General features: G+C 46.5%; 1 protein-coding gene and 1 long non-coding RNA gene across 10 annotated transcripts; one reads left to right on the forward strand and one right to left on the reverse strand.

Moving 5' to 3' along the window:
* The first annotated feature begins 1,916 nt into the window (after positions 1-1,916).
* Rgs8 (regulator of G protein signaling 8) lies at positions 1,917-42,769 on the forward strand. 9 transcript variants are annotated; one of them, XM_076941350.1, is made up of 7 exons: positions 2,108-2,343; positions 9,710-9,840; positions 14,251-14,324; positions 18,724-18,825; positions 19,715-19,779; positions 36,120-36,286; positions 37,992-42,769. In XM_076941350.1, the coding sequence occupies exons 3-7, from the start codon at positions 14,305-14,307 to the stop codon at positions 38,172-38,174; spliced, it is 537 nt and encodes a 178-aa protein (XP_076797465.1). In that variant the 5' UTR covers positions 2,108-2,343; positions 9,710-9,840; positions 14,251-14,304; the 3' UTR covers positions 38,175-42,769. The 9 variants fall into 9 exon arrangements, with proteins under 9 accessions (XP_034369092.1, XP_076797465.1, XP_076797468.1 ...); XM_076941353.1 differs by lacking the exon at positions 9,710-9,840 and adding an exon at positions 12,098-12,129; XM_034513198.2 differs by lacking the exon at positions 9,710-9,840 and adding an exon at positions 16,217-16,345 and having other exon boundaries at positions 2,111-2,343.
* LOC143443693 (uncharacterized) lies at positions 35,518-37,984 on the reverse strand. The gene is made up of 2 exons (XR_013112875.1): positions 37,793-37,984; positions 35,518-36,397 (listed from the first exon to the last, which is right to left on the reverse strand). It is a non-coding gene; the product is annotated as an uncharacterized LOC143443693 (long non-coding RNA).
* Positions 42,770-71,034: the final 28,265 nt, after the last annotated feature.

Here is a 71,034-nt window from a genome sequence, read left to right on the forward strand (position 1 = left end):
GTTTGCTCCTGTCAGGGTTCATCTTTTCTGACTCTGGACCGCTTCTCCCACTTTCTCTCTACCTGACTGTTTTTCTCAGTCTTTATGGGGCTCTTCCTTCCTTTAAATGCGGTAACTTCTCCAGGATCTTCCCTGAGCCCCTGTCTTCTCGCCATTGTCGAGGGATTCCATCTGTCGCCACCAACTCTTGTTTTTAAGTAGAGAGAGCCTGCCTTTCCATCTCCTCTTTATGCGCGGATGGAACTCAACCAATGCGTCCCCAGCCTAGCACAGTCTAGGTTTTACCGGCCCTAAGCTGCTCTTCTGTCTGGGTCTCTGAGCATTTACAAATGCTCAAAGACAGTCACTCGACTCCTCCTCCTGTGCTCTGCTACTCTGAACTCAGCCCCTCCCAAATCAAGTCCTGTTGGTCCAGCCCCCACAAGTCTCTGTACTGGTCCCTACAACTCAAGTCCATTGTCTTACTTGACTTCTCGTCCTCTCTTACCTTTGAATTTCTGGTGACTTATAACTGCCTTCACCTTCCTCTAACTCCTCCCAACTTAGTATCTTCTCAAAACAAAGATCTGAGGATCAAAGTGACTCCCAGGTTCTTAGAGACATCACTCACTGCTTACCGGACAACTAAGGCATCTCCAGGCTCTGTCTGTCACTCAGGCCATTCCTTAGCCTTGACTTCTCCCTCTCAGTCATGCTTTGCCGGTCAAAATCTGCCTGCAGCCATCAGTATACAGGAAGAAGGCACCTCCTCCCTCCTAGACCTCCCAGTTGGAATTCCTCTTCCTCTCCTCCCTCCTTAGTGTTTTAAACACCTTGCTCATTTATGTGTGCATCGGCTGTCTGAATCTGTCCCTTCTTCCAGTCATCTGGCACGACAAGGATATCTATTTCCTCAGCATCACTTGTAGCTCATAGTAGGCTCTCAACCGTGGCTTGTTATATTGACCTGACTGTGGTGAAACAGAGCAACATTTTAAGCAGGAACAAAATGTGAGCATCTACTGGAGACAAGTCTGACTGGCCATCGGGGCTTGGTCTCGACAGTCAGTGCTAGTCACATCCTTTGGAGAGACAGTTGACTGAGGAGTATTAGCTTGAGGGGAGGGAAGGATGGTTCCCTGGACATCCGAGTCAGTCATACTTTTACCCCCATGCAGCCTACCATCTCCCTCCCAAGAAAGCTGTTGTTTGAGGTCTCTCTACCCCTCATCAGCTGAGCTTGATGGTGCATTCCCCAGTCAAGTTTCCTTTGGTCTCTTTCTCTCTTCCACTGTTTGTGATCTTCTTGTCACTCTCTCTGTCTGGCTGTGGTTGTAAACAGAGCCAGTGACTGTCAGCCTGGGGCTGGTGGGGTGAACCCATCAAATGTACACTCTAGAATCCTGCAAAGGGGCCTCCCTGCTGCTTAAAAGCACCTCTGGGCATTGGCCCGAGCTAGCCAGAAGGTTGTGCTCCTGACTGCCTCATTGGAACTTTACAGCCAGAAGCATCACACCATACATTCTCTCTTCTCTTCTGAATGTCTTTTTTTGATCCTGTTCTTGACAACACAAGACTACTAACCCACTGTGCGTGTGACAGAGGGAGCAGTCTGGCTTGCCTGTGCATAGGTGAAAAGGACACTGAACATTTCCGGCCTAATACCCATTCATGTCTAATATTTTCCTCATCTTCAAGAAAGTTGGGGCTGTGCTTGACACAAATTGCCTGGCCATTCTCAGTCCTAAGTCTAAATGGCTTTTCTGATGGCAGAAGGGGAGAGAAACAACCTTGAAGCTAGGCCAGGAATGTGGGGCTGTGTTCCTCCCTTCCCTATGTCATCAAGCCAATGCTCCTGCCTTGGTGTGGTCAGTGGAAAGCAGACCACCCTCTCTCTCTCCCAGGTTGATGACTTCTGTCACACCCTCATGCTCTCTGTTCTTGGCTCAACTTCCCAGAGCCACCAGCCCCTACGGAGGTAGCTCTTGTATTCAAGTCAGCAGACAGCCGCACAAGCATTGCCATCCTGCAGGAGCCTGCGGTCCTCCCCCAACTGCGTGGCTGCGCATCGTCTGTCAGAGTGCCCCTCTCCCCTCCCTCTGCCTCCCCGCCCCCTCCCCTGCGCTCGCTTGCTTGCTTGCTCTTTCCCTTTTCATGAGATGCAAAGCCTGGCGCGGAGCAGAGCCCTCGGCAGCATGTTGCAGGAGCTCTTCTAGGGGCCTGAGGTGAGGCGGACACGCTCCACCACCCTCACCCATGTACCAGGAGAGGGCTGACTCTGTCACTCAGGGCTTCACCGAGCCATGCACAGCTGTTGCCGACACCGGCCGCATCTTTCCAGCTGTGTTGCCCACCACCAGACAGGTAAGATGAGAGCGGCTGTTTCTCGCAGGGTCTGATAGATTCCTGGACCGGCCAGCTGGGTCTTACTGAGAGAAGCAGGATAGACAACAGAGAGCAGAAAGGCATGTCCTGTCATAATCTCCACTTATTTTTTTCTCAGAGCTGCTCGGAGCAGGGAGGGCAAGCCCTGCCACCCTGGTCCAGAGTAAGGATGCAGGAATAGCCTGTTCTTTCTAGTTAGTAGAGGATTGTCTTTCTTTCCTTTTCCCTTTTTCAATCTATCTCAACCTCAACTCCTCAGGACCCCCCAAAGTCTGCTTTCTGTCAGACAAGGATCCTGTTTCTGGCCTCAGATTTTTTTTGGCCGGGGCTGGGGAGGAGTCCCTGAAAATATTGTCAGTTGATGTCTGCACGATGCCACAGGCTCCTTATTTTTAGTTCCATTCAGCTCAGCTGTTGTTTGGAACGGGGGTCGCTTGCACAGCAGCCTGGCTGCACATAGCATCTGTCTTGTTTCTAGTCAGCCAAGCAGGTCGGCTCTGCTGGTGACTAACACTTAGTGACACATTCCGATGCAAAGGGACTCACAATGACGGTGAGCTTGGAGGGAGGTTGAAATGCATCAGAGGGTACCAGTTCCTAAGTGGCAAGTTAAGGGCACCTATACCAGCAGCAAGAGGTGATGGGTCCCTGGAATGGTAGCTGCTAATTTTTTTTTCTTGGGGTGTGTGTGGGGGAAACAGTGTCATGTTGGGAGAAGGAGGTTGTTAGTTTTTCTTTCTGTGTTAGAACTATTTGACATCCATCTACTGTCTGGCCATGCACTGAAGAGTGGGCTTTCAGGTCCTGGTGCGCTCTCTCTCTCTGACTTTGTAAGGCTTCTAGCTGCAGAAATGCAGGAAAGCTTAACCTAGCCCGCAACTTGGCTAAAGTTGGGGCTACTTGTTCTTACAGATTTGGAAACCTTTAGGGTTTTCTCAGAGGATACGGCGGGGTAAGTGGAAACATGACCACTATTTCCAAGGTCAGATCAGTGATTCAGAAAGGCTAAACCTCTGAAAAAGGAGCTACGTGGGATTGTGCCCAAGGCAGCTGTTATTATCCTTTTGAAAATCACCACAGCCCGTGACTATCTGTGTAGTCTAGTAGTCTAGTCTTCGTTAGCTGTTGTCTCTCTGCTTACTCTCGGAGTAGGCTTCCTGGAAGAAGTTTGTGCCAGGTTTGGGGCCTGGTCTATGGCCTATATCTCAGCACTGCTAGGCCCATGTGAATGCTCCTGGCTATCAGACCCTCTCAGATTTATTTTATTCCTATTATTATTATTTAATGAGGTGCTTGGATTAAGTACTTTCCTGTTGCTGTGATAAAATAAATGCCTGAGAAAAGCAACTTGAAGGAAGGCTTATGCTGGCTCACAGTTTGAGGGTGCAGCCCATCTTGGTGAGGAAGTCACGGCAGCAGGAATATGAAGCCGCTGGTCACATTGTGTCTGTAGTAGATGTCATAGAGAGATGAATGCAGGGGGTCAGCTTGCTCATTCTTTTTTATTCTGTCTGGGACACTAGCCCGTAGAATGTTGCCACCCACAAAATGGGCCTTTCTACCTCATATACCCGATCCAGCCACGCCCAGAGGTTTATCTCCTAGGTGATTTAAGATCTTGTCAAGTTGACAATATTATTTCATCACAGTGACTAGTAAATACAAAAGCAATCTGAAAATATCTGTAGATTCTGTTCAGTAAATCTCCTGTAATGGTGGCAAGGTCTTTCTCTCGTGGCTCAGTGAACCCTGGGGATGGGCCCTTAGCCACAACAGCCATGTTGTGAATGCCAGGTACTCATTGCAGATGTTCAAGAGTGTGGCCGGCTGGTTAAGCAGAACATGCTTTATGAAGTCCCTTCTTCCAAAAACTGTGATCTCGATGGGGGGACAGCAGGTGGAGGTGCAGAGAAGGTGCTGGTAGGGTAGGAAAAGCTCTGGCGATCCTGGATTGCAGACTTCCTAGGGCCGTTAGCTAATTTCCTGGGGCCCTTTACCCAGAGACACCGAGCAGCTTCACTTTGCTGATCTGGAAAATGGGAACAATTGCAAATGTCCAGTTATTTCTCAAGGTTTTTGTGAGAGTCGGCTAAAAGGAATGAGATAAAATAGCCCCTTGTGATGAAGATGCCCTGAGATACTTTGCTTGGAACTTTCCCTTTGTCCTGAGGCTTAATGTCCAAGTTCTTGGGAGATAAAATGAAACTCAGTGAGGTTAAAAAACACCATCAAGTTGGGCTGAGAAGTAAACAACGCACTTTCTAAATCTTGGGTGTATTGCACAAGTGAAACATCTGTGATGTATCATGACCTTCCAGCTGCTAATATTTGTCCTGATTTAATGGGATTGAAGCCAGGACATCATCTGCGCTGGACCAACACTCTCTCTACCTGAGTGAGCTACATCCCTGGAGGTGAAACATTTTCCCCATGAATCCCAGGCTCCCTGTGCTGTAGTTTTTCTTACTTTCTTCATCCAAACGAATACACCTCTGGAGATGCTGACAGACTCCCATTGCTCTGCTCTATGACTTGTAGGTAAGAGTCTCCAGAAATACCAGCTCTCTCCTCAGGTTCTTTGTCCGTATTCTCTGCTGCAGTTTCCAGGAAGCATCTTCTGAGGCTTTCAATAAGAGGTTCTAAGTGGAAGGGTGTCTTGGAAAAGCTGAGAGGCATTAGGTAGATGCCTAGCCAAGGCCTTGCCTGTCAAGGCAAAGTATCAGTGAGAATTTAACATCTCTCTGTACATCAAGGTGCATCCACACAGCCCTCTTCCCACCCCCAGGGCCATCACTAATATGAGCTGGGCATCTATTTTGCAGTGAGGCATCTGAGGGAGAACACTCATTTCCCAGAGGACTCTGGATTCAAGCGCATACAAAGAGGGTGAACCGTCAGCAGGGTCCCAGTCTGCACAGCAGTATTTCCTGTGGCTACAGCTGTGGCATACCTCTGTCTCACGCAGTCCAGGCTTTGGTGGCTGTAGATTCTCTCCTCTGCTCATCCAAGTGGTTGCCTAGGACGGTACTTGAAGGGAAGACCGAAAGCCATTACCTGAAGCAGATAAAATAGAGGGTTTTAAAGAGCCTCTTTCATTCTCATCCTTCATCCTCTCTCTCTCTCTCTCTCTCTCTCTCTCTCTCTCTCTCTCTCTCTCTCTGTGTGTGTGTGTGTGTGTGTGTTAAAGCTGCTTCTGCCCACAGCTATGAACCCTGATAAAAAATGGTGAGGCTTTTGCTTTTGTTACTGTCTATACAGGAAAGAAATTGATAACCCAGCATTGATAGAAGGAAGACAGAGTCACGGGTCAACTGTGGCAGTGCCTTTTGCCCATAGGCCTTGGAAGTCAGGTCTTCTTATTCCTCATCCCTGGCTTTACTGCCCTTTCGGCATCCACAGCCTCCACCTCTGTTTCCATTTGGTCTTGGCCTCTGTCTTATCTGATTGATGCTTGTCATGGGACTTCATGTTTTCTTGAGAAGGAATAATTGGCAATCCATGTTTGCTTTGACATTCCCATGAATTCTTGTACAATGACATAGGGAGTTGGCTTTGTCTTAGTAACTTTAATTTCATAGATTTAAAAGGGGGGGGGGCAAGATCCTAAGGAAAGGCAAGCCTATCCTGGATAGGTAAAATGAGAGCTGTGACCCAGCATTTATTCTGGCATCACTGATGCCAGAAAGCCTGTGGCATTTTCATGACTCCATATTGACCAGCACCCTGCTCCAGACCAAGACATGGTCTCAGTTGCTTTACTATTCACAAGCTCAAGGTATTTTGACACTGTAGCATTTTCTTGGTTTCAGGTGTCATGCTAAGTGTGAGGGACACGCAGGTGAAAATACCGTTTGCCTATGTAGTGTGCATAGGTCACACAACACATGGCACATTGCTTGGTGGAAAGAGGTTCTTAAGGCTCACGTGAATGGAGGAATAAATAAATACATTTCTGTGTCCTTGAAGAAGAGAATTGCAGGTACCCCTGTCTCCCCGTGCCCGGTAATGAGGTAGTCAAATATTCCCAGGAGCCTCAAGAGTATAGAGGGCACTTGCTGCCCTGAGATGGGCAAGGGGGGCTTCCTGGAGTTCATTTTGAAGGATGAGTTGGGTTAGGCAAGTCAAGAGAATGCTAGGCAGATGGACAAGAACAAAGAAGGGCTAGGGACAAGAGCCTTGGGCTTAGAGAGTGACCACCATGGGGGTGTTGGAGTTCAAAGCTCAAGCAGGGGGAGTGATGGACCAGCTCTCAAGGGAGGCAAGACCCAGATCTGAGGGAGTTTGTTTAGTAAGGTCTTTATTAAGCTTGAACTTTATGCTTAAGTTATGGGCGTTTATAAGCTGTGAGGAGAAGGAAGCCTAATCATATTTGGGACTTAAACATACAATTATGGCTATAAAATGGAGCTGAGTTTGAGGCCACAGACTGGGTTGCAGAGAGCAGACGCTGTGAGGAAATCAGCTGGGACCATGGGGAATGAGTCAGGGCAGTGGTAGAAGGGATGCAAGGCGGGAGATAGATTTGAAAACCGTGAGGAAACTTAATCAGCATGATTTGATAATTGGCTAAAAGACGGGGACTGAGAGAAAGCAGTTGCCTCCAGTTGCTTCTCTATTGTTGGACTGAATTACTCAGTAGACTATGGTATCAAAACCAGAGCTCACCAATGCCAGAGGAAGCCAGAGGAAGCCAGAGGGAGCCAGAGGGAGCCAGAGGGAGCCAGAGGGACCCAGAGGGACCCAGAGGAACCCAGAGGGAGCCAGAGGGAGCCAGAGGGACCCAGAGGGACCCAGAGGGAGCCAAGGGTCAAAGGGGATGGTAGATAACATGGGTCAAGAAAGGGGATGTGATGCGCTTGAGTTGTAAGTATATATTTGTATTTGTTGTGCCTATGGGCTATGTGATTGGTAACCCATAGGTTAGAGGAATCCACGTGACTGGGAGAGGCATCACATCAGAGTTGGAGAAACGGTCAGTGCACCCAAAGGCAGTGAGGGTGAGATTACTCCGGGAGCACACAGTAGCAGCAGGGCAGAGAGTCACAGTCAGAAAGGAAGTTTATGGGATGGGCAGAAGAGGAGGCAGCCAAAGAGCCAAGGAGAAGGGCTGCCCTCAGATCATTAAATAGCTAATCAGCGCTCATAGTTTCTTAATTGCCTCATCAAATTTTAATAATTTTTGTCTGGAATTGGAACATGATATAAAGTCTGTGTATTGCACTTAAAAAAAATTGAAAAATCATTGTCCAAGAGATGGGATTGATTGTGTAACCCTGTCTTTTAATTTTGGGTCATTTTCTCAGTGTTTCAAGTTTTAGGAGCCCCAAAGAGAGCGCCTGCAGACTTAGGCACCAAAGTCTCTGTGGTTCAATTTTAAAATTCCTTTCTAGATACATTTAGAAAGGGGAGTCCAGAGGCAAGAGAATAAAAAGGACAGAAAGAAGAAAACCCTGTGGTGAGTATCTAGGAGACAAATGGAGGCTCAGGAAGGACAAAAAATAATCAAGAAAGGCAACAAAGACCAGAGGCTCTTAAAATCTCAGGAATGTATTATCTTATACAGTTTTTATTGCCTTGGTGAGCAAGTAGTAAAAAAAAAAAATGAGTCTTTAAATAATAACATTCTACTTCTATAGCACCTTTCTCCAAATAGCTTATTAAATAGCTGAACAGACATCATCTAGGTAATTCCTCTGTGTCAAGCAGCGAAGTAGTAGGAATCTAATTCTCATTTACAGTCGGCCAAGCGCTGCTGATAAAGCCGACAATAACACAAAGGTGCTTCACAATGAAGGGCCACTTGCTACCTGTCAGGAATTGTAGAAAACGCCCTATGCTGTTACCTCACTTAACCCTGGTAACAAGCCTCTGACATTGGTGTGGTTGTTGTCTTTATATCCCACAGTGATTATGACATCCAGAATAAATGGCCTGCCCAAAGTCATAAGCCTGGAAAGTAGTGCTTCTGTGATAGAAGCTCTGGGCTGACAAATCCACTGGCCTTCCCTCAGTTCTAGAGTCTCCACTGGATTAATAATCTTACTTTTCTTTTCTTCTTCTTTTTTTTGGTGGGGGGGGGTGTATATACTTGCTCACTGGCAAAATTCTATTTGAAGGAAAGCCACAATCCCCTCTGAATATAACAACAGAAGACCGTGTTCTGGAACTTACAAAGCAGCCACAGAATTTGTCACTATATATATATATATATATATATATATATATATATATATATATATATATATATATATATATTCACCCTGGAAAATAGACAGGGCAGGTGCATTTATTTGAGTCTTATTATAAGAATTTTGGGAGTGTGATGAGTTGTGACACAAAGATGTCTTTAGCTCCTGGTCCTCTTGTCTCTCCATCCCAAGGGCTGGTCTTATGGGTAAGTACCTCTCACTATGCCTGGCTCAGGGAGAAAATTAAAGTTCAAGATTTCTTGGTCTTGTTAGTTGCCGATCGATCGCAGCATTAACGCAGGTCTTTAGTGTTGCAGAGCTAGTTAACAAGAGTGATAAACAATGACCCTTTGTTCTGTAGTTCTGTGTTTTCCTGCAACCCTACTTCATGGGTTCTCAGCATTAGCTACTGACCTTCTCCCTGACCCCGTGACATCCCTTATGGGAATCCAGGAAGGTTATTACAAATTAAGTGTCTGGATGCTTGAACTGATGGGCAGGAAACGGGTCTGCTAACGCTCAGAGGGAATACTCATGAGATGCATGTTTTTGTTGTTGTTTCAAAGCAGAATTTTGGGTCAGGTGTCCGTCCTCTTTCTGTCCTGCCCTTCCCTGTGTCCTTCTGATCTCCATGGAAACCCCAAATCAATGCGGCATATGTTGATCCAGGTTTCTACTGTTACTAGGAAGCTGAGCGGTGGAAATTGCTTTTAAAAGATTTGTGGGAGAGCTTGCGCACGCTGACCAGAATTCAAAGCTGATATCCAAATGACTTTTATTGAAAGCTTTGGAAACGGGGCTGTGCTAGGTGGTATGTTGATTAAATAAACACACAGCAGGCATTTGCCAATAAACCTCTTCTTCCGTTGTGGCTTTTAAAAAAAATATATTATAGCGCAGATTTTAATTCCTCTTATCTTCAATTTAATTATATTTGTGGGCCTGTGTGGCAATGCCAGGTGCCCCCTTCGCTCCTGATCAACTCTACCCTGCACAGATCGGGCTGTTAGGATAGTTTATAAAAGCCCACACTACTGTCCCCCGAAGCTATCAGCATTCTGTTGACTTCAGTCCTGACCAGGAAACTGCAGAAGTCTCAACACATTTCTGCCATAAGACAGGCTTGGTGATTTTTCTTTTCTTTTCCTTCTTTCAAGAATTCAAAATAAGGGCTGGCAAGATGGCAGTTGTCACCAAGATGTCCCGAGTTTGATTTCTGGGACAGACATGGAGAGAGGAAAGAACTAACTTCTGCAAGTAGTCCTCTGACCTCTACATATGTGCTGTGGTACGTGCATAGCACAGCCCCCAATAAATGAATACAATAAAATGTAATGGAACCCATAAGTGACAGTTAGCCATTGAATTAAACACCTACACTGTATGAAGCAATGAGAGTTGGGCACAAAGAGAGTCAGCTGTAGAGGCTTTCTTCCTGGAGTGGGTATCAATTTGGGAGGATTGGAAACCGCACACGAAATGAATGAACTAGACTGTGGTTCAGGCTGTCAGAATCATACCGCAAGGTGGTGGGACTGGGATAGAGGGGCTCCTCTAATTGGAATCATTCTGAAAGAGCTCAGAAAGGGAGCTTTTATCTCAGAGGTAAAGGGATTGGCAAAGGAGCTCGGAGCTGAGAGGCAGATACAGGGTAGACAATCCAAGAGGAGGGAGCAGGTGCATGGGCGTGTATGTATGTATTTGGGAGAGCAATAAAACCAGACAGAGAAGCAGGACCAGCTTATTGTCAGGCAAATAGAGGAGCTGCAACGGAGCCCATCAAAGATTATTATACAGATGATCTGCTTATGGCGTCTGTTCAGTGGGTAACTGAGGTTTGCGGGGGAGGAGTGGGGCAGGGAGATCCGTGCCGGGAGCTGAATAACCTCTGTGCCAATGGATGGGAGGGGGATGGCGCTAAGGAATAACTCAGAAACACAATGATCAGATTGAAACACCAGTTTAGCAAGAGGAATGAAGGAGACGCCAGAAATATCTGCACTTGTTACCCCAGGGGTGAGGGTGCAGTGATGTCATGGGTAAACAGAGGGAGCCCTGTGGGAAGGAGGGGAGGGCTGAGAGTAAGGTTGCTGGGGATACCTGGAGCCTGTGGGCCTGAGGTGTGTGGGGCCTTGCAGCAGAGCCCTGTTCCTGCAGCCCTCATTTCAGAGAGGTGCCGGTTGGTCTGTGCCCGGTAAGGGGTTTCCAGGGCGTAGTGCTGCAAAACGAAAAGAGCAGAGGGGATGTTCTGTCACCCATGGAGCCAGATCAGGACATTATTGGCCATCACAGCTTTCCTGAAAAAACAAAATGACAAAACAAAACAAACAAACAAAAACCAGAACTTGGGGGGACCAGTCTTCAGCCAGGATGTCAGGAGCAGTAGCCACAGAAGCTTGACATTAGCTACTATGGCTCTAAGCCTGGGGAACCCAGAGTCCAAGTAGGTGAATTCTGACTCTGACCTCCTAGAGCTGTAAAATCTTGTCCTTTTCCTGCCTCCGGCATCCAGGAAAAACCATTGTAGCATGCTTAACACTAGCCTGCTTAATGTTTACCCTGGAGATTTTGTTGTTGTCGAATCAGGGTCTCCCTCTGCAACCCAGGCTGGCCTCCATCTAGTAGTGCCTCTGTTTCAGCCTCGGCAGTGCTGAAATGACACCTCATGCCCCTCAGAAGTTCCTCACACACACTAGCTCTTTAGAAGGTTCTAGAAGAGCCCTCCTGTAGACAAGGTGGCATTAGCAACTTCTCGGGGTTGGGCATTCTACGATTCCATGTTAGTGCTTAGGAATGTGTTGGTAGAAACTTCTGGACTAGTTTTGATTTTCTTTTCTTCATGTTTTCCACGGCCCTATTCTCTTTCCTGTCTGACCTTTCTTTCCATTTTCTTTAAAGCTTTATTAATTATGGTATCTTCCCCAATTCATTTGACTTATTGACTGCATTATTTTTCTAAGGCTAATTGAAGATTCTGATGCCTGGTTAGTATTGATCAGCCCCTGCTTCAGACCCAGGCCCATCTGCGTCCCCTCCCCCTCTCCCCAGTGCCTTTCCTTCCTGGGTATCAGACAACAGGAAACTCTGAGAAAGCTTTGCCTTGTATTAGCCCTGGTGGGGAAGAGTCAGCTAATGACATCACCTTTGTGTCAGAGGGAGGGGCACGGAGGCATCAAATTAGATACCAGACATCAGCTCTGCTATTTACAAATGACTTCTCTCTGTTTTTCCACCTGTGAAAGGGGCTGATAAAAATGTTGGCTTTGTAAATTTGTTGGGAGAATTAAATTAACTCAAGTGCAGTGCCAGGGACAGTGTCTAGCACATACAAAACGATCCTTAAATATTAGCTCTGTGGATTCATCTTAGGGTGTAAACATATCCTAGGTATCTTAGTTATCCATGGAATTTTTTCTTACAGTACAAAAACACCAGGAAAGGGTCTAGAAAGTGAAAAATTCTCTTTCAGCTTAACTTTGAATTCTAGCTAGCGTCATGTTTCAAGACATCTCATTTGGTAACATGAAGTTGTCTTTGCCTAACAGTGGGATCCTGTGGACATTATTGGAGAGAGACAGTGAGTCACTGTGGGGGCAGCATCCAGATTTCTTTTTCATGGTAGCGTCAGGCAGTGAATGATTACAGCACATTAATTTCACTGTCAGAACATAGGTCATGCACCAATAGATATGCCCAGAGACTGTGTCCCAGCATGACACGGGAGCAAAAGCTTCCCTGTCAGAGCCATAAAATGAATTTTGGCCCTTGTGCTGTGACCATGTATTGTGCCATGTTAAAGAAGGAATTTTAATCACATCTGGCCTCAGCTTTCTCATCTGTGGCATGGGTTAGTAATCATCCTGAGTGTGGTACATGGCATTGTTGACTGACAATACATGAGAATATCTTATACATAGTTTATAAGAGTGGGTGTGGCTCAGGCTGTCCTTGAACTCTTGATCCTACTGCTTCAGTCTCCTGGATGCTGTGCCATCAACCTTTCAAAGCCAGTCTGGGCTACAGAGTGAGTTTAAAGCCCTCTGGATAGTTTAAGGAGATCCTGTCTGAAAAAAAAAAAAAAAAAAAAAAAAAGATAGAAGAAGATAGAAGAGACCCACTAGTGTGTACCACTGGGAACACAGCTCAGTAGTAGAGCACGATAGAGAGGTAGAGCACCTAGAATATCCAAGGCCCTTGGCTCAATTCCTAGCATTGAACAACAGTAAGTCTAATAAACAGAGTAGATTGCTTTTATAATAAACCACTGCTTTCTATGCTTTGAGAAATGATTTGTCACAAAGTCCAGGTGCATTTGGAGCTGGTTCCTGAACAGACATGAGGACACTCTTAGAGACTCAGAGTGTAATGTGGAAGAGAAGGCTTTAATAGGAATCCCTGGGTGTGGGCACGCTGGGTTGCCACCAAGGGTCTGGGTACCACTTTTGGAGAACTAGAACAAATAGGAAAAATCTTCTTTTCAGCACAGAGGCAGGCAGTGTGAAGGTCTATGTGGGTATAGAGGTTTGGAAATAAAATTGAAAAAGAAGGAGAGAGAGAGACAGAGAGAGAGAGAGAGAGAGAGAGAGAGAGAGAGAGAGAGAGAGAGAGGGAGAGAATGAATGTGAGTGAGATATGATGAGCAGGTCGGGCAGAACAAAGGGAAAAGTCGCACTCCATCACAGATGCAAGTGGGGGAAGTTGCTAGGTGATGGATGAGGGAGAGAGGTGAGTTTCTACTGTAGGAAAAACCAGGTGAGAGGCAAAAGCGTGGAGTTGGAAATCTGCACGTTCCGGGAGGGAGAGAGGAGGTGGAAATTTTTTTATTAAGGAGTGGGGAGCATTGTAGTCAGCCCTGGTGGGGTGGGTGGGTGGGGTAGAAATAGGCTAAGGGAGAGGACCCTCTGTTGGTAAGGGGACAGCTGAGACTTGGCAGAGAGGGGTAATTTCAGGGCTGTGTGGTTTGGCTTGGGAGTTCAGTGCAATAGAATTGGGAGAAAGGGGGTGGAATTTAGATGTGCGACCTGCCCCGTAGCTCTCTCCCTCTCTACATTTATCACATCACATCACACCCAGCAAAGACAGGCCCCCTCCTCCTGGCTCATTAGGAGATTTGATTCGGCTTGGCTCCTGCTGTCAGCAGCTGTCTGGGGCAAGATCTTTATGCTCCCTGCTCCCCAGTGCAGCCACCAGCCTCCAGCCTCCCGGCCAGCAGCACAGCTCATTAGGAAAGTACCCTTCTCTGGATTTTCAGCTACTTGGTGGCCTGAAAAGAGTTAATACCTACTCTTGGCTGGGGGGCAGAGCAGCTGCTGTGGGCTGGGGAGAGACTTCTCCCTGAGCTGCAGCCAAAGGAGCTGCAGGTTAGTGAGGCCGAAGGAGGAAGGCGCAGGATGCATGCCAGGTCAGCTCTGCTTGGGGGCATCTCCTGCGTCCTGCCAATGAGGATGGGCGGGCAGACTGTGCCCGGGAGCTGAGCTGCCGCCTGCTGGGTGTAGGCTGCTTCAGTATTTACTGGATGTGACAAGCAGAGAGAAGAGCTTTTGGGGCCGCTTGCTGCCTGGCTCAAGCAGTGGGAGGTGTGTTGTCCGTGCATGCTTATGTACATGTGTATGCATGCGTGAGTCTATGTGTCCCTGCAAACATGCCTTCCACCTGCCAAGGTTTCCACTGCTAAAAGAAAGATCTACTCTTTCCTTAGAGCTCCTTAGCCTGAAGCATCTCTGACCATCTACTTGGCAAAGACCAGCAGGCCATGAGGACCAGTCAACCACAGTAAGTATTGGTTCTGCCTTTCTCCTTTTTTTCTAGGGTGTTGGAAAGCTGATTGCATTATACATATTTAATTAATCTGCCTCTTCATGCATATTGATTGCTTTCTCCCTGCTGAGCTTAATTTCTCTTCCCTTCTTAATAAATCTTTGCTTTTTTTTTTCCCTCTTATGGCCCCCTCTCCACCTTGAATGTCATCTTTTTCTACACTGCTTGAGTCACTTGTGACTTGGTGCCCACTTCTAAGGATACATGCACTATGGGGGGGGGGGGGGAAGGGTGACGTGTCCATCTTTGAACTTCCCAGGCTTCTGGGTAACCCCTTATCTGTCCCTTATAAGTCAGTCTAAGGCTAAGTGGGATGAGAGCCCTGAGGGTTCTGGATCCTAGAATAGGCAAGGCAGCTGGGGCAGAGTGCCCAGCTGGTTCTGATTTGTGAGTCCAAAGCTGACCTCACTCAAGGGGTGACTTGGGAGATGCTGGAGGGGGGTTGGTTGGAGAGGAGACAACTGGATAGCACCAGCAAGCTAGTGTGGGCTGACAGCAGGAAACGGAGGGAAGAGAGGCAGGCAGGGACAGAGCCAGTAGTCCCCTGCCCTAAACGACCTTGCCGTGGTATATATGTGTTGTGACCTCTGGTCTGCTCAGCTACAGAATAATGAAGGCCCCTGGCAAGATCTTCCCCCTGCCTCCCCTGGGGACATATTCTATAAACAAGAGGAAATGAGGCGTAGGTGCCCCAGACATGCTTTCTGGAGACCCTTAGAACTGTAAAAGGCTTTGGTGACCTCACTTCTGGAAAAGCAGGTGCAATCCCAGTTAGGCCAATGATTAAGGAAATGTCCCCTGTTGTTAGAGAACATGACCCAGTGGGATGAGCCTTTACATAAAGCCTGACTTTTGTTGTTGTTTTCTGTTTTCAGTGTTAATACAGTCATCATCTTTCTATTTTGTTACTGATATAATTACTCAGAAAGTGAATTGTGAAAGTATTTGTGAAATGTTCAGGGTAATACCAAAACCATTTAAATGGCACAGTCAGACAGGATTCTTATTTATCCAAATTAGGTTTCTTTGAAAATGGATTCTATGTTTGGTGGCAGGGTTCCCCAAGGGAACCTTTTATGGATAGGTAGGTAGCTCTTCCTATCAGCTCTCTCTTGTGGGAACAATGGTCTGAAACACTGCCAATGACACCCATGGGAAGGAGAGGCTATAAGCCAATCATCCGTCACCCTCCATATCCCCTTCCTCCATCCCCAAATCTTCCCTGTTTTAGGTCAAGAATGGGCCAGGCTGAGGAAGGTTCACCCCGTTATGAGCTAGAGTGACTTGCATATTCATTTCTTCAGCCTGTGTCTGGGATCCCTGCCACAGAGCATGCCCAGTGAGGAGGGTGTCTGATGGCTTACCTCCAAGTCCCTTCAACCCCCCTCCATGCTCCTCTTTTCTCAAACTCTGATTCATTTCCACCTGGGACAGGTGTCCTTGGAGGGAGGTGGGAACCAGAGCAGCATCCAATCAGATTATTCTGGAGCAAGTGGTGACCTCTCCTCCCTGGTCTCTTCCGGGCTGGTCACTTGGGCATCAGTCTAGTGAGATAAAGAGAACAGTCATTTTTGGGTTGCAGGCCCATGCCTCCCTAAGGGTACATGTCCCAATTTTGGTTGATGGCCAGCGGTTGGGGAAGTAGGAACTTCTGACCAACAGTCTGCCATGTGAAGCCACCTGTCATTTGCTCCTGTCAGTCTTTGATCGGCTGCCCTTGCTAAGAATGAGCTGACATTTGTGGGGGCTGTGGGAAGTGCTCAGATGGCAGAGAACCATTGGAAGGGTGTATCTTACAGACAGATGTGAGGGGGTGAACCCTCTTACAGCAGACTCTTTGATTTTAGGTGAGAGGACGTGAGAGGGTAAATCCCTGAACCCAGCAGTCTTATTTCCTACCCTGCCGTCCCTGCAAACCAGCCCAAGGGGTAACCATAAGCGGATGCCTGTATGGCTGCCTTACTGATGCCACGCAGGTAATGAATTGATGACCTGTCTTCTTGTCCCTGCCCCTCTCTTCTTTGCTCCACCTTCTGGCCTCTCATTTCTCCTGCTGTAAAGCTCCCCGTGGTCCTCTTGGACTAGTTCTGCTGGGCCTCCAGTGTGTGCACTGCATTTTTCTTGCCTTTGTGCTTCTTAGAAAGTTGTAGCCTTGCAAGTCGGACCTGCGTCAGCCCCATGCCCTCCTGGTGATTTGGTAGAATCTCTTGGTGGTGACTTTTGGAGTAGGATAAGGGGCCGTGCATGAACTTGTATGAAACTCTGTGAGTTATTGGGACAGGGGTTTGTAGAGAAAGACGAGGAAATGGTCCCCCCTCTTTGCTTTTTTCCTTTCCTTTCTTTCTTCCTTCTTCCTCTCTATTCCTTTGTTCCTCTTTCCCTCTCCTTCCTTCCTTCCTTCTTTCCTGTCTTCCTTCCTTTTTTTTTTCTTCTTTCCTTCCTTCCTCCTCTTAGCCTTTCTCTCCTGTGTCTCTCATCATTTCCTACCTGGCTAAGGAGGTGACGATTCAGCTCTTGTCTAAAAATAAAGAAAACCATTTTTGTCTCAAATAAATTTGCTTTTGTGAACTATTTGTGCACCTCAGAGTGGTCTTGGGAGCAAGCAGTGCTTTAAACTAGCCTGTGCCAAACCTTGATGCATAAAAGCTGGTGTGGATTTGCTTCTTTCTGAGAGTCCTGTTTGTTGCTCTTGAGCTAGTGACCTGACTGTTTTTTTATGATTGGTGATCCTAAGGCATCGGAGTCGGCTGCAGGTTGGGGCCTGACCTGTGGCACAGCCTGCGCAGGACCTTTGCTTGAATTCACAGCAGTGGTGATTCATGGGGCTTTTAATCCGTTGCTTGAATGGCCTGGTGCTGGGTACCCCGCGATTTGTAAGAGTAGATGGACACATGAGATGCTCTCTGTTTCAGGAGAGAGAATAGCTGTGGCAACCCTTTTGAAAGGCCACAAAATAGACTGGCAGCACAGTGCAGCCTGCCTGGGAGGAGAGGTGGGGCAGAGACCTGCAGGCAGATTTCCTGTGGGAGAGGATATTTCTGGAAACATGGATGCTCCAGCTCCAAGGGGGCTCTGCAGGGATGTGCTGTGGAATACAAATGTCCGTCCCTGCCAAGTACAATACCATCTCAGTAGACAAATGTCAGATAAGATTTCTGTGAACAAAGACAATGAACAGGCCAGGGAATGGAAATCCATTTGAAGTTAATGGAAGTGAATGAGTTGGATGACCCCTAACTCCCTTATCTAGTTTTAGGGTTTGTGAAAAAGAGGGAAAGGAAGACAGGCAGGAAGGACTTGCTTTTGGCATGTGAGGATGACCTGTTGTAGGGCTGTTTCCATGGTGATATCTACCATGATGCATATGGTAATTCCTTTTTCAAGTCAGACTGCAGACCTGGTCTGATTATACCAATTCCCCCCCCCCTCGTTTACTTTTGCCCTCCGTGTGAGGAATGGTCATGGTTAAAGGTAAGAGGTTAGCAAAGTTCTGTTGTCATGAGCCTGAGAGTAAATATTTTCAGCGTACCTACAGGCTGAGTGTATGGCCCATGTTGCAACTATCTAACTTTGTCCTTGAAGTTGAAGGCCTCTTTAGACAGCATGTGAACAAATGGTGGTGTCCTGTTCCTGTGAAACCATGCATATACACACCGTGTGGGGGCAGTAGTTTGCTAGCCCCTGGCTGAAGGTAAATAGGGCAATTTAAGCAGGCATAAGGACTGTCCCAGGGGACACTGGCCCCACTCCTCTGTGGGTGGCATCCATCTTTCTTCCATCCCTGCTGGTCCGTAGCTATTTGTGTACTGAGAGCCTGACCGGGTGGGATGAGCTGAGAGAATCTGTTTGGGAACTGACCTGCCTTGAAGCCCCACACTCTGTGTTTTGACCCTCTCTGTTTTTCACCCCTGCATTTTGAGTCACCCCTCTCCTCTGTGTGTGAGCCCTGCTTTCATGTTTTCGTAGTTAGGGCCTGCCTCCACCACCAACCCTGTCGCTTTGCCCTGCTAGTGGGAAAGCAAGATGTGGATTGTTACTTTGTAACTGCCGTGTTTCCACTCCCTACAGAGAATCCTAATTTGGAAGTTCTCCCAAGCTAAAGACCTTCATTGCCTTACCATCAACTTGCCATGTCAGCTTTAAAAAGCTCTCGGCCTTTAGGGGAAGGGCAGAAGAAGGGCTCTACACCTATTATCACCATTTCTATAGTGAAACAGTGTGTGTGCCCAGCCCTTGCCTCTGTTCTTGCTTCAGGGGTCACCTGGGGTGGGGAGGGCAGCAGATCCAGGGGCCCTTCATAGAGCTGGCAGCTGTGGCCATGACAGCCCCTTCCTTCTGTCCCCACTGACTACAGGAACAAAGGCATGAGGACTCGACTGGGGTGCCTGTCACACAAATCAGACTCCTGCAGTGACTTCACAGCCATCCTTCCTGACAAACCCAACCGTGCTCTCAAGTGAGTAGTATGGCTTGCCTTTGCATTCCTGGGTACCTACACTCAGGGTGTCTTTGGGACCTTGTTCTCCAGCGAGTTGTCAACCAGATAAACCATAGGACCATACATTGTGGTCTCTTGGCAGCTCCTTTTCTACCCCTGCACGTGAGTGATTAAAAGGCACTGCTCAGGTGGGAAACCTTGTTCTCCTAAGACCCCATTCTGCCCATCCTGTCTGAAGCCTGGCTGGGGAATAGCACTTCTTGATTCTATATACATGTCAACCTGAGCTCTCAGTTTGGATTAAGCATCCAAAGTGACCCTGAAAACACGCTTAGATTCAGATCATCTGGATTCAGCAACTGCTCTGCGCAGACACTGTACTCAATGATGTCACAGATGTCACCTCCATTCACCCTCCCCCCCACACCTCTGTAAGGGACATCGCTGTCTCCATTCCAAGAGGTGAAGACTTTGAGGTGACAGAAAGAGGTAGAGTTTGTGAGCTGAGCCTAACTCTTGTCTCCAAGACTAGTCCCCACCACCACACTGTCACCTTGACATTTTGAAATTACATAGCTACATGCCTTGATTGTTCAGATCAAAAGTAATATATCGGATTCTGAATACCCACACAGGGTGATTCTTTTTTCTGGTATTGGGGAAGCAAACTTAGAACGTCTTTATGCCAAGTCAGCACTTTACCTCTACACTATAGCTCCACCCCTGACTTAGAGGTTTCCCCAGGTATTGCTTGAAAATGTACCCGTTCACAGCAGTAGAACTGCAAGACTCCAGTACGGTATGCATTTTTTCTCCACCAATCCAAGGAGTCCTGAGCAGATGTGAGCAATGGCTGGGGGAGAGGCGATGTGTCAGAAACACTCAGAGAGATGCTATTGCTTCCTAGGAGACTCTCCACAGAAGAAGCAACGAGGTGGGCAGATTCCTTTGATGTGCTTCTCTCTCATAAGTGTAAGTAGACTTCAGGCCACATCACACTGAAGCAAATCAGCCATGTGGCAAAAGATGTAGTGAATGCTTCCTGGGCTCAGGACCCAGTGCTGGGACACCAGCCCTCCGTGGTCCTGCACACAGCAAGAGGAGATCGCCGAGAAAGCTGGCACCTTAAAAGAAGTTAGGTTAGGCCTGTTCTTCCTGTTTTCTGTATTCAAACCATAGTCCCAAGAGGCCCTAGGTTCTCAGTCATTATGTTATGTTATGTTATATTATATATCAGACCTGTGCTTTCATTATTGACCTATCTTGGTTACTGGATACTTGGGTAGTCATGGTAGAGTCCCTGTTTTTTTAGCAGATGCCGTTAAAAGTGACTTTGCTTTTCCAGTTCTGGGAAGGTAGCTCAGTGGTTGAGTACTTGCCTAGCGTGTGTGAGGCTCTGGATTTAAGCCTCTCCAATCCTGTTTTTGAAACAGAGTGTCTTATAGCTTAGGCTGGCCTCAACTTCCGTACATAGCCAAGGATGGCCTTGAACTCAGGATTCTTCTGCTTCCACCTGTCACCTTCCAAGCACTGAGATCGCAGTCATGGCTCACTGTGGCCGGCTGCTCAGCAACTTTGACCAGAGAGGACTCAGTTTAGGTAGCTGGAGTGATGAGCTGACCGGAAGCATCGGTTCCAGGCTAAGTCTCATAAGGGAGAAGAAACCTCTTCCCCCAAGTCACAGGAGAGTGCTGACTGCTTAGTCAAATGACCTCAGTGTGTATTTTAGCAATCCCTTGGATCGGCAGAACCCCACTCCTATCCCAGCTGCATGTGTCCCCCCTCCCACGCCCCCGCCCTGACCAGAACGCCACTCTGCTCGCCCCACCTCCTCTTCCGGCTCCTCCGCGTTCAGCTGCTGTGTCTTTTGTTTGCTACAAAGGCAGGGAGGGTTGTGTACATTGCAGAGGGCAGTTTATCATGAGTCAAACTTTGCAGCTCTTCTTTCTCAACATGAGCAAGTAGAGATTTCTTGGGCTCTGAAATCCCTCTGGTATTAAGCGCATGGAAGTGGGAAAGCAGGGGCGGGAAGGAGAGAGGGGGTGTTCTGAGGAGACAGGAAGGTTGCAGACAGGCATTCAGTGTTCCTCTTCAATTCGTCATGGCAGCATGAGGTCTGAGAGCAGAAGGGCTGCCTGCGTTTTGCTGCGTTGTTCCTACATTGGGGAATGCGTTTCTGGACAGTTACATTGAAGGCTATGATTGGGACTCAGATCCGTGCCCTCAGTTGTTGACCTGGCTTGGTTACTGGATGCTGGGGTGGTGGTGGTGGAATCCCTTGGGTTTTAGCAGATGCCATTAATAGTGACTTGGCTTGTTCAGGTCTGGAAACGTAGCTGAATGGTGAGGCTCTGGGTTTAATCCTCAGCATTGCTGCTGCATCATCATCACCACCACCACCACCATCATCATCCAAGGACATGAAGTGATTTTGCTCTTAATTTAATGAAGTTACATCTTCTGACTTTGCTTCTCATTCTTAATAAACAAATTAAGAAATACTTCGTGTATGGGGGGGATGGGCATATGCAAGTGTGCATTTGTGTGTTCCTGAGCCTGTGTGCACATTTGTGCGTGTGTACGGAGACCAGAGCTTGCTGTATCTTCTTCTATCACTCCCTGCTTTATTTATAATTGATTTATTTGTGTGTCTCTGTGTGCATCTGGGTGTGTGGCTGTGTAGGTGTGTAGGCGTGTGGGGTCATGCCTGCCTCAGTGCACTTATTGAGGTCAGTGTGGTCACTTCTGGAAGTTGGTTCTCTGTTTCTACCATGAGGGTCCTGGGGATTGAATTTAGGTGTCAGGCTTGGTTGCAAATGGCCTTACCTGCTCAGCCAGCTTGCCAGATATCTACATTATTATTGTTATTGCTGTTGTTATTGTTATTGTTATATAGCACCATCATTATCATTGTCACCACCACCACCACCACCACCACCACCACCACCACCACCATCATCATCATCATCATCATCGAGACAGTCTTTTGCAAACCTGGAGCCTACTAGTTAGGCAACATTAGCTGGCCAGTGAGATCCAGGAACCATCCAGCCTCTTCTTTCACACTTATTTTTTTATGTGGGTGCGGGGGTCTGACTCCAGGTCCTCAAGCCAGCACAAGCGCTTTGCTAAGAGAGCCACCTCCCCAGCTGAACAAATACTTTTGAGCAGATGTAAAGCTAAGCTGCAATATCTAAGAGTAAGTGCACATTATAAAGCACTTGTGACTCTGGTATCCCATGGGATATACTTAGGCAGGAAGGTAATTCAGCGTGGGGGTATGCGGCAGACGCGACACACGGCTGTGCCTCGACAGCAAGCTCGCAGGGTGATTCTGCCAAGCTAGTGGCACACGTGTGGTGATATTTAGAATTAGATAGTAATTCTTTGCTAAACACAAGGTTATTGATTATTTTCCTGGAGTCTCGTTCTGTGGAAGAAATGTCACTACCGAGATATATCTTCTCTTCGGGCTGGCTTTGATTCAAGGTCATCCTCAAGTTCCGTTTCTATTTCAGCCTCAGCTCAAGTCCCCCAGGCTGTTCCCTCATTCTAAAATGGGGTTAGAGATGCCTGCTTGCCACCACCGGCAGACAGGAAACTAAACAAGTAACTGTCAGAATGGTGGCCTCTTTCCTCAAGACACGATGTAAGGATACCGTGGCTTTTTTTTTTCCTTTATAACACATTTATTTATTAAATGCAAAACACATACCAATCAATCCAGTTATTGATATTAATAAGTTATTGATATTACTTAATTAAAAATTACTTAATTAAAAAGTTATTGATATTACTCCAGCGGGAGACCTAGAGATTCAGGGACTCTTAGATCTGCAGATGTGTGGTCCTCCTGTCAAGGAAGACTTTGGTTTCCAGGAACAGTGTGACATGAATCCTGTTACCGGGTCACCAATTTGCTACTTTGCCAAAGTACTGGGAAAAGAAAAAGAAAAAGAAAAAGAAAAAAACCCAGCTTTTTGAATGAAAGTTCTTTAATTCTTGGAGTCCAAGGTTCTGTTTTTTTATTTCTGATTAATATAGAAGTAAAAAACCAGCAATATGCGAGTTCTTAGGAAGAAAAGGATATTTAGGGTCACTGGCAGAAGAACTTTAAGCTTTTGGGGTTTGGATGTGTATTGTCCCCCGTGAAGCCATCAGAGCCTAGGCCACCTTAAAAGGTGCTGACAACTTTCTAAAATGCTAATGAACTTGGGTTGGTATTGTGACTCAATCAGGGCTGATTAAACTTCTCCAACGGGATTTCACATGTGCCTGTCCCCAACAGCACGAATGGGACCTATGCAGAGCTTCCAATTAAGACACATAATATCCTAAGGAGTAAAGCATACAGAATTCCTGCATGGCTGGGATCCAGAAGGGTGGGTTAGTCTAGAACCCACTCCTCTGTCATTCTTCACCCTGAGGTGTCTATCCTTCCCAGCCTTTTCATTTTGTGGAATCAGGCATTTATCCATCCTCCATCCCCCCACCATCCCCTTCTCAACCTCTGGAGCATCTTTGCTTCCCTTGTTCTGACGTCATTTAGTTATTTCTTAGAGATGTGCTTAGTGATCGTACACACAGTCTGTGCAGCAGGAGGGTAGCAGGGGAGAAAGAGGCCATGGTCTGTCTCTGATGGAGAATGAAGGTCTCTGAGAACTCAGGTTCTCGGTGCTCACAATAAGGCGAGGAAAAGAACCAGTGTTCTCATCACAGGCCAGGTGGCCTTGCATTCATGTCCCATTTACTTCTGGAGACTGAGGTGGCCTTAATGGAAACTTTGGCTATTTAGGAAATCAAGATTTCTCACCTGTCCGTCAAAGGAGCTGGAACCAGGTGTGTCAGAGACTGAATTCAGTTCTGCCCTGGTCCCAGGGAGTTCTTTGGAGCAGACATGGAGGCTGGATGATAACCAATCACCTGTAGCAGGTGATTTGACTAAGCACTGCCTATAGGGTTATATAAGTGTGTTTTTACCTGAAATGGTCCCAACAACCAGAAGGGGGACCAACGTACCTGTGCTCTTCTTCCTTTCGAGCACCGCATAGGCTCAAATCTCAGGGAAAAAAGGCCACTTTATTATCTTCAAAACCTTAGAGTTTAAAAAAAATGTGGGAGGAAAATACTTGGAGTAGTTTTATTTTCCATTGTATTTGTTTACAGAGGAACACAGAGGAAAAGCACTCGTGGAGCCTAAGAGAGGTCATTACTTGCTAAGTGTTTTCCTTAAAACCAACAAACACAACTGAAATGGGTATTGCTGATGGCTTCATTAACTGGATGGGTTTCTAATATGTGCTAATTTGGAAGCTTTTCCCTGTTCATCCAATTTCAGTTAGACTTGATATCTGAATTGTGCATGTAGTCTGCCCTGAAGGGGGATGTGTGTGTGTGTGTGTGTTGCTCTCGAGTGTGTGTGTGTGATGCATGTGTGTGTGTGGTGTGCTGACCGGATCCGGATATGTCAGAGACCGAATTCAGTTCTGCCCTGGTCCCAGGGAGTTCTTTGGAGCAGACATAGAGGTGTGTGTGTGTGTGTGTGTGTGTGTGTGTGTGTGTGTGTGTATCTGTGTGCCTAGAAGTCTTTCTGCTCTGAAGCTATACCTAACAGAACCAAACCTCCCAATTTTGGGGAGATCTATTCTGTCAGGCAACTTGAAGACAGGAAAAAAAAAAACAGTGTGTTTACCTTTTGCCTTTTATTTTTCATGAAGTTTAGGCATGTGTTTATTTGTCCTGCTTTCAGAGGGATATTTAGCTGTGAACTCTGAAGAAATATTCTTTCTGTTTCCCCCCTTTTTTCTTTCCTCTTTCCTTCCCTCCCTCTCCTCTTCCCTTCCTTCCTCTCCTCTTTCCTTCTCCCCTCCCCTCTCTTTTCTCTTCCTCTCCCTCCATCTTCTCTTTCCCCACTACCTTTCTCTTTCTCATTCTCTCTTCCTCCTCTTGCTATATCCTTCCTTCCTTCCTTCCTTCCTTTCACTTTTTTGGACATTAAATTTGAGTCACAGTTGTAAGTAAATCTGCAGACTGCACATCTCTCCCCTTCTCTCACTGTTTATACCTGGACTGCCCAGTGCCTCCCCTGGGGACTGATGAGGAAGGCCATCTTGTTTGAGAGTTTGCATGGAGTCTGATGGAAGGCTTCTATTCACTTGGCCCCACTGGCCCCAGGGAATGATAGGTTAGGGGAAGTAAGACCATAGAGATTCTTTTCACAGTCATAGGATCGACTGTCTCTGCAAAACAAGGCCAACGGAGAAGACTGTGGCACGTAAAACTTAGCCCCCTTTCAGAGAATGGTTGAGATATAAAAACACAAAATAAGTTAAGTTATTCACACAGCTACTACATAAAAGACCCCAAACCAATGATCAGATAGAAACTAACCCGTCAGCTCATGGAACACTTTACATTGTTCATCTAGGCAATCTTTAACTCTAGGGTAAATAGGCAGGCTTCCACTTACCATGCAACCCTCCCCATACTGACAGAAAACTCTAGAGAAGTCTTATTCAAAGTGTGAACCGAGGCGTCTGCAGCAACACCTGCAGGAGCTTGTAAGAAATGAACATTTTTAGAACTTATCTCAGACCTGTGGAACCAGAATCCTTGGGGACCGGAGACTGGGGTATGGTTTTCCCAGGAGTCTTTCAGAAATGCCAAGTCCCCTGGAAACGTGAGAAACTCTGCTTTCAAGCACAAGTATGCAAAACAGGAAAGGATAGTGTCCTGGTGGGGTGGGTAGCCCAGGCTTTTGGAGAAATTTTGTATTGTATGGAGGGCCTCGGGCAGCGTCTGCCTGTAATGGTGCATCAGTATCACTGGTCCCACTTGTGTGGTGTGGAGGTTCCCATAGGTAGTCAAAAGAAAAAGAAGGAAGGAGGGGGGGGGCAGGAATAAAAGGGCAGAGGCTGAGGAGTGGAGAAGGGTGGAAAAGAAGCTTCTCAGCTCTTCTGTCATCATGTCAGCCCCGCTGTAAGCTTCCCCTGTACCTTGCTGGGATGAGTGCCAGGGCTAGGGGCAGCTCTTCAGCGCCTGTAAAAGGTCTGAACAGAAGCAGCTGTGCAAGTTTCTAACCCCGCCTGCTGTCCCTATCTGCTCTGTGACCTCATGCCAATCACCTAATGTCAAGGAGCCTTGGTTTTCCTCATCTGTGAAAAGGGAATGAAGGCTTGTATGGTGCAAGAGTTTAATGCAGTTGCTGCTCCCCAAATGCTAAAGGAGGTGACTGGTATGTGGAAGGCCGGATAGAGGATAGCTGTCTTATTATTTTTGCTGTAATGCATTGGCTTACGGAGGAAGTATGCGTTTTGCGAGTCCATGTGCCTGAGCTAATGTAAAGCTTACTGATCCTCTGGACAGCTTGAGGCAGCAGATGAGAGGGAGTTCCCAGTGTGAATGGATGTTTCTTCTTATTCAGCTTTCCTGAGCTTTTGGGATTCCCTCTTTTCTTCCTACCCACCTTCCCTAATGAAACCCTGCTGGGCTTGGAGTTTTTACAAGTCTAGGGGGTAAAATCTGGTATGTTCCCTTGTTCAGGGTCCCAGCAGTATCCTTCCATATAACGTGCCTGCGGAACACTCTCTTCACACTGAATGTGGAGATCTTTTTTAGGCTATGGACTGGCATCCGTGAGGCTTTATAGTACTTTGTTGTTGTTTGGTTTTGCTTTTCAAGACAAGGCTCCACTGTGTAGCCCAGGCTGTCCTCTAACTCACTCTGGCTTTGAACTCACAGAGATCTGCCTGTCTCTGTGTCCCGAGTGCTGGGATTAAAGGCCTGTGCAACCACCACCTGGCTTTATAGTACTTTATTGGAGTAAGATCACTGGGATAGCAGCTGTAAGCCCTGTATGGCCATTCTTCTGCTCTTGTATCTTAGGAATAGGAAGCCTGATACACCATCATTCTAACACACACACACACACACACACACACACACACACACACACACACACACACGATATATACCAGTAAAGTATATAAGAAAACCAGTAATCATAAGTGTGAGATTATGATTAGCACCCCAATTGCTTTCCAGCAAATCTCATAACTGGCAATAGTTTTTATTCCCTAAGTAAAATCCATATGTAAATCTTGATTAGCCGCAGTAATTTACTTCAAAACCTCACAGATGTCACAGAGAAAGATTCTGACCCTGATGTGATTCTCACTGCAAAATTCAAATCAGTGGCTTGGTTCCGAGTCAAACGGGGTTTGTCTTTAGGCACCTTAGCTTGTATAAACAGTTTCCTGTTCCTATCCTCGGCTTGACTTCGGATTCTATTCAATGGGCTATTTTCTCCCATTGATCAAGAATGCAAGAGGATGCTGTTTTTTGAGAGAGTACTTTGATAAACACAGTGTTTAAAAATAATTTTTTTTCTTGTTTGTTTTGTGTTTTCCCAAGCCCAGGAACTGATCGAGGCTCAAGTCCACCCTTGATGCCAGCTAAATCGGGACTGCTGGACCTTGAGCTGTTACCTAAGCCACCCTCCCTGCTGTACCAGCTGCACTGCCCATTCATAGTGACCCAATTTCTCCCCTTATGTAATACGCTGCAGGAAAGAACCGGAGGGAGAAAGCCAGCAGCCGGCAGCATGTGCGGCCACGGCGTGTTCTTGGAGGTTCTGTGGCTGTTCGAAAAGGACGCCAATATCCTGCCCACTGTTCCAGGAATCCTGAACACATGCCTGTCCCTTCCTGCTGCTGGCAAGGCACCAATCTCAAAAACTTTGAGCTGTTTTCAGAGCCTTGACTCCTGGGAGGGTTATTCAAAGAAAGCCCACATGAAATGCTAATAAAATAACTAGAAGAGGGTCCCCACCTCCCCCTCTCCTCCTCTCCTATTTTTTTTCTGAACGGTTCACTGTCCGTCCACTGCCTTTAATTGGCCAGGACTGCATTTAGCTTTATACACTGAGTTCTGGATCATGACTCTCTTGGAACAATGGAGTAACAGTCACCAACAAGCATTGAGCATTCCCTGCTTATAAGTTATGCTCTGCCTGTCACGTGTGTGTGTGTAAACTCATTGTAGCCCCCTTAACCTTGTGGAGGAGATGTTGCTGGTATCTGCATTTCATAGCCAGCGTGAGAACCAAAGAACAGAGGCCATACCGCTGTACACACTAGCTCATGACAACTACTGTGTGTCAGAGACAGGGCACAATAGCTTCAGGGGTTGGAGACAAGTTGCCCAAAAATCTGTGGGAGCTCAGGAGTAAGGTTCTAGAGTGGGGTTCTGGATCAAAGCTCCAGTCTTCCCCAGCTAGTGTGCAGAGGACACAGGCCTCTAGCTTCGGCAGACCTTCTAATGCAAACATATCCACACCTAGAGATAACAGCAGATGCCGCTGAGCTGTTTAGCGATAAATCAACACTCTGCATTTCGAACCAATTACGGTTTGTGGACAAACAGAAGGCAGGGAGGAGGGTCCTGCGGAGGGAAAGTGATTGGTGGAAGGACAGGGGAGAAAAATGGTAAAAGACAAGAAACAGGACAGGGGGTGGGGGAAGATGCAGAGAGGATGCAAATCGTGCTGGGAGAAGGATGGGGAGAAAAGATGTGAATGAGAAGAAGAAAAAAAAAAAAAAAAAAAAAAAAAAAAAAAACCACCTCACTGCTCCTGTCCCCAGTAATTCACTTGCTGGGTCACATCAGTAAGAGATGTGGACCAGGCCTGGAGCAAGTGGTCCCGAGGCTGCTGCCTCTTGCCATGGCTACAGGAAGGAGGAGGCGGGGTTACTGGCAGGAGGAGGCGGGACTCCTGAAGCAGTGGTGCTCCCTGCGCCCCGCCCCCCGCAGAACTCCTGCAACCCCCTGAACTCTTCCACTCCCACAACTCACTTCTGTTGTTCTAAAGTGGAACGTCTCTTTGCTCAGTGACCCTCGTGGAATGCCTGCAGTGACACCTGCTCTGGGAGAATAAAAAGGGTAGGGGGAGGAGGCTGTGGCTGAGAGCAATTGGGTAGAGAAAGTGGGTGATCTGAGAAGAGATGAGGGCAGGTGCATCCGCCGGCCTTTGTGATGGCTGCAATCTGTTCTTGTTGCTTCTCAGGTCCAGACACCAGGAAAGTCCATGGCAACAGGGCCATTCTTTCTCTTTTCCTGGCCCCTCAAACTCTCTTGAAATCTCTGGCAACTCCAAAGTGGTCGTAAATGTCTGGGTTTAGTCCTTGCTTTCCACGCCCCTCCCCCTTCCCATCCTGAACTGCAGGCAACCTATGGATTTGATGCCTTTCTAAGGATTCTTGTGGTCCCTGGCTAAAGGCTGAAAAGGGTGCCCTGGAAGGTACAATGGGATGCTGATAAGGACAAGTTAGCTCGCTCTCTCAATAAAAGAACCACTAGTGGTAAGCTGATTGTCAGGGTTGCAGGACCGAAAGAATTTAGGTAGATTCCAGGCTCTTGGTGGTTCCTAATAGCCTCAGTTCTCACCATCGAAAAGGTGATGGGAGGTGTCCTCCAACTGGACAGGCCCCAAGCCTGTGAGCCAAATGGCACCTTTGCAGGGCTGTGGCACACATATGCTCAGTGTGTTTGCCTGACTGGGGTTACCATTCATCCCCGATTTGAAGAAAGTGGTCATCGGAGAGAGGAAGGTCATGCTCTAACGTCACCTGGATGTGTAGGCAAATCTACCTTGTTCCTTTTACTGACTTAGTGACCACAGGCAGTTCTACACTCAGATCTCACATTCCTTTTGTAAACCAAGCCTAAGGGCTGGCACTATTGACTGCTCATAGCGAGTACCAGGTATTTTTGCATAGATTGTTTCATTGATCCGTGCAGTACCTTGCATGGTCTCTATTTCACAGGTAATATTTCCATCCTGGGCTTCAAGATGTTAGAGTAGTTTTCCAAGGTCCTATGGGATTTAAAACCAGAGCCCATCTCTCTCTCTCTCTCTCTCTCTCTCTCTCTCTCTCTCTCTCTCTCTCTCTCTCTGTGTGTGTGTGTGTTTACACAAGCACATGTGTGCAGATGCAGTTGGAGGTCAGGTATCTTTTGTCAGGAGCCACCCACCTTGTTTGTTTTGAGACAGAGTCTCTCACTGACACAGGCTGGGCTGGCTGGCCTACTTTTTGTTTGGTTCTACGCAGATTCTGAGGATCTGAACTCAGGTTCTTAGGCTTGTGTGGCAGGCACTTATTGACAGAGCCATCTCTATAGCTCCAGAACCTTTTCTTAATCCTCATTGATGTCATGATGCACCAGGCTATAAAGTTAAGATGACAGTGACCTGGAGGAAGTCTTCTGTGTATGGCAGTGATGATGCTGAGGGGAAGGGGGAGGTGGGATGTCTGTTGAGGGCGGGTCTAAGTACACAACAGAGCAGTAACTCTACTTGGAAAAGATCTTCAAATCTACCCCCTCCTTCTACTGTGAGGATCTTGAGATCAGTAAGGCTGAATGTGTTGTGCAAGGTCATACATAAGTGCCGGCTTGTCTGTGCCCGACCTCTGCTGTTTCCACTGGTGGGTAGGCTTGGTTATCCTTGGCAGGCTGCCTGCGAAGCCAGGGATGCTCTAAATGGCTAAGCCACCTTTGCATCCTGCTAATGTTTGCTTTTTAACTTGGCTTTCCTGCCACTAATGAACCACGTGACCGAGGCAAGCCATTTACCTTCCCTAAGATTTGTTTTTTTCTCTCCTCTCAAATGGTAAAACCATTAAGATCTGTGCTATGGATCTACCATGAGGTTCAGAAAGCACTTGGTGTGGCTGAAGTCGGTGCTCAGTAAGTGCTTGCTGAGAGCGTTCCAAGGCGTGTGCTCTGACTTCAGCATTGATTTAAAACTCCTGTTCTTCTGCCTTTCTTCACTCTAACTTCTAGTTCCCAAATTGCTGCTCTCTGGGGTCAAGGGCTCTTTGAAGGATGGCTACATCCCCACTAGAAGTTTCTGTTCCCTTCTTTGGGCATGGAAACTCTCTCCAGGAATTAAAGTCTAAGCTATCACGACTGCTTTCTGTTCCCTGCTGCCCTTAGGTTCATTTCCCCCAAGTTAGCTGGATGCTCTGACTCTTTGCTTCTCTCCCAGGCATCTCCCCTATAGCACACAGGGCACTTATGACACGATCCATTACTTTATACGATTCCTTCGCGCTTATTACACTAGACTGGCTGGAAAGCGAGGTGGAGATTTCGCATGACTTCTTTGTGCTGTAGCTCAGAACCTAGTTCTTGAGAGTGGCCTCGTTCCCAGCAACCTCACCCCAAATGAATAAGGGTCTAGGCTGTCCAATTGGATGAACCTCAAATAGGTTCCCCCATACCCTCCCGAACTGATTCTGTCTTTATCACCATTTTGTTTACTTCATCCTTAAGGAAGGCAAGCTCTCTCTGCTCTCCCTGCTCTCTCCCTTCCCTTTCTCTCCACCCCTCCTTCTTTTTTCCTTTCTCTTCTTCTCATCTCATCAGGCTGGTCTCCAACTCACTATGTAGCTGAAAAGGACCTTCTGACTGTCCTGCCTTCATCTCTCCTGTGCTGGGATTATGGAATTACAGACTCATACCATAACATCCAGTTTTCTGTGCTGCTGGAGAGCGGAACCCAGGTTTCATGCACACAAGACTAGTACTGTATCCACTGAGGCAAACCACCAGCCCCTTGGTATCTTCCTGTGGAAAATGTGGGGTGCTATCTATTACTGATGAGCAAAATTGTGAAAATTGATTCATCTGGGGTTTTGTAAAATCTTGAACAAAAAGCCTGAGACACAGTAAATAGAGTTCCGTGGCCCAACTCCTAAATGAATAAAAATTAACCCATCACCTCCCACAACCACCACTGGATAGAACTCCTTCCCCTCCCCACCGTAAACTCGAGGCTCCCCTGCACTGTCCCACAGTCCTTCTTTCTCCACATCGGAACTGTGTGCTCAGGCCACCTTGCTGCCTTTCTACCTTCCTGTCAAGCCTTTCTTTAACTTCTTTCACTCAACAAGTCTTTTCTAAAACATCAATATTTAAATGTACCGAAAGTATCCTGAAAGTGAACAGAAAGGTCTCTGATCGAAGGCTTCCCCTTAGCTATACTGTCTATGATCCATTTCCTTTAAAAAAATATTTTTCAAATCTCTTTTGAGAGACACCTGAATGGACACTTTCTTCCCACTTCCTCTTCTCTGTTCTCCTGTACCTACCGAGGTGAGGCGCAGCCAGGGCCGCTCAACACCTCCGACACTATTCAGACCAATAGTTGGGGCATCCCAAGGCCTGGCGCACTCTCAGTCCAGCCTGACCTCTAGGAGGCTGGCACACAGTGGGCACTTCCTCCTTCATGCAGAGTTCTCTGTCCTGGCCTTTTGCAGGGCTATGCACCCCCCTCCATCTCTCTGGCTCTTTCACTGGTGTCTCTGTGTATGCCTGTCTGAAAATGAGGCCCAGCGGGTTTGATCTTATTAACTACTGATCTTTCTAAAGCGTTTCACATTACGCTAACGAATGTTTTAAAGTTCTCACCTCTGTACATGTGGCTCTCTCCCTGGAATCATCTTCTCCATCACCCCCTTTCTTCTTTCTTATTGCTTCCTTCTCCCTTACTTCCCCAGCAGCTGAGGAGCTTCTTCTCCCTGCAGATCTTTAATTCCAGTCTTAGTTCAGGGAATTCAGGGTTTCTTCAGAGCATCTTGACCTTCCCTGTCGTCTGACTTACCCACCACATCCTAATCACCCTAATCGTGTTTTCTTCTTTCTTGGCCCCGCCTACCTTTTGCTAGCATATTGGTTAGTTTTTTTTTTATGGCTGTGACAAAGTATCTAGCAAAAGCGACTTAAGGAAGGGTCTTTGGCTTACGGTTGGAGGGCGTAGCCTAGCGATGCAGGGAAGTCACAGTGTCAGAGGTGTGAGGTGGCTGATCACACTGCATCCACATTCAGGATGCAAAGAGGAATGTGTTGGGTCTGCTCTCTGCACCTGTTGGAATGGCCAGGCCACCTAACAGGGTGAATGCACGAATCAATAAAATGGAGCTGTTATTCCAGTTAACAACCCTTAATCTCTAATGAAGTGCATTGTCAGCTATGAGGCCAGGCAAGTTCGTTCTCAGCTTCCATAACCTTCTCTGTAAGCTGGAGAGAAGGAGAGCCACATGAGGGAGGACGGTGTAGGTGTAAGCGCTTCTAATCCCCACGAAGACCCACCAAAGCTGGGATCTAGGTGAAGAGAGATAAGGTCTGTGCCCTAGAGAGCTGGGGCCATGTAGGCTTTCTGTAAAGAGCTGCTTACTGATACTGTAGAGGGAAGCAGAAATGTAATATTCTTTATCTGCGACTCCATTTAATGTATTCTCAAGCATCTGTTTCTGTTCAGAGGGAAACAAAACAGTGAACTTGAACTCTCCCATTCAAGGAATTTAGTTTCCTCTAGGTTAAAAATAGCTAGAGCTTCTCTGAGTCACTTCTTAGGGCTTCTAGACCAGTGGTTCTCAACCTGTGGATCATGACCCCTTAGAGGTAAACTGACCCCTTTACAGGGGTTGCCTAAGACCACCAGAAGATGGCTATTTACTTACACTTCATAACAGTAACAAGATTATAGTTGTTGTGTTGGGAATTGGTGCTAATGCTTTGCCTTAATTCAGCTCCCCAAATAGGAAGTCTGCGTGTCCAAATGCCAAAGGTCTCTGTCTCTAATTGGTTTGTGATTGATCAATAAAGAGCCAATGACCAATGGCTGGGCAGGATGAAAGGGGCGGGACTTTTAGGTTTCTGGGGGAAGGAAGGAGGAAGAGAGGGTCCACCATGAGAAGAGATAGGACGGACCACGCTGGGAAAGAACAGGAGGGAGTGATGGCTGAAATATAGGTACAAGAGGGAAAGCGGCCCCTGGAAAGGCTGCCCAGAAGCAACGTGGGCAGCAAAGATAGAGGGCCACCCTGAAGGAGTTAGGAAAAACAAAGATAAAATATAGATTTAGGAGGTGTTAAGTCAAGAATGCCAGAGGGGAGTTTTAGAAATGCCCAGCTATTGAGCAAGTCAAGACATATCAAAATTCAGCTCATGTGTGTGTCTTTCATTCATGGATCCAGAGAGTTCTTGGGTGGGGGTGTGTGCGTGTGACTCGCCAGTAGCCAAAGTGGTTTAACTAATTCACCACAACAGATGGCACCCAACAATGAAGTAGTAACAAAAATAATGTTATGACTAGAGGTCACCACGACATGAGGGCTGGTATTAAAGGGTGGCAGGGTTAGGAAGGCTGAGAACCACTCGATGGTCTAGGTAAATGCACAGTATGAGGGCCGTTCATGCTTTTCCAACCCTCTCCCGGGGTGTAGTGGAAAGTGTGTGAAGATGAGACAAGTACCACATGACTTCATCTATCTGTAGCACCTAAGAGTAGATCTTGTTGAGATTTAGAGTGGCAGCTAGGGGCTGTGGAGAATAGGGAGGGAAGGTGGGAGAGAGGGACCTGGAAAGGTTGCTCATAAGGTGTAGTTAGAAAGGAGCAAGAAGGTCTGGGATATACAGGAGGGTGACTACATATTGTATAACAATGTATCATACAAGCCAGTGTCTGCTGCAGTGTCTTGCTGCTCAGAGTCCTCTCTTGTTGACCCATCTAATGTGTGCTTGTAGCGTCCACTGCAGAGGATCATCTGTAAGCGGTGACTGTGTCCTGGCATGCATGCTTGTAAGCAAATCTGAGGTTTTTCCAGGGTGTGTAGAAATGTCTCTGTGGGGAACTTTGAGGCCAGAGAATGTGGGAGGGTCCCAACGAGATCATCTGCAGGATGCCTCTGGCAGGGAGGGAACAGTAAAAACACTGCAAGTTGGGAATCCGGGTGACAATGAGCCTCAGGGTTCAGGCCTGAGAGTTACTTACTCCATCTGATGTGGATTTCAGACTATTGGCCTACAGGCTTCAGCTTTGCCTGTGGTGCTTAGGCTATGGATTCATATCAGGCCAACAACAAACTACCAAGGGGGAGAGATGGAGACATATCTCAGTGACAAAGCACTTGCACGGTATACCAGAGCATTTGGGTTCAATGCCCAGTACCCAAAAACGGTAATATTTTGTTCTTACATGAATTCTACAAAAGAAATAAAAACAGTCATTGAGACATTTCTTAACCAGGTTGGCACCTTATTCTAGGGTGTTCTTCATTTTGAGAACCCTTTCAGAAGGGTGTCACTGTTACTCCAGCAGAAGGGACGGCTTCTAGAGTTAAGACAATTGATTGAAAACTTTTTAAAATAAAAGCAACTACTGGAAATCTAGGCTATAAATAGCTGGTATTTCCTCCTGACCCAATGTGGTGACTCGCCTTACATGTGCTGACTGGAAACACTGCTTGTCAGTGCATGTGACATTGATTAATAAGAGGAAAGACTGGGTTAGCCATTAGATACATTGGCAGAAAAGGTATAATCAAGCTTAATTAAAGCATACAACCTGGGCCAGTGAGATGATTTAGCAAGTAAGTACAACTGTTACAAAGCTTGATAGCCTGAAAGTTGTCTTCAGGGCCACACCCACGTGGTGGTGGTGTATGTGTGTGTGTTCATTTCGGGCCAGGAAAATGGCTCAGTGGGTAAAAAGTGTTTGCCACCAAGGCTGACCACAAGTCCTTTGCCTTTCATATTCCTGAAAATTGTTCTTTAATCTACACACACACACACACACACACACACATACACACGCACAGAGATAGAGACAGAGACATACAGAGACACACAGGCACACACAAATAGATGTAATTTTAAAAACGTTTTAAGAAAATCCAATTTGGTAGGCAATTTTCAAAGTAAAAAATGAATAGACTAAAATGCCAAATACATGTCTTCAAAGGTTTTCTAAAAGAGATGAAGAACACTATCCATGCAGCAGAATGTAGTACAGACTGGATTTCTGTTGGATATTTCTCTGATAGTGGTAAAGGGTTGTCCCTGAGCCGTTCATATTCCCATTCAGTTTGTCTTACAATGACCCGAGATTTTTCTCTGGTGTGGACTCAGCTTAGGGTATAGAATGTATACTGCCTGTTACTTTGGCTTACCAGCAGACTCGGGGTTCAGCCAACTCACGTTAGTGGAAGGACAGTAAACTCAGGGTTTAATCACAACCGACCGATGCTGTCACTATGGGGCTTAAACATTTCTCCCTGATACTGCATGCTGGCCTATGGACAAGAAGCCTGGCTTGCTCCCGGGGTAGCTGTGTGTCAGGGGGTGTGGAGGAGCAACAGGCTTGGCTAGCGAAGATGCTGGCAAACTGATATGTGTCTCCTTCGTCTGCATTCTTTGGTCTTAAGTTTCTTCTTATCTATCTTTTCTCCCAACTTTTTCTGCATCCATAGATGGGGTGGCAGCCTTCCGTGCCTTCCTGAAGACAGAGTTCAGCGAGGAGAACCTGGAGTTCTGGCTGGCCTGTGAGGAGTTCAAGAAGACCAGGTCGACTGCAAAGCTAGTCACCAAGGCCCACAGGATCTTTGAGGAGTTTGTTGATGTGCAGGCTCCACGGGAGGTGAGTGTCATGGCAGCTGTCTCCGGAGGTCTTGCAGGGTGGGGTTGAACCATGTCCTGGGATTGATTTCCTCCTATTCCAATGGGCCTCCTAACTCTGATGAGTTGGATCCTGATGAGAAAGGGATAGCTCTTAAGGAGTGGAAGCCCAGAGTTTGCGCAAAAGGCCCTATATTAATGTTTTTGCTGTCTGCCTGACACGTGTTACCCAGGATGTGTTTTTGCCCCAGTGATTTTGCAAGAGTAAGTGCCATGGAGTGCATGTCTATTTTCCCGTTGAAGCAGCACTGGGGCCTCTGAGATGACTCACTGGGTAAAGGAACCTGCTGCCAAGCCTGATGACCTGAGTTTGATCTCCAGGACCCACATGGTGCAAGGAGAGATCTGACTCCTGAAAATCGTCCTCTGACCTACACACACACACACACACACACACACACACACACACACACACCATACCACACCACTAAACAAATGAACAAACATGCGATAAACAGCTTTTAAGGACAGCAGAGCTTAACGGAATAAGTGCCCTCCTTTAAAGGATTTTGTTTGCAGCCTCAGTTCTGTCACGACGTGGGACCATCCTCAATTTGTTCAACCACTGTGAGCCTTCCTTTTCCCCAATATCAGAGAAGATAATGTCACTCGCTTTTCTAGGCTACCCTAAGTGTTAGAGACAAAGCACCTCCTGAGCTTTGCGTTGCTCATTAATGAATATTTATAGTCGCTTTCATTGCTGGATTAGAATTATGTATAGCTCTTCTGAATTTTAATACAGCATGTCCCTTGGGAGGGTTTAATTGAACAGTTTGCTCTCTGTATTAGGCAGCTCTGACTTGGGTGTAAGGTCTTTACCAGTTAGGCAGAATGCTATTAGCCCCTAATAGTGACATATAGAGATAGGACGTACGCTTACCAGGGGCATCTGTTGGCTTGGGTAGTTAAGAGAGAATGAGAGAGAACGTTTAGGCCCCTCATTAACAACTGGTTCGAGACTCACATTAGTCTGGTATCAATATTCATTAGGGTTCATTGATTTGAGGATTTTTGCCACGGTTCTCTTACCTACCCCTCCTTTTTTAGACAAGCTTTGTAGTCTCTCTCTCTCTCTCTCTCTCTCTCTCTCTCTCTCTCTCTCTCTCTCCCTGTCTTCCTACCTCCCTCTCTCTCTTTCTCCTTTTCTGTCTCTCTTCTCTCCCTCTTTTCTTATCCCTCTTTCCCTCCTTCCCTTCTTCCCTTCCCCTTTCCCCTCCCCTCTTCCCTTCCCCTTCTTTTCCCTTTTCTCTTCCTTTTCTTCTCCTTCTTTTCCTCCTCCTCCTCTTCTTCCTCCTCCTCCTCCTCTTTCTTGAGACATGGTCTCTTTACATAACTCTGCCTTCCTGAAACTCACCATGTAGACCAGACTGGCCTTGAATTTACAGAGACTCAACTGCCTCTGCCTCTTGAGTGCTGGGATTAAGGTGTGTGCCGCCAACCCCAGCTAGTCTCTAGTTTCTTCACTCACCTTATTTACAACATGAAACTATATGGACTTCAGCCTCCACAACATTTCTTCTGGAATCCCAAGGAATAAAGCCCATGAAAGCAGTTTGAGAAGCATTCATGAACCTAAAGAGTAAGGTGCTGCTGTTGATGGGCTCACTGCCCAGTAGGTGCTTTGGACTCTGAGGGCCTGTGACCTTGCTCTCTGTTTGTATCTCCAGGTGAATATTGATTTCCAGACCCGAGAGGCCACGAGGAAGAACATGCAAGAGCCATCCCTGACTTGTTTTGATCAAGCTCAGGGAAAAGTCCACAGTCTCATGGAGAAAGACTCTTATCCTAGGTTCCTGAGGTCCAAAATGTACTTAGATCTGCTGTCCCAAAGCCAGAGGAGGCTCAGCTAGAGCTCAGATGGGGACTCTTGGAAGTCACTGGCTTTCCTTTCCCCTTGCTGCCAAGACAATATTCTAACGTGAAATGTCATAGATGTCCAGAGGCGCTGGGGTTTGGGGTGGAAGGCTGGGGGTGACAAGGGAATGATGAAGGGCTTTTCCAAAGTATGACCCAGCTGATGGAGCCGGGACTCTCTTCCTTCTACCCAGATCTGTGTTTTGATTAGAGGCAGCACCGCTGCTATCACCCTTCTCTGGGTGGGCCAATAACTGGTCCTTCATAATGCCTTCGGTCATCTCTACTGAGAAGGCAGATTCACTGTGCCGGGCTAATTTGTAAATAACGCAAATGCAGTTCCCATCACCCCCACACCACACCCTCTTTAGTAGGATTCCCGGTCTTCGCCTTGTCCTTTACCCAAGGGAGGAGTAGCTAGACATTTCAGTCTCCAGTTGGCTGTGTCTTCCATTTCCACAGGACCAATAGGGAGTCAGCGGTCCCTTCTCCGTCTAAGGAATTCACTGAACTCCCTTACACTTGCAATTTCAGAAAGGGTCTTGAGAATTTTCTCCCATGGCTTCTGAGCAGAGCTGTCCTTTTGAAAGATAGAGTTTGTGAATCTTCTTCAATTCTATTAAGAACTTTTCTAGAAGCCGAGTGACCAGGGAATGTAGCATCAGAAGACTTTTGTGCAATGAGGCTCCGTACAACCTGTCTGTTGCCTAATGTATTCCATGTCCTCACCTTCCCATGGCATCACATAGCACTGATCTCTTAGGATGAAAGACGGCTTGGCAAAGGGAGGTAAATTCCCATAGCATGACAGCTTTTCTAGTGCCTGATGCTTTCCCTGTCTCTCCACCTCCTCCTTCCATGCAGGCCATGTAACTATGATGGGGGAGCCTGGGAACCTAGCCTGAAACTCTCATTGCAGCTTGCTTTCTGGACATACTTTCTTAGAAAGGGTCCACTTTTGGCTGTTGAGAAATAGCTGCCTTCTTGGTCTCTAGCCTTTGGAACTGACCTGGGAAGATCACTGTGAATACCAAGCTGCAGAAACTCTCCTGCAATGCTTGAGTGGTACCCTGGAAATGCACCAGAATACTCTTTCTTGGAGGAGGCATGGACATCACGGAATCTCTGAAGTTACCCAGGAGAAAGCTGACCCTGCCATCCGCTGCAGGGACGGGAAGAAGAATCTTCAGCATAGAGAGTGGAAGATGGAAGATGAACCTAGAAGCTGCTGGTCTCTGGGTGAACTGAGAATGTGGTGAAGGCGCTGCTGTGATAATTCACAACCAGTCAGCTTGGACTCATTGAAGAGCCATAAACTTCCAGCTTGAGTGGATGAAATAGTCTGTGGCCAGGCTGCCCTAGGAAGCAGATGGTGGAAGGCTGGGCTGACGCTCTCCTTTTGTGGGATGCTAGCCCTTCTGAAGTATCCTAGGGTTTGTATTCTGGTCTTGGAGAATCAGTTCCTTCCTTGGTTGTCGCCAGAGGCCAAGAAGGTCCTTGAGTCCTACCATGTTAGTGCCAACTGCCCTCCTAGTAGTACAGTCATCTGTGAATGGGTGTTAGTTAGTGTCTGGGTGTGAACCTCAAAGAGAGAGAACATCTACTTTCTAGGCCTCACACTGAAGGGACCTGTGGCAGTCACATTTAATGAAGAACTCTGAAGCTTCAAATGATGTTCCTAGTTAGAGCACATAGATTTCCCCACCCTGATATAAAAATATTCTTAGCTAAAGCTGCCAGAATTAATGTAATGATTAAATTCTCTCACAGGGTATTTTCAACATTGTTTACATATGAAATGTGCATCTGCTGCCAATGCTACTGTCCAATGTGAGATGCATATACACTGGACCTGCAGTAATGGAGTTGTCCTAGAAGGGCCTTCTCACCACTGGCACTATCTCAATGCAAAATGGCTCCATGTGCATGGTGTGGCACCCTCATTTGGGGCCTAGAGTTCTTGCCAGCCATTGGTGGGACGAAGGCTGCAGATGGTAATGTCATGCACCCTGGTGACTCCTTCCCACATAGGCGGTATGAAGGACCAAGTTTGAGTATCTTGAGTTTTATAGTTAGACAAAGTCGTGTGAGTTTGTGTCTGTGTCGAGGAGCAGATAGCTCTATTTATGGTCCTCCATGGAGCATCTAGTGTGTGTATGTATGTGTGTGTGTATCTGTTTGTCTTTGGTTGTGAGTTGTGAGTCTTGGGCAGTACACCGCAGACATGATCTTTCCATGTGAGTAGCTTTCACATACCCTATTTCCCCTGCTTCTCATAGAAGGCATAGAGCTTCTAGCCCTGATACCTCTCCTCTTAGGCACTTTGGTCATGCTAGCCCAGATTTTGGTCTGTGAGGAAACAGAGAAATGTTTACAACATCTAGAGCAATATCCAAGCATACCTCATCTCTGAGCTTCCACATCTCCCAGTCCCCTCCCCTCATCTCTTCCTCTATGAGCCTCATCTGCCTCACCAGGTCGTCATCATAGATGCCACCATTTCCACTTGATGTCTTCCTTTGCTTCAGTCATGCGAGTGTGCTGACCACTGTACCCGGACTCAGGCCAGCCCAGGCAGCAGGACACAGGGCTATGGCTTTCCATCCCTGGTCCCACCGGAGTGTTGACTTGCTTTGGGTCTGGTGTGTGGTTTGCTGTTGCTCTTGTGGACTAACTAGATCTCAGTCACTGACAATTTGAGCTTTCCAGGTTGAAAGGGGAGTGATACCCTAAAGTAGTATTTGTTATTAAGCATGAACATGAAGAATAGGAATCACCTTGAAAGCCCCTCACAAATGCTAATTCCCAGCTTCCACACCTGGAGGAGGTGCCGATTCTATAGACCTAGGCAAGGAACCCTTAAAGCAATATTGAACAAAAGAAAGAAGCTCCTGGATACATAATGACCTGCAGGCATTGGACGAAGACGGCCCAAGACAGTGGTTCTCAACCTCGATGCTCACTAGGCTTACCAGGGGAGCACAAACAAACAAACAACAACAACAACAACAAAACTTAACTGTTCAGTTTCTACCACAAAGTAGCTAAATTTGAGGGGCTCAGAGGAAGCCAGGTGGCAGTAGTTTTTAATGTCTCACTACTGGTTCCAATGTGCAGATGTGGACAGGAAACAGCAGCCTAAGCAACGAAGAGGAACCGAACTGAGTAAAACAGGGCCCGACAGCCCACCTGGATGCCAAAAGCACAATAACCAGAATGCCCTGCCCGCTCTGCAGCTGACTCTCGGTCTGACTGGCTCCTTTGAGGTCATGTTTGGGTTCAGGCTACCGTAGTTGGCAGTAGGTACGCCAAGGTCAGGGAACATCAAGGGCACTTGACTGAGAACTTTTGCCATGCTTCCTCAGCCTTTACCACAGCGCTTCCTCCAGGCCTGCATCATGAACTCTATCTCCGTTTGTCTTCATATACTCTCGTGTTTGGCCTTTTGTGTGTCAGGCTGTGCCTCTGTACCCAAGGTCACACAGTAGGGTGGCTGGACCATAGCTAAGGAGTGAAGAGTGTCTCGGTAGTGACGATCGTGATACATCAGCTTCCAAATTTCTCTGTGAAGGGTGCCCCTTCCTCCACAGAGATCAAATCTGGGAGGCTTTTCCAAGACTACAGTGCAACATGGATCCTTGCTTCAAGCCCTCACTATTTTCTTTGGCCCCATGTTGGATAGGCAGCGAGGAAGCTGCAAGCTGGCTCTATTTTCTGGTGCTTTCCCCAGAACTTGCTGCTCTGAGAAACCAAAGCTGTGAACAGGCGAATGCTCTGCCCAGGTGTTTGTCCTGGACAGGTCCACATGCCCTGGACAATAGAGAAGCTCTTTCTGCTGGGAGGGGGAAGGCATGAGAACTGGAGGAGGATGGGCAAGGTGGGGGAAGCCTGATGAGGAAGGGGCAAGGCAGGAGAGCCCCCCAGCTGCCAGGATGGCAGTTGCTTCTCCGTGTCTCAGAGGGAAAGATGAAGGGGTACACATTCATAGGCAGGATGGTCTTCTAGCAAAAACCTCAGAACTCGTTGACCCTGCAAAGGAACTGTGTTTTTCTACCCTTGCCTTCAGTCTGCCAAGTGTCAGCTTTCCTGAGATCCATCCCCTTCCAGTTAGAACAAGAGAGGTGATACCAATACTCCTGGCGGTGAGCGTCTGTGCCACCGTGTCACTTGGCATGAGACAAGGAGGGAGAAGCCAAGAGAAGAGATGGCTCCCTGTCCCTGTGTCTTCTCAAGGACTCTCCAGGATGCGACACAATGATGTGAGACACAATGGATGGGACTATGGGCCTCGCCAGATTTGGGGTTCGGGGTCCTCTCAATAAACTATCCATTTCTTGAACTTAACCCCTCTGCTCCTTCCCCTCTGCCAGGTTAGGAAAAGGCAAGTAGGCCCCACATGTGCCCTGACCACAGTAGCCTTAGCTGGTCACTCACGGAGCACAACAGAGTTAGAGCAGCTCATCTGCCATATAAACCGCTTGGCCGACCGAGTCCTCACTGAGTTCTTTCATTACCATGTAAAGTGAAATACATTCACCTTTACTGTACACAGGCTGTGAGAACATAATAAACAAAACCTGAACAAGCTGCACTTCGCTCTCTGCCCACATTTCTGGCTGTCTGACTCTCTATGAGGAAACTCTTCACACAACACGTGGACTCCCCAGGGGGGGAGCATGTGGCCCGGCCCTGCGGTGTCTGGCACGGGGCTGGCCACCAGGAAGAGTAGGGGTGTGGATAGACACGGGTTGATTGAGAATGGTCTGGGGCTGAGCGTAGGGGTTGGTGAGGAGAGTGGCTTTGTGAAGTGCCATACAAATGCCAGGTGGTGTTTTTATTTGTGCCACCTACGGCTTGAAAATGCTGGGAGAGAAAAGGCTGGCGACGGTTTGGAAGTTTGTTCATCTGGGGCCATCTGAAACGCAGTGGGTTCATATTGCTTATAGTTGCCGATTGCTTTGTGCAATGGCATATCCCTGAAAGGTGCTGTGTTAGTCATCAAATCTTTGTGCCTGGTGCTCAGGTCCTGCTGAGGGGACAGAAGGAGAGTGAGCCACTGACTCTGCTGCCAAAGGCTTATCCTTCAGGTGGGGTGAAAAGATGGAGGTACATTGAAACTTTATAATCCAAATAAATTGGAATTAAATCAAAATCAGACCCGAGAAGGTCTGGCTTTAGTGGAAAGCTGATTTTTCTTCAAAGGTAAAAACCTTTGGGTTAGATGAAGAAGGGGTTATTATGCAAATGATACCCCTCAAATCCCAATTTTGCAGACCAGGAATGATGGCCAGCAGGACTGCAGGCTACAGCCCTCCCAGGAGAATGCATGTGGTGACTTTCTCTTTTTCCACCTTTGCTTTTCTGCTGCTGCTTTTGTTGCCAACAGAGGCCATCTCCTATTGTTAGGAGAGAGTGGGGGGGGGGCAGAAAGAGAGGCAAAGGACCCAGTGATCATGCCTGGTGTGGATGCTATCTAGCCTGGGCTGTGAGCTTTAAACTGTGGTGGACTCTGGTACACCCTTCTAGTTTACTGGTGACCCCGTGTCTCAGGAGACACTCCTTGCAACACCCTCAATGAGAGTGACCTCCATTCTGGCTGTGCCTGCTTTTCCCTGGACTATGCCCTGTGGTTTGGTGGCCCCTGGAATATGCATTCCCATGGGTCACAGGAGGACCCTGTGCTGACCTTCACTTAGGATGCTCACAACTGGTCCACTGGGGATACTGAGACCTGATAGAGCAGAAAATGTGCTTTGTTTGGCAGCCAGGCTCCTTAATCAGCCTAACATATCACTGGTTTTTCTGGGTTGAAATCAGACTCCCATCTCTGGGCTTCAGGCATCAGGTATATGCCAAGCTCTCCAACGGACCGTGGAACCTGCTCCCTCTGGGGGTGAGGCAAGAGTCAGGCACAGTCTTCTCTTTCTCCTCTTCCTTTTCTTCCTTCCAGGGATGGGGTGTGCAAGGGCCTCTGGTTACCAACAACTTCCTCTATAAAGCTGCACAAACTCCCCTTCCCGTGGTCTTCTGCTCTTTGGATGGGGTAACGGAACCCTCTGCCTGGCTTTCCACTCCTTCCCTTGATGGTTACTTGGTGTGGAACTGGCTTTTGTATCCGAGTGCTGCTGCACCCAGGAGCACAAATACAGTATGCGTCAAATGGAGTTTTCTCTGAAACGTTTCTCCTTCTGTAACTGACTTGCTTCTTGCATGACTATGAAAGATGAACCACAACCAGTGAGAGGGCGTAGGAGATAAAGGTGGCTGCTGTGCAAGCCTGGAGGCCCAGGTTCTATCCCCAGATCCACCAGAACCCACGTAAAGGTGGAAGGAGGAAACCACTTCCACAAAGTTGTCCTTTGGCTTCCAAACGCCCATCGTGGCAGATGTACCCACGATGTGACAGACATAAATAATAATAAAAGAAAACCACAGAAAGCCAATGCTATTAAAAAAAATCAGTATGCCTTGTCTTCTTTGTTACACTAAACTCCTGAGGGAAGAGACTGTTTCCTCCTCATTCCTTGCTCTGCTCCCTAAATATTTACTGAAAGAATGTTGAACCCACAAGGCTTTGGGGAGGCACCGTGTACAGCTGAGACGTATAATTTAGGGGTGGAGGCAAGAGCTCTAAAACTTGGGACCTCGGTGAACTTCCTTGGCTCTTACAATGACTTTCCTTGGTTTACAAGCATTGGCACCTGCCAGGTGAACGGGGGCAGCTGTACACGTATGAGCAGGAAGAAATAAAAGAAAACAGTTGGGAGTCAGAAGCTTAGCTGAGCGGCTGAGATTCTTCATCTAGCTGCATCCCTGTGACAGTCCTATGAGACAGCCCATTAGTTTGCTAGGATTGTCAGAACCAGCCAGCACACCCCTCCTTTTGTGACCCGTTTGCTTCTTGCATGACTATGAAAGAGAACCGTGTCCAGTGAGACAGCACAGGACGTAAAGGTGTTTGCTCTGCAAGCCTGGCAGCCCAAGTGCTATCTCCAGGACCCCCAGAACCCATATAAAGGTGGGAGGAGAAAACCAGTTCTACGTGCGTGTGACCAAGAACTTTATTGACTCATGACTCTGGAGCTAAACCTTCGAGATCAAGGCCCTTCTGGGCTGGTTTCCACTGGGGTATCTCCCCCAAACTTGGTGATGGCTCTTTGCTTGCTGCTGAGGGGAGCAAGTACACCCCTGAACTTCACAAGTCATGTCCCTAGTGCTCCTTAAGGCACTAATACCAGCCACATGAGCACCTGGCTCTCTGCAGAGATAGCTGATGGGAAAACACAGGGGATTCAGATCTAGACAGACCAGAGACTCAATGCTGACTCTGTACAGCACCCTCTGAATGGTTTTTGATTTCCAAGCACTGGATTCTATTTTTCTTGCCTGAAATATGGAACCACTTATGCTTATTTGGTAGGTGCCAATGCTTGTGATGTGGAAAGTCCTCAGAAGAGCCAAGGGACTCCTAGAGTCTCTTTCCTTCTCCTAAGGACAGTTGTCCTAATGGACAGATTTGTCCTTCTTCCATAACTCAGTGTCATCCTCTTTAAAATCCTGCCTCCAACTTCTGAGGTACTAGGGGTTAGGTATCAGCCCATTATAAGGTAGATGCTGTTATCACCAAGAACACAAGAGGAAGTGGAAGCACAGATGGGTTATATGATATCCCCAAGGTCACACAGGGCGAGGCTGGCAGAAGTGGGGTTTAGAATCCTGGCACTCTAAATCCAGAGTCAACATCCCAATGTCTACTGTGCCGTGGACAGGAGGTTCTCATGGGATGATGTGGGTGGAGCTGGTACTGGAAGGAACTTGGAGTGCTAGAACTAAGCTGTTCATGGGATGGGAACAACAAGTGTACACTGACTAGAGTAGAGATGGGGGACACTTTTCTGACCTTTGCTCACTCAGAACTCTGGTCTCCTGATAGAAAACAACCATGGTTGAAAGATAGACCACAAAGCCTGCCTGGGGTTAGGTTGGCCAGGCTGTTCCCTGGCAATGAGTACAGATGCAGTCACCAAGTTTGTGTGTGTCCTGCCCTTTGTACTGTCTCCCTGGTCCTTCAGTCTGTCCTCCACAGCACATCAAGGGTACAACATTCTTTTTAGGGTTGCTGAGCTGCAGCCCCATCCCCAGACTGAGGACATGTGGCTCCATCCCCCTCAGCTGCTGTGGGAAGACACATCCCCAGAGTGTATACCTCAGTGCTATCTCCATCCCACAGGCACTAATACTAGCATCGTGGGCATGAATAGGAGCTGGGTCTTCCCAGAAGTCACTGGTGGGAGAGCACAGAGGACTCTGATCGACAGAAGCAGGAGCCTAGGACCCTGGAGAAGGGGACTCTCCTGGCCTCGCTTTGCTTATTAGCAAAAGGGGCCCAGTACATTTTCTGGCAGCCACAAGGATTATGGGTAATTTATTGAAACCACCTGGAACTGGACTGGGTATTGGGGGAGGTGCTTAAAAAATTGTAGCTCTAAGTATTGGAGATCCTGGTTCTGGTGTGGAAGCAATCTTAATATTTAGTCCCTTAACATTACATGGGATCAGTTGGCAGTTAGTCAGCTGAGGTGGGTGAATGTAAGCTATGCTTGCAGAAAAACAAGACCTCTGTTAGCTTGTAAGCAAGGCTTCTCACCTAAGAGGGTGCTGTGTTAAATGCAAGTTAGATATGCTAGGACTAGCTACTTGTCATTTAGTTCCTCAAATCACCACCCCAAATGCAAACAGATTAACTGGGTGTTTGAGTTGGCAGAGTTAAAAAAAACAAAAAAAACAACCTCCTTGCATCAGATCTGATCAGGCACTGACAGCATGCTCTTACCTAATGTAGGTTAGCGCTATACTTTTGACTTGTAGGCTCTGGGGAAGCACAGGTGGATGTTCATACTCTGAGCACCCACCCGGTGTGAACTGCTCAGGAATGAATGGGAATGGAGTCGCTTCCAACTCACAATAGCGATGGATGGATGTGTAGGCTTGCTGGGAGGCGAAGGGAAATGATTTCAATCGCATGTTCTAAAAATGAACGTGTTGGGGTTTTCCCAGTGAGGGTATTGTTAGGCCAGTTGTAGCTGGTGTTCAAGGATCATTGAAACCCAGCAGCTCCTCAAGGAATGAAGATGATTGGCAGAGTCTCCCAGGAGATGGCAGGGAAGTGGGGTGAGGGGCTGGGATGTGGGTTTCTCCAGCTAGGCTTCCGGGAGCTTGTGTATCAATCACGTTCACATCCTGGTCCATGTGGATCATGGGAAACTCTTACTGTGAGGTGGGGGAGTGGTCCCTGGGGAGGTAACTATGGGCGATTACTCAGCAGCACATTTGCTTTCTCTGTGGCCTTGGCCCCGGGGTGAAAGAGAGAGAGGGGCAGGCTCAGGGAGGACCCAACCCTGAAACAATCAGGAGCAAATAGCTTTGCATACCTGACGCAGGGGCTGCCATGGCTGAGCTAAAGCAACCTGAAAGAGTAGGGGAGTGTGTGTGTGTGTGAGTGGGGGGGGGGGGGCGGGTACAGAAGAGCCATCGGACCCTTGTTCCTCACGCTGCTAAGTGACGTTTTCTGCAGGCAGCTCTGCAGAGGGACTTGGCTCTGGCGGGAGGAAGCGGTTCTCACACAGAGGGACAGCATCTGCAGCGACAGAGACAGGCTCGCTTTGTTGAGGGAGCAGCTGTTGGCCACTTGCTCTCTGGCTTGGGCTAATCCCTCTTTTGAGTGGGAGCTGGAAGCCCGGATTCTAAAATAAAGGAAACAGGAGAAGCACCACAGCACGTTCAGTGCCCGCTGTCTGGGTCATTAGCTTCTTGAGGTGAGCCCAGTGTGCTGTTTTTGGTAGCTCCCGGCTCACTTCATCTAAAGTTCTGGGATTGCTCCCCTCCCGCCCCACCCACACTCAGCACCTTGACAGCTGCCTGTCCCTGAGGGCCTTTTTGTCTCCCTGGCACCTGCCCCTGTTCTCTACAGTGTCCAGGGCCAGAACAAAGCATTCCAGGCTGGACAGAAGCCAGAGAAGCCTGGCCACTTTGAAGGGACCTCAGACCATTAAATTGCTATCCCTCCCATTTATAGGGCATAACAGCCTACCCTATAGGCAGCTGGGCAAAGCCAAGGACCTTTAGGTGCTTGCTTGTGAGCATAAGTTGGGGGTGGTTTGGAAGAGTCTGGAGATGTTCTCTAAAGCTGTAGAAGAAATTTCATATACATCTGCCACCCGTCCAGAGAAGAAAGAAATAGATCAGAAGTAGCACTTCCTGTAAATTCCATAGAGAGGTCAATGAGAAGGGGTGGGGGGTGGGGTGGGGGGGGGGAGAGGGCCGAGTTCAGTTCCTCTTGTAGGGATGCTGTGATTTGCATCTCCTTTTAATCTTCACCGCAGCAGGTGTGATGATTCCCTGGCTCGGAAGGGTTAACTGAGTTTGCTGATAAGTAGCATCTGGGGTGGCAGACTCTGTCTGCCTCTGTGGTACCCTGGCTCCCAGCCCAGGCTCTGCCTATGCTTTGCCTTTCTGAGGAAAAGCCCCAGGCCTCTCTAGAGCACCTCCTGTGTGAGGGGACTAAGCTCTTACAGGACTCTTCAGCTACTGTGGCTTTCTTAACCTGGAGTCCCAAGTCTTGGAGGGCGTGAGTCAAAGCTGATACCTCTTGGCTGGCAGTCTTGTTACCCAGGATCCTGGTAGGTCCCGTGATTCCCATCGTAGTTCTCATGATGATGATAAGTAACCCGGGACAGCCTTTCCTGCACCAAAATGAGATCCCTCACTTGCCACCTTTCAAACTGCCCCCTGCACTTTTCCCTCTCATCTCACTTTGAACCTTTAGCACAGTGGTTCTTCAACCTGTGAGTTGTGACCCTTTAACAAACAAACAAAATAATTTTACGGTTGGGGGTCGCCACAACATGAGGAACTATATAAAAGGGGTTGCTGCTTTAGGAAGGTTGAGAACCACTCCTGTAGCAAATTCCATCGGAAGATCTAGCTTACATGCACTTATCAGTGGCCTAGGGAAAAAGCGAGGCTTCTGACTGAGCCTCAGGGACTTTCTTAGGAGGCCTGTATAGACTCTGCAGGAAGTCTGTCAGCCACTGTGCAGCAACAGCTGGTCTGCCTAGGGCATATTTGCCTGGTAATTCTAATTTTTATTTGAATGCCCATCTGCCTCAGCCCTGACATCACAGTGCAGCTGTGGTCTTGTTTTCCCTTCCTGTTGCATGCGCCCTGGGCATGGTCTTGCACTCACTCCTGGGCAGTTAAATGGCTCTGTGGGTGGCCTCACCCTGATTAGCCTGTGTATTGGTTGGGTGTGGGTGTAACAGGGCAAAGCGGGAGAGAAACGAGGGAGGCTTTGACTCTGGGTCAACCTACTCGGGGGAGGGGCACCTGCCAGGGAAGTATGGCAGCTTCTCTTCTGGTCTGAGGGAGGGAGGCAGTACCCTGGGAGTGGACTGCTTATGAAGCCCAGAAAGGGTTGCTGTGCAGTGCAGACCTCAGCCCTGCAGATTAAAGGGCCACACGACTCTTCATCAGGACCAAAGCAGGGTTTCCAGGTCAGTACAGACCAAGGCACATTAAGCACCCATACAACGAGCTCATTAATGCCAGCAGATGGGAGTTCTTTTCAAGATAAGACTGTGCTGGATGAAAGTCTCCTCATTATTCTGATTGCCCCCTAAGCCCCGCCCTCTACTTTTTCTCAACTCTATTCTATGTGGCCAACCTGATTCTGGCTGCTTGCTTTCTGTGTGTTACTGAGAACTTCCAGGAATCTTTCTGAGACTCCATCCCCTCATTTGCTAAGTGGACCTAGTAATTCCAGAAGTTCTCGTGTATATGCTTGCCACCAAACATCAGTAGGACTGTTGGTAATAAAGGAGTGGACATTTTAAACAGACTTCTTATACGAAAACTCGATACCTTTAGAGGAATATCATGCAGCTGTAAAAAATGGATAATAGTGACTCTCTAAACCCCTCTAGATATGTGTGTGTGGTGGTCTGAATATGCTTGACCCAGGGAGTAGCACTATTAGGAGGTGTGTCCTTGTTGGAGGAAGTGTGTCACTGTGGGGGTGGGCAATGAGACCCTTCTCCTAATCACATGAGAGCTGGCCTTCTCCTAGTGGCCTTCAGATAAGGATATAAAACTCTCAGCTCCTCCTGCACCATGCCTGCCTGGAAGCTACCATGCTCCTGCCTTGATGATAATAGATTGAACCTCTGAACCTGTAAGCCAGCCCCAATTAAATGTTGTCCTTATAAGAGCTGTCTTGGTCATGATGTCTGTTCACAGAAGTAAAACCCTAACTAAGACAGAAGTTGGTACCAGGAGTGGGATATTGCAATGATAGGCCTGACCATGTTTTTGTTTAGATTAATGTGGATTTTGGGACTTTGTATTTGGAAAGCCATGGAATGCTTTGATTTTTTTTCTTAGAATTTAAGTACAATGAAACTGTATATGCACAAATATTACAGTTAATATTTAAAGCAGCACCAGATCTGTCTTGTAGTACCAGGCCACCATCTTCCTGACTTGGCAAGGCCTGAGGCCATGAGCAGTGGGGTGTTCTCACTGCTGCTGCTGCTGCTGCTCAAGCTGCTGCTCAAGCTGCTGCTCAAGCTGCTGGCTAAGGCGGGCCAGAACACCAGCCCTGGCACCCATGAGATGCCAGCGTGGGAGATGGCTCTGCCAATCTACCACACTGTCTCCACAAGACCGGGCTGAGCCCAGACCATCCCATTATCCATTCGGTATCTGGTAGAAATGAGACTTTAATACTTAAAGATTATCTAAAGGCTTTATATGTTTGGTAATGCTCAATTAACTAGATGCCCACACAATTAGAGGTGTGTCCCAATATCTAACCTTATGATATAAGTTGTTACCCAGGACTGCTCTCGATACATTTGTGGTCTTCCATGGCTTCTTCATCTCTGCTTCTTCCTAGCTCCTCCTCTTCCTCTCCACATTTGTGGTCTTCCATGGCTCCTTTATCTCTGCTTCTTCCTAGCTCCTCCTCTTCCTCTCCTCTTCCTCTCCTTATTCCTCCCACATTAGCTCTCCCTAAACTACCAAGTTCATGGTAAATATTTTGGGGAAAATATTCTGCTACACATAAATATGTATTTGATTGTGGCAGGGTTTCACAATGTAGCCTAGAACTCACCACATAGACCATGTTGGCCACAAACTTCCAGAGATCCACCTGCCTCTAGAGTGGTGGAATTAAAAGTTATATGCCTGGTAACAATATATTTTAAAGTCTTGATCTGTGTGCAGTAAACCCAAAGAGAGCAAGAAAATGGTAGGGGATAGGTTTGGCCTGGATGATGGGAAGCAGGGGAGGGCAGGCAAGAAGCAAAAGAGAATGTTTGTCATCCACATCCATGTTCTAATTCTTGGGTATTCTAGGTTCAAGCTTCTTTCCCATATTGTTAAAACATGTGCGTGAGAGAAAGAAGAAATAATGAAGACTCAAGCATGGGTCAATAAGGATAATACAAAATGAACCAAGGGTTTTAAAGATTCACTTGATTTTGTATATTTACTGTGGTCTATTGACAGATACAGTTGTAGGGACTGCAGGATTGCTTTGCACAAGAGAAATTGCATCCCATCCTCCTAGTGTCCACTGTCTACCAAGAGTTCAAGAAATAACTCTCCCTGTAAGTAGGGACTTCATCTTAGTCTCCACCAAGAAGAGGAGAGTAGAAAGTGAAGGCTGGATGGCCTTGTACAACACCTTCCAAATTACCATCAAACAAAACAAACCAAACACAAAATAGTTGGCAAAGGTGAAGGATAGAAAACCCTGGGCCTAAAGCCCAGGAGAACTGGAGGAAGCCACCAGCACAGGTGCAGAGACAGGCCAGAGAGTCTGAAGGTGACTTGACTCATTATAGTATTAAAATGCATACTCATGGGTGGAGATTTAAGATGCTAATGAGCTGTGTGGTACATGAAGTTGTCCCTAGAACTTCATGTCATAGAGCACACACAGGAAAGTGTCATGCTTTTAAAATGACTCAGCTCTGTCATATAAGAACCTTACCCTATTTGCAGCAGGAGCTGTTTGAGCCACTAACCTTTCTGGCTCCCTTCCACTCTTTGAGATGTATCTTTTTCTAATAAACTGTCCCTGTTTCTATGGCTATCCACCCATCTCTGTTCAATTCCTTGTTCTTGGGTCCAAGAACTTGGAGCTCACTCAGTACCTCCGAGTATCCCTGGAACCCTGGTACTGGCCAGTATCACAAGGTAACTGTATTCTTAGTGCTTTGAGTCTTCAGGGCAGACTGTCACTCATTTACTCCTATTTCCGTTGTCTCTTGTTCTGCTTCTGCCTCCTGAGATCAAAGCTTCCTTGTCCCACATCACAGAGTTAGATAGAGTATAACAGCTGGTGACAGATGATTTCGGGCATTAAATGTCCATATAAAAATTTGTTTTCTATTTTTCCTGCATTCAGCCAGGAAATAGGAAGAAAACATGGTTCTTGAACATGGAGATCCTTGGGTTTTTGGAGGCCCACTCACAGGGACTGTGATGTCCCTGTGCAGAAGGTAGCTCAGCTGCTGAGATCTCTACTATTCTAAGAGGGTGACAGAGGAGGTGACCTGAGGTTGCATCTGAGCGGTATCTATGGCCTAACAGAAAAAAGCTTTAGACTCGAATGGTAAAGCCTGGGGTACTGGTGATTTCTTCTGTCACTGTGACTAAAATACTTTAAGAAACAAGTTATGGAGGCAAAAAAAAAAATTTAGTTTGGCTCATGGTTTCAGCAAGTCACAAGGGGACAAAAGAGATGAAGGGTGAGGTTCTGCCCTGGGTGGCTGGAGGAAGTCACCTAGCTTCCATCCATGCTCCCTGAGCTGTACACAATTCAGACATGACAAGTCATATGGGCTGGACCTACTTTTTTCAACCTGTGCGTCATGGGATGAAGGGGAATAGGCACCAAAACCAGGCCTCAAAAGAAGAAGAAGTTCAGCAGAAAGAAGCTCTGGGAACACAAATGGCTGTGAGTGAGTGGAAAGAGGGGCTTTTAAAATGTGTTAGGCTCTATTTGGATGAAAATGCCCCCATAGGCTCAGGGATTAGCACTACTAGGAGGTGTGGCCTTGTTGCAGTAGGTGTGGCCTTGTTGGAGGAAGTGTGTCACTGGGGTTGGAGTTTGAGGTCTCCTGTGCTCAGGCTATGCCCAGTATGGCAGTCTTTTCCTGATATCTGAGCATTGAGGCATAGAACTCTCAGCTCCCTCTCCAGCACTGTGTCTGCCTGTGTGCCACCATGCTTCATGACGATAATGAACTAAACCTCCAAAACTATGAGCCAGCCCCAGTTAAATGCTTTCCTTTATAAGAATTGCTGTGATCATGGTGTCTCTTCACAGCAATGAAACCCTAACTAAGACAGGCGTCAATCTAGACCCAGCGCACACCTGTAGTCCTAGGACTTGGGAGATGGGCAGAAGGGTTTTGAGTTTAAGGACAGACTTGGTAACTTAACAAGTTCCAGGCCATCCTGCCTTACAAGTGAGACCCTGCCCCAAATACCGAGTGAACAGTGCTGGTTATTTTCATCATAGAGATAGAGACTGAGCACATACTATGTGCTAGGCATGGGGCTCTGTTTCTGTATACCTAAACACAACCTGTTATCCAACCATTAAATGTCTCCAAATCTCATTTTCCAGACAAGAAATATTATCATGTCAGCTTCTTAGGTCAGCTGCAATTAGAGACAAACTGTGAAAATGTGGGGGAAGAAACCAGGAGTTGGGGGTGGGGTGACTGTTGGAGGTAGGAGTTGCCGGCCGCTATAGGCAGGAAGTGCCACGTCCTGTCTGGGGTCACGCTTGCCTGTCTCACTCAGAGGTGGGGGTGGATGTCTGTGAATTTTGAATAGGCAGTGACTATGAGACTTCCGTGTAATATCCCTGCCCTTAGTGAACAGCCACATTGCTGTCCTGGGAGAAGGGAGACACTGTCTGATTGTTGTTTAACTGAGATGAAATCCTCACCCAGAAGAGATGAGGCTCTGAGAGCTCTCCTGCATCAGTTGGGATTTGGCTAAAGGGAGGCCCTCAGGCACAGACCCATCCTTCCGTCATCCCTCTATGTGGTAGAATTCTTTTTTAGTTGAAACTGTGGCCTGCCACCACCTTTCCCTATTGTTCCGTATATTTGAAATTCTTGTGGGTATTTTGCTTGTCTTTGTGAGTAGGGAAAGGCCTTTTACTGTTGAAGCTCCCTTTTAAAAGATGTGATATGAAAGTAGATTATAAATAGGAAAGGTTATGTAAGTAGGAGTGGTGGTTTTTATTCCTGCTGTCCGTGGAGCATAGGTGAAGGTCTCTGAGCTCATCTTACAGGGAGCCTGTCTCCCTTCATGGGCCCAGCCCAGATGGGATGCTCAGAATGACATCTTACATAACACTTAGATAACTCGTCTCAGTCCATATTTGGTTTGGTTTTTCAATTAACTTTTTTTTTTTTTAACAGTGTTTTCTCCCAGACAATGTGAATTGCTGATGATGTAAAGGAGAACAATACAACCCATGCCTGTCTTTGATGACTGGACAGTTCAGTGGAATGGCTAAGTGGAGAGTGGAAATCTTCCTGTTCAGTGAAATTTTCATTACCTCCTCAATGCATAGAAGGCAAAAGGGGCAGTGTTAGCTGAAGTAGAGGTACAAAAGAGGAGAGGAGGGAAGGGGAGAGGGAAGGAAGGAAGGGAAGAAGAGTGGTGGGGAGGAGGGGAGGTAGGGAGGAGGATGAAGTCAAGGGTTCCTTTTGGCAAATCTCATCTTTTCTCCCCTAGGCCCGTCTAGGATTCAGAGAGCCTAGTTTAAAGGGCATCAGTTTCCATACAGCTTACAGAAGGATGCAGGAAAGAAAACTTGCATAGTTTAGGGATAGACAAAGAGCCTTAGGACATAAACACAGCAGGGAGAAGAGGAGAGAGTCTTAGACTACATCAAAATTCAAAACTTCTGCTTTCCCATTGACAGCATCCAAATAGATAGGCTAGCCTGGTCAGGAAATGATTTTTGCAGCATGCACATCTGGCAACATGCCTATACCTAGAACTCTTACAGCTTAAGAGAAAAATGATCAAAAAACCAACTTACAACCTTGACGAAAAGATGTGTGTGTGTGTATGTGTGTGTGTGTGTGTGTGTGTGTGTGTGTTAATTTGGCTTATACGACCCTAGATAGTCAAGTTCAAGACTGGTTGGTTCCAGTCTTTGGGCCTTGGTTGAGGACAACTCATCATAGCAGGAGGGTAGGGGGAACCCCCACTTATATCACAAATTAGAAAAGAAAATGAAGAAAAGAGAAGGCGAGGCCAGGTTCCATTCAGGACCCATCATTGGTTTGGGTGACCCCAAACCTCCAAAAGAAGCAGCAGGGACCAAGCCTTTGACACATAGCCCTTCTGAGGACATTGATTCTAATTAGAGCAAGCTTCAAATACATTTTTCCTTCTTTGGCTAACCCCCTTTTCTTCATAGCTCTTTTTTTCTTCTTTCAAATTATTTTAAACCATAGCACCAAAGCCACAGGGATGCAGACAGATTCTGCAGATGTTAATGGTTATATAATTTTTATGTATAGCTTTACAGACCTCTTTTCTAAGTTCACAGATAATATATTAGTGTTTCTCTTTGCCAGGGAGCACCATCCAGGTGGGCTGTGGTTACTCTTCTCTGTAAGCCTGCAAACCATCGTTACTATCAGTCTAGCGCCATGACGATTCTCTTCTGCCCATAAACAGCCACATTTGTGAGGTACAAATGACAACCCAAAGAAGAGCCAGTCTCCACTGGAGCTCCAGGAAGCTCTCCCAGGGACTGGGGGATTTTTTTTTTTTTTTTTTTTTTTTTTTTTTTTTTTTGAAAAATGATCCAAGTCCCTCAATGAGATTGCTCTGTAAATTCACTAGACCACACAAAGGGCTGGCAAGAGTGTAGCTAACTAAAATTCTTACACATTGGTGCTGTGAATGCAAAGAGAGCCAAAGCACTTCAGAAAGAGACTTGGGCATTTCACATAAAGCTAAATGTATACCTACACTATGGCCCAGTTGCATGGAAGATACATGTCTACCAAAAGTCACTTATGCAACGTCTATTGCTCTACTCTTCATAGCAGCCCACATGTAGAACCAGCCTGGATGTACACAACCAAGGGATGGGGAGAGAAAACATGATATGCATACAGAGCCTTTATTTAGCCTCAAAAAGAATAGAATTGTATAATTTGCAGGAAAATGGATAAAACCAGAGCAATCACTGTGTTAAGTGAAATAAGCCAGGTTAAAAAAAGACAAATATCACCTTTTCTTTCCTATGTAGAATCTAGATTTAAACACGTATATAACATAAGATAGACGATGATTATAAAAGAAGAGGAGGGCAGCAGAGGGCAGTGTGGGAGATGCAGTAAAACATTGCATATTTTCTCTCATAGGTAGAATGCAGATTTAAATAGATATAAATATAAGCATATATATATATATATATATATATATATATATATATGAATGACATGAAAGCAGAAGAATTATAGCTTCTGGGGAGGAAGGAGAGTGGAGGGATTAGGCAAATATGAACATGTATATATGTGTGCACTGTCACAGTGAAACCTGTTATTTTTCAAGCTAATTAAAATTAATGTTAAAAATATACATATGCAAATGCTTACAACAGCTTTAGTCACAGCAAGTAAAACTCAAAACAATGCAATAAGCAAGACAGCAACAAGCAAATTATTCATGCACAGAATACGGCTCTACAACAGACAGGAATGTGTGACCTACAGATGGCTCAACTCAGATGAGTCTAAAACTCACTCTCAGTGAAAGAAAGTGAAGACCCAGTAGTCCAGATTCTGTGTGATTTTGCTGAGGTGAAATGCTAGGTCAGGTAAACTACTCTCTGCTGACTTATAACTGGAAAAGTTTGTGCCCGAGGGTAGAGGAGCAGAGGGTATCAGCAGGAAACTGAGGAAAGGTATTGGCTGATTGACAAGAGGCAAGTGCAGTTGCCTGGGAGAATCCCTGAAAGGCTGGTGTCCCAGAGGAATGGGCTGGTTGAATCCTATGACTGTGGACATATGATTGTTAGAGAATCTGCTTGAAGTGGTTCACTTCATCCTTATCTCCCAGGCCCAGTTTTACTTTGCCATTCTGAAAAAAGGGAACCCTTTGAAGTCATAGGGTTTGGGAAGGCTAAAGCCAGGAAGTTCTGCATGGTGCTTCAGTTTCTAGCACTTTCTTGACTGAAAAAGGCACATACTCAGCTGTTTGCTCAAATGAAAGGAGAAAAAAAATGTTAAGTAGGAAGAAAACAGGTTACCATTTGTCTCAGGATACCATCCCACTACATTCGTATAAAGCTCATCGATTTGGGCTGTATGAGAGGTAGGTGGAGCGAGGAGAGGAAGAGGAGAAGGAAGAGGAGGAACTAGGAGGAAGTACGACAGAGATGTAGGAGCCATGGAGAACCATGCATGTATTGAGAGCAGTCCTGGGTAACAACTTATATCTAGGTTAGTTAATTAGTTAACACTTCCAAATGTGTGGACATCTTGTTAATTTGAGTATATAAAGCCTTTGGATAATCTTTAAACATTAGAGTCTCATTTCTACCGGGTATCTCTCAGATGGCGGGGAAGGTCTGGGCTCAGCCCAACCTTGTGGAGACAGCATGGTAGATAGGAAGAGCCATCTCCCATGCTGGCGTCTTGTGGGTGACAGGGCCGGTGTTTCTGGCCTGCCATTTCTAGCTGTGGCATGCCTGTGACCTCTGGCCACTTCCAGCTGTGGAGTGCGTGGCCTCTGGCCGCGGAGCATGGCGGCCTGAGCTAAGCATGGCGGCCTGAGCTAAGCATAGCCACTGCCGCTTAGATAGCCCAAGAAAATATCATTCTGATATTAACTTTAACATCATTACCAAACATCAGTTAGCTATTTCCACATATACGTACCTGTACTACACATTCCTTGGAACTGTATCACCTGCAGCAGCTCTACTGTAAATGAGTGTGTAGGCAGCTGTACAATCTATTTCTATTTTACTTAAAAGGAAAATTGAACCACCCAAAGTTCACATGGCCTGTTCAAGGTCACATGTTACTCTCTAACCAGCACAATGGCCTTGGTCCTCCTAGCATTCTTCTCCTCTTCAGTATAATGATATCATCCCTCACTGTCATGATTTGTATATGCTTGGCCCAGGGAATGGTACTATTAGGAGGTGTGACCTTGTTGGAGTAGGTGTGTCACTGTGGGTGTGGCTTTAATACCCTTTTCCTAGCTACCTGGAAGTCAGTATTCTGCTAGCAGCCTATAGATGGAAATGTAGAATTCTCGGCTCCTCCTGCACCTTGCCTTTCTAGATGCTTCCATGTTCTTGCCTTGATGTTAATGGACTAAACCTCTGAACCTGTAAGCCAGCCCCAATTAAATGTTGTCCTTATAAGACTTGCCTTGGTCATGGTGTTTGTTCACAGCAGTAAAACCCTAACTAAGACACACAAACAGATGTGTGTGTGGGGAAGGGGATGTAGGTGGGGGAGAGAGAATACTTTTGGAATATTATATGTATTCACTGTTTTGATTAAGCTGATTTCCTTGTCATTTACTTAAGTCAGTATTTATCAAATATCTACTTTATTGATTTATAAACTGTTGTATTTTTGTTGTCCTTTAATAAATCTATTTTAAAATATTCACAGATATAAACAAGTTACTGAGAGTTGCTACAATCATTTCCACCTTTTAAACTTTTATGGAAGGCCCATGAATTAGGCTAGATACAGAGCCTCCTTCCTGCAGGTATGCTGAAGGAAGAGGGCATCAGAGACAGAGGTCAAGATGTAGGTCAACCTGTACACAGTGGGACTCTGTCTAACACATTATCTTTTGTGTATCTGTGTGGCAGATGCTGTTATCATAACCATATCATTGCTAAGAAGTTTCAGGCCAATAAAGAGTTGGTGTTTGAAAAAGCCAGTGACCAACACCCCCAACTCTGTGACTTCTAACCTTTGACACTGGAATCAGACAGATGGGGATGAAAATATCAGCTGATTACTTATAAAAGCTATCTTGGAGAGTTTGGCTCAGAGTTAAATAACGTCAACTGGATCTGCTAATTCTCCTGAGTTGAATGTGATGCTCAAACTGCAGGCTTCCCCTGAAGTTCCACTAAACTTTAGGACATTAGGGATTGTGGCTTCATGGGCATGAAGGAATAGGGCTGATTAATTTAGGGAAAAGTACTGGGGAGAAAGGTTCGGGTGTTACTTTAGGGCAGTCCTTTAATGTGGAGACAGAAGAATCAGGAAGAAGTGTTCCCCTTAACCATAATGCTAGGGTCAGAGCTAGGTTTACTACCAAAGGACATACTGTATCAGTGGGCTACTATGATGCTTAACACTGTCACCTTGACAAAGACCTAGAATCATTAAGAGATTAAGGAATGTTTGATTTAAGGGAACTCAGTGGTGAACTCTTTGCCATTTAATGTGATAGTTTGGTGTACTCTTTCATCCACTGGGTACATTGCCACTCCTACTTTGCCTCAGGCCCTGAGCCTATCACCAGGAAAGTCAAGATGAAGTCATGGCCCTGTCTTCAGGGAATTCAACACACAGTAGCTGCATATTAAAACTCTGGCTTCTATTTCTTCTTCAACATGTATTTCATGGTTCCTTCTATACCTTTTAAAGATTTATTTCTATTTCTATTCATGTGTGTGTGTGTGCCTGTGTATATGCCACGTATATGGTTTTGGAGACCAGATGAGGGTGTTGGATCCTTTGGAGCTGGAATTATGGGCAATTGGGAACCACTTGATAAGGGTGCTGGGAAAAGAACTCAGGTCCTGTGGAAGAGCAGTCAGCACTTTTAACTGCTGAGCCAGCTCTCCAGCCCTGCACTTTTTATTACCCGCAAATAGCTTTACCACCCCCAACCCCTATCCGTATACCACACAAATCACACCATTCTCATCCCTTGCCTTTACGTATTCCAAATACTTGGACTCAATGAAACCACAATTCTTTTGTTCCTGCTGAGTTAGGACTGAGAAGTAGAGCTACATTGAAGAGTAGTGTCTAGCTACTGGGAAACCTGCTCTTTGTTTATTTTAAGTTTGTTTGTTTGTGTGTTTAGAGACAGGGTCTCTTTATAGCCCAGGCTGGCCTGCATCTCACAATGCTCTTGGTTTAGCCTCTTGAGAATTTGGATGACAGATATGCACCATCATGACCAGCATGATGGTCTTCATAGGTCCAAATACCACCGCTCTTTCAAGGTTCTCCTCATTTGTAGAACCTTCTCAAGCTCCCAATCCTGTGATGGTCTCTGTTACTGCCTGCTGGGGGACTGGAGTTGTAGTTTTGAAAGGTGCAGATTGGAGGCTCCGGAGCCATACCCACTGACAGCAGCAGTGTGGAAAGACTCCATAGTTCTGTGACTTACCTACACAGCTAGGTCCCTGAAAAGCAAACCTTACATTCCCTCACTTAAGATGCTGTTGCCTAATATAAAATAGACAGAAAATGACAAAAATCAGCAGGTGGCAAATGCCACCCATTGTTTGACTGGTCTTGTGCCTTGTCTAGCTTCACCCGTGTCTAGTTCTCCTTTGCCTCAGTTGCAAAGAAGGACCTACCTGTTGCCGTGACTACAGGTCCTCCTCACCCTGTCTTGCTGCACGCTCTGCAGTACAAGCTTGAATGAACTCCTCCAGCTCTGGATGCCCTTACCAACCTCACTGAAACCCGGGACCTCAGCCATTGCTGTCATTCTCCAATGTCCCGTAACCCAAACCCATCCCCAGGGCAGACGACACTGCTCTGCCCCGGGTCTAGAGCCAGATTACATTTTGATGCAACCCTAGGGACTCCTTTGGTCTTTTTTCTAGGCTCAGGCTTATCAAATGTCTCAGCAGACCTGGGAAGATGGACCAATCTTTTCTCTTGATGCTTTAAATGGGGGTGAGAAGTGGAGGAGGACCCTGGTATTATTAGGGAAATTTTGACATGGACATAAATTCAAGTCAAATTAACATTGGCAGAAGGGGATTTTGGCCAGAATACTGGAGTATATCATGGACACCGTGACAGAGAAGCAGCCCAGCTGGGGATGAGAGGCTTAGTGAACAAAGACCTCAGCTTCTTCTCAGCAGGGTTCTCTGCACACACTGTCCCACTCACCAGCCAGTCTCTCTATTTTCATTCATCTGATGAAAATTAGCCTGTAGTGCCCATCAGTCTTAATACAAAGAAATTGGGAGGATGACCATTCTTTCAGGCTCAGGTGACTGAGCCTACTCCTGATTGGCCCATCTTTGTTTGGACATTCTCACTCAGTCAAGGAGAGAAGGACACACCATCAGAGATGGTCTCTTCTGTGGCAACGTGTAGATTTCGAGAGGGATCTAGGGACATTCCTAGAGACACAATCCAAACTGGCCTGGGCCTTACCGTGGCTGGAGACTGGTGAACTTCTGGCCTTAGCATCTTCAGGGCTAGGTGATAGGTGTGTGACACTGTGCCAAACCAAGGTTGGCCTTCACGTGCCTAAATGCTGCCCATCTTTCCAAGTTCTCAGACCTTCTCAGCATATGTCCTCTTTTAAGAAGCAGCCCCTCCCTAGTTTGCACCCACCTGCATTACTGTAGTATAGCACAGTGAATCCAATAAATGCATGTTTATTAATTGGCTCATTTTCTATTCCTTTCTCTAGGGCAGGACCTGTTTAGACATTTTTATCCCCAGTGCTTATCTGGTGACCGGGATCAGTGGATGATCTAGTGTCTGTGGAAAGACTATAACACTTACTTATTGCTCTGAGCCTTTTACACACCGACTTATTCAATCTCCCAATGACCCTGCAAGGTAGGAACATCTGAGGACCAAGGCAAGTTCATAACTTCTCCAGAATTGTCTAGTGGCTGATACAGTTGGGACTCAAGACGGGCCTTCTGAACACAGGCCCATCTCTTGCTCTTCCGTCCATAGCTGAGTTCCTGCCTTGTCCTGCAGGCTTCCTCAAGAGAGCTGTGCGTGCGTGCATGCGTGTGTGTGTGCAGCCATAGCTTGGAGAAAATGAGGAGAGGAGGACCCATGAGATGCTTGGCCCCTCTTTCCCAGCAGAACTAGCTGTTGTCTCTGCCCACCTTGCCTATGCCCAGGTGACACCTTTTGCTTATTGATTTGTGTGTGTGTGTGTGTGTACCTAACAAGAGTATTATTTCTGCCAGGTGATGGTGGCACACGCCCTTAATCCCAGCACTTGTGAGGCAGAGGTAGGCAGATTTCTGAGTTCGAGGCCAGCCTGGTCTACAGAGTGAGTTCCAGGACAGAGAAACCCTGTCTCGAAAAACCAAAAAAAAAAAAAAAAAAAAAAAAGTATTATTTCTAAAATATTTACTTTATTTTGAATAGAATGGTTGCTAGGCAACTGGCTTTAAATCATATATGTGGGAATAAAACAGAATACAACAAACTCTATCTCAACCCCTTCCTTCTATTTTAACCCCTGTTTCTCCAGAGAAAACCTCTTTCACATTGAAGTCAAACAATTCACTTGTGATCCTGCCCATTGTGTGTGCGTATATGTGTGTGAGTATGTATATGTGTGTATATATGAGTGTGTATATGTATATGTGTATGTATGTATGTGTGTGCATGTGTGTATATATGTGTGTGTATGTATATATATATATGTATGTGTGTATATATGAGTGTGTATGTGTATATGTGTATGTATGTATGTGTGTGCTTGTATGTATATATGTGTGTGTGTGTGTGTATGTGTATGTGTGTGTGTGTTGGCTTTAGGGTACCTTCCTCCATCACTTTCTACCTTACATTTCTGAGTTAGTGTCTGTCATTGAATCTGGCCCTTGCTGTTTGTGCTTGATTTTTCCTTTGAGCCCCAGATTTCTCCTATCTCTGTCCCTCATAAGTGAGTTATAGCCACCAACTGCCTGGCTTTCTGTATGGGTGCTAGGGTTCTGAACTCAGGCCTTATGCTTGAATAGCAAGTATTTTACCACTGAACCATCTCTCCTGCCCTCCACTGTGTGTCCAGCTCACAGGAGGGACAGCTCCCTGTTGCGTCATCAGCTTTCAACATCAGTTACTGAATTCTACTTCCAGGAAAGAGAATGTTACACTCACATACATTACATTCTGTTTCCTTTTTTAGGCCCCCTACCCCTCCTGTGCTTGGCTAATTAAGCTCTAATTTTAACGATTTATAGGGATCCAGTTTTACTTAGCTGTTGCCATCCTGGCTGTGACCACTTTCTCACCCACCACCTGGCTGGCCTTAGGACACAGTCAGAGCTCTATAAGCCAAAGTGTTCTGGCCACAGATGACCCAGACCTGGACTTGTCCTTCTCTACCTCTTCTTTTCTCCTGTCTCTGTCTCTCTGACTCAGTCTGTTTGTCTGCACACATCCCCTGGCCACCCTCCCCAACCCCACCCCAACTCTTGAGTGCTGGGATTAAAGGTGTGTACAACCACACCTGGCATCTCTTTTTCCATGTCTCTCTGTCTCTGCCTGCCTTCCTCCCTCCCCTTTCCTTCTGTTCTCCCCCCAACCCCCATCTATAGCCAATACTTATCTGGAACCTGCTATCTAGCCTAGGCCGGTTCCAAACTTAAAATTTTCTGTCTTGGCCTCTCAAGACCTGGGATCACAGGTGTGCGCCACCATGCTTGGTTACGCTGATTTCTCAGCTGATGCCTGACCAGAAGCCCAAGTATATTTCAGTTGGTTCTAGATTACTCTGTCTTGCTCATTGGAGAGTCCCCCTCCTCCTGCCTTGGGCTGTGAGGATATTGTTTTGTTGCTGCTCAAAACACACTTTGGTCCTAACTAACACATTGCATTTGATATAACACAGTCCTAAACTTGCCTGCCTCTGTCTGGTTTCCTGATGCCTCTGCCTTTGGCAGCCTGTTTTCTTACACTATGGTTTTCTGAAGCAATGATTGCATAAATATTGTTTACTACTAAGCAGAGTAGTACACTCTAATTACACATTAATTCTTACACTTAATAGAATTTTTTTTTTTTTTTTGTCTTTCCTGGAACTAATGATTGCCTCTTTTTTGGGTGTTTGTCTAGTAACAGCAAAACTTTCTCCCATGTCTCCAGAGCTCTGGAACACCGCTCAGAGCTTCTGCCCCCCTGATAGCTGCCAGCCCATCAAGTGTGTATTTTCCTGATCAGACATTACTTTGACCTCATATTTGGAGTTGGCCGGTCTCTTGGTCAGCTGCCTGGTTTCTTGCTCTTTCCTCTGCTGAGTTCCCAAGAAATCTTATCTCTCCCATCTCTGATTCCATCTCACTGTCTTGTTTTGTTGTCGTATTTCAACAGCGCATGATTTCCAGTGTAGTTTCTGAGAAGGAATGCATGAGAGATAATTGCTTCTGAAATTGTTATTTCATTATATATATATTTTTTGAGGCAGAATCTCATGTACCTCAAGGCTGAGTTCCAACTCACTGAGTAGCCAAAGATGATCTTGAACTACTGATGATCTGGTCCTTCTGCCTTCACCTCTCCAACGCTGAGAGAGGTGGGCATCCTTATGCCAGGTTTATATGGGGTTGGTAAACTAACCCAGGACTTCATGCACGATAGACAACAGTATCAGTGGAGCTACATCCTCAGCTTGTTAAGACTTTTCCAGTAATCAGAAACAACAATAACAACAAACCCCCCAAAACAGTCAAACAGCCAACAAAAACCTCTTCATTCTCTGCTTATTTTTGCTGTGGTTGCTTTAAAATCCTCTCTGGGAGTTTGGAATGTTACTCTGCCTTGTCATCTGCTTTCAATATTATTTCTGATGCCACCCCGACTCCATACTTCTTCAGGGTCTGTTTTCCCGCCTTCCACGTTTCTACTGGCTTCTAAACCTTCAGAACCCCCTCCGTATCCCAGGATTCTGTATGTGCAATGATGTTGGATTTCTACATTCAGTCTGTGCATCTGATAGGCCTTGTCTGGTGATTTATTTACACTTTCAAATGATATTTTCTGCTTTATCTCATTGATAATGTTCGATGCTCTGTTCTCTCTCACCCTACCCCCAGAATTCCCACAGACTTCTCATTAGAAATGAGACTTCTTCTTTTTAAAAGTTTTTCATTTATCAGTCTTTTTTTGTTTTTTGTTTTTTTCAAGACAGGGTTTCTCTGTACAGCCCTGGCTGTCCTGGAACTCACTCTGTAGACCAGGCTGGCCTGGAACTCAGAAATCCACCTGTCTCTGCCTCCCAAGTGCTGGGATTAAAGGCGTGTGCCACCAGGCCCGCTCATTTATTAGTCTTACTGTGTGTGCACAGGATGTGTTTGTGATTGTGGGCTGTGCTGTGGCGTGTGTACAGGAGTCACACAACAATCTTTGGGAGTCATTTCTCTCCTCTCACACTCACTGGGTTTCAACTCAGGCTGTCAGGCTTGAGTGGCAAGTTCCTTTACCCCCAGAGCCATTGCTGGCCCTTGAAATGAGACTTCCTAAGTTTTGTAGTCTGCTTTTCTTCTTCCTTGTTGTCAGGTTCTTTCCATGTTCTATAGAGAAGCATGACAGTGGACTTCAGGTGAGCTATCCTTTAGTAACTCAGGCCACCCATAGGGGAGAAGCTATGGTAGGGGATTCAATAGCCCACAGAGGAGATGCCTTACTTCATGTACTTTGAACGGAAAGGGGTCTCTGGCTAGTGGTGAAGACCCTGCTGTGAGGGGACTATGCTGTGGGACTGCTCTATCCTAGGAGCAAACTGAGACTCTTAGACAGGGTATAAAGCACAAGCCAGGCTGTCTGGGGGTGTGGGCAGTGGCAGGGAGGGCATGCAGTAGTCCTTTCCAACCAGGTGGCATCTGCATTCTGAAGGTCACAATGAGGGGCCTGTCTGAGGTGGAGAGAGGTGACAGAGAGGCTAAGCCTCCCTCTACAGTCACAGCATCTGAGATCTGAGATCTGTCTGTACCTTCTTTCAACTTCTGTGGGATTTCCCCAGTATTACCCTTGAATACTCCCGGGGGCGGGGGCGGGGGGGGGGGTGCATGATACTTTTGTTTGCTTTTTGTTTTTAAGAACTTGTCATTTGATGCACACGGAACCCCCTTGGGGCATCCAGCTGAGTTTGATGGAATCAATGGGCTTCTGGTCAGATGGTGGTGACAGATGCCCTGTGTGTGTGTGTGGGGGGGGCAGATGGGGGGGGGCTGCGGCAGCACTGTCACCACGTGATTGCACCAAGGGTGCCTGGAGTTTAGAGGCTGCACTTTTGCCTCTCCTGGGATGAGACTAATTCATGCATTTGTGAACCAAAACATAGAATGGTTTTTTATTTTTAAAAAGACCTTGTTAGCAATCCTGATACTGCTATCAATATAGTCACCGATGAAGCTGTGTGTGTCTGTGTTTTGACTGGACTGCTGGTAGTCCTTTCCAAAAATGTCTTAAAGCAGTTTTTATCTGAAAACCCAAGTGTCAAACAATATTGGATTTTGAATTGTGTAATGATACATTCTGTTTGAGGATTACGGATTTCATAGACTACAACTGGATATCATTTATATTCTCCAATCAAAGTAGTTTACAATCTATATTTTGATGAACTTAATTTAGAAGAATTTTATATTTATAAACTAAAAAAAAACAAAAAACAAAAGATAGAAGAAACATAGTGGTATAAAAACTTTCCAGGTGGACCTAAAAGATGATGGAAAAATAGACTTCATATTCAAAAAAAGGCTAAGATGGGCTATTATCACTGAAACCAAAGATAAAAGATGGGTCTGCCACAAGCAAAGAGCATATCTGAGCAATGATTTTAGTGAATGAAGCAACTATCAATAATAAGTGAACATTAACAAAGGTTCACATACCATGACTTAGAACTGATAGAAAAACAAACCAGAGCCTTCCCCTCTGCATCAATGAAAACCCTTTTCCTGCAGACTGACCTGTTCTGTTTGTGTGTGTGTGTGTGTATGCACGTGCATGTGCATATATGTATGTGTGTGTGTGTATATATATATATATATATATATATATATATATATATTCCTTAATGTGTTGTTTGCTAAACATCTATATGCAATTTACTCTTTTTATATAATTTAGCTTAAGACAACTGGACAATTGTATCTTATTAATAAACTGAAATCAACCAAAATAAAACTTGTATTTTTTTAGCCCTGCTTCATTAGAAAATGAAATACTGTACTCTTTTTATGAATTCACTATTTCCTCCTGGTTTTTCTGTGTACTAAAGAGTAGTTTTGTTTTCTTTTAGTTTGTTTTTTACTCTGTTCATGTATTGTTTGTTTCTTTGTCCCTCCAATCATTTCCCCTTGTCCCCCAACCCCTGTCTCTGATTCTTCAGTCCACTAGAACCCATGCTTTACCTCCAACCCCACCCAAGCTCTCGACCTAACCTTGGTTTTCTTTAGCTTTTTTCTTTAAATTTAATCTGCTCTAAGGCCTGGTGACCCTTGGTTGGTCTGCAATATTCAAGAGCAAGACGCCGAGGGTATGACTGGTACTCTGCACAGAGGATGTGACTTTCAGACTGTTGGCTCGCTTTCCCACTGGCAACCCTCAACTTCAGCCCCTGTAAGTATCTTCTCTGGAGTGGTTTGCCTCCTTGGAAAGAAATTGTCCAGGGGCTGGGGCAGGAAGGAATAGTCAGCTACCAAAGCAGGAGCAAGTAGGACCTGTTTCTGGGCAGTGTCCCTAAGGGCTTAACAGCATCCCAGGGAGGAACGGTTTAGAGGGAAAAAGAAGGTACAGACACCTTTGATCAAGAGAACTACTGAAATTATGAGCAGTGAAGGACACTGGACTCAAAGCACCTACAGACAAAACGCCAGTGGAACACAGAAGAAAGGAAACATCAAAGACCCTATAGGGCCATGCATGCCTGTAATTGATGTCTTGGCATTATGACCTCAGTGTCATTCATGGAGAAGTATCAGGGGAAGAAGGTTAGATTTCTTTTTTTTGAACTAGCAGTCTATAGAATGAGCACTCTGACTGAGAAATTAAGATGAGCTTCGGGAAATAAAACATATTCACATGCTGAGATTGATAACCAGTATATGCACATTTACATATAAATAACACCAAGTTATCAAATAGCAATGGTGTGAAAGAAATTCCCAGGCCTGAAGAGGAGGGAGGAGGCTCTAGATAGGCTATTAGCAGTAAGCTCCCCAGATGCCCAAAGCATCTGCATTCTTGGTCTAGCCTGTGTCCATCACTGGAGGATTCTACACAATGTTTCTACTTACTGAAGTCACACATTGGTCTTCAAACTGAAAAGGGGGCAAATATTGTAGAAACTGCAGAACTCATGAAGAGAATTTCAGTGGGTTCAGATTGGGAATTACATGTAGGGGTCCCCATGTGCACAAATGGAACAGATTTCTAACCCAAGAAGTTTTGTGTGTGTGTGTGTGTGTGTGTGTGTGTGTGTGTGTGTGTGTGTGTTTAGGAGTTGTTCCTTCCCCCAAGACATAGTTTTACTATGTAGCTGTCTTAGGGCTTTACTGCTGTGAACAGACACCACGACCAAGGCAATTCTTACAAAGGACAACATTTAATTGAGGCTGGCTTACAGGTTCAGAGGTTCAGTCCGTTATCATCAAGGCATGAACGTGGCAGCATCCAGGCAGGCATGGTTCAGGCAGAGCTGAGAATTCTAAATTTTCACATTCAGGCCTGACCTCCGGGCAGCTAGGATGAGGGTCTTAAAGCCCACACCCACAATGATACACCTATTCCAACAAGGCCACACATCTAAATAGTGCCACTCCCTGGGCCAAGCCTATTCAAACCATGACAGTAGCTCTGGGCTGGTCTGGAGCTTGGTATTGTAGACCAGGCTGACCTCAAACTTACAGAGATCTGCCTGCCTCTTCCTCCCGAGAAAGAACCCTTGAGAGATATGAGAAGTAGGTTCACTTCCAGTTTAACCGGAAGTCCCTTAGGTGAAGACTTAGTATGTGTGGAGATTTAGTCAGAGTCTTAGCTAAGTGTCTGGGTGTAACAGAGATGGCATAGTGACAGGGAGGCACATGGGAGGGCACTTACAGGACTGGATACTTGGAGCCCTGATGGGAGACAGCTCACGATCCTCTCCTCCACTGCCCTCAGAGCCTCCGTGCTGAGGCGATGTGTCACCATATTTTCAGTAGCTCTGCTAAATTGTGTCTCATAGAAGCAAGAGAGAAATCTCCAGAGGTTTACACGTTTGATTCACACCTAAAGCAGCAGCTGTCTGCTGCCAGGGGAAACACTCCTGTGTTGATTCTCAGTAGCAGCCGGGGACAGCGTCTTCAGCCTTGTAACCATCTGCCTGTTTTGCTGCTCCGGCCTTAGAGAAAGTATGAGTGCTGCTATGCCAGCTGTCCTTGCTAGGAGTGACTCAGCCCTGGCACTTTCCGAAAGATAGACACCGAGGGAAGGCACTTGGCAGGTGAGGGTGGCAACCTCTGCATAATAACCCAGGGACAGTCGGCTCTCTCTTAGGTGCCTACAGGTTGCCTTTTAATACCTGTGCGGCTTCCATGGGGCCTCAAACAGACAGCTTAATTTAAATCTCACTACCCCCTCACAAGAATACAAATGACTCTAAGCTATACTACAAAGAGAGAAACTGATTGCCCAGTGATAGAAAGATCTAGAAGTCAGCACCCATTCTCACTGTGCTTCTCCTCTTCCCACTGTCTCTGACCAAATTACTCATTTTTAAAAGCACTGGTTATTGCTAGGTGACTATGCATGCAACATTATTAATAAAAAGAAAAAAAGAAAAAATCCGAACCATGATAGAAATGTTTTAGAGAATAATCTTCCCTATCAAACAGCAATTTTTTTGCTTTATGATGTCCCCTAGGAATCCATGGGTATTGCAGTTCCATGGCCCACTTAACTATTGGTGCATATGTCTCTGCTGGCTAGGAAGGGAAGGGGTGGAGAAGACAGCATCAGTCTGGAGTGCCCGGGGACCAATGATGGCTGAAGAGTCGCTGGAGGTCATTAGCAGTGAAAACTGAGTCACAGGACCCTTGAGTAACTGGGAGTCGTATTCTCTCTGTGTACAGAAGAGCCCTGCCCAGTGATGTACCCCAGAGGGCCTTTATGGAGGTTTCGAGTGTGCAGGTTCAGAGATGGAGGTGGCTGCTGGCCACTCTGAGTCCAGCTGTCTGGGAGTCTGTAGTAGTAAGCACTGTAGTTTGTCGGGAAGGCTTCAGAGTCAGTGTCCTAAATCCAGAGCAGCAAAGTCTTCTCCCCTCTCTGCGTGCCATGGTCACACATCTGGATGGGGAGGAGGTGAGATCGCTTCTGTGCTGCTGATATTTGGTTTTTCCTATTAGCTCCTTGGGAGGGAGCATGTGCTAAGAGCACTGCAAACCAGGCTTGGTGTCTTAATTAAGGTTACTGTTAACTAACCTTAACACCACGGAAACACCACGACCAAAAGCAACTTAAGGAAGAAGAGGTTTATTGGCTCATACTTCTGAATCACTGTTCCTCATCAAGGGAAGTCAGGACAGGAGCTCAAACAGGGCAGAGAAAGAGAGAGAGAGAGAGAGAGAGAGAGAGAGAGAGAGAGACAGACAGACAGACAGACAGACAGACACAGAGAGAGAACGTGCATGCGCGTGCACACATACACATACACATGTCTGCATATTGCTTACCAGCTTGCTCAGCCTGCTTTCTTATAGCATGAAGGATCACCAGCCCAGGCATGGCACCATCCACAAAGGGCTAGGCCTCCCATATCAATCAGTAA

This window comes from Arvicanthis niloticus, chromosome 10 (assembly GCF_011762505.2).
Source record: "Arvicanthis niloticus isolate mArvNil1 chromosome 10, mArvNil1.pat.X, whole genome shotgun sequence".
In the NCBI taxonomy this organism is placed as follows: domain Eukaryota; kingdom Metazoa; phylum Chordata; class Mammalia; order Rodentia; family Muridae; genus Arvicanthis; species Arvicanthis niloticus.

Bases quoted from the DNA above. Each gene is read 5' to 3' on its own strand.
- Rgs8 (XM_034513198.2), top strand. From the start codon at position 16,320: ATGGCTGCCTTACTGATGCCACGCAG. The intron at 18,826-19,714 runs GTGAGTAGTATG...ATTGCTTCCTAG, and splicing joins AAACCCAACCGTGCTCTCAA to GAGACTCTCCACAGAAGAAG. The intron at 36,287-37,991 runs GTGAGTGTCATG...TTGTATCTCCAG, and splicing joins ATGTGCAGGCTCCACGGGAG to GTGAATATTGATTTCCAGAC.